The 72089-nt window shown below is 35.8% G+C and overlaps 2 protein-coding genes and 1 long non-coding RNA gene across 3 annotated transcripts in view; all 3 read left to right on the forward strand.

The window, feature by feature from the left end:
- Window positions 1-17119: 17119 nt before the first annotated feature.
- LOC128240432 (uncharacterized) lies at window positions 17120-17602 on the forward strand. Its single transcript, XM_052957072.1, has one exon. The coding sequence runs from the start codon at window positions 17120-17122 to the stop codon at window positions 17600-17602; it is 483 nt and encodes a 160-aa protein (XP_052813032.1).
- A 3171-nt stretch (window positions 17603-20773) lies between these two features.
- On the forward strand, window positions 20774-38833 carry LOC128241618 (ficolin-3-like). The gene is made up of 9 exons (XM_052958632.1): window positions 20774-20912; window positions 22834-22951; window positions 24102-24298; window positions 24926-25096; window positions 28315-28488; window positions 28740-28867; window positions 29807-29903; window positions 34739-34903; window positions 35187-38833. The coding sequence occupies exons 3-9, from the start codon at window positions 24280-24282 to the stop codon at window positions 35438-35440; spliced, it is 1008 nt and encodes a 335-aa protein (XP_052814592.1). The 5' UTR covers window positions 20774-20912; window positions 22834-22951; window positions 24102-24279; the 3' UTR covers window positions 35441-38833.
- Window positions 38834-50095: 11262 nt separating this feature from the next.
- LOC128241586 (uncharacterized) overlaps window positions 50096-72089 on the forward strand; it is a 23690-nt gene continuing 1696 nt past the window's right edge. The window contains exons 1-10 of the long non-coding RNA XR_008262407.1: window positions 50096-50235; window positions 50975-51101; window positions 52635-52989; window positions 53187-53340; window positions 59885-60055; window positions 61406-61579; window positions 61738-61854; window positions 62354-62450; window positions 71509-71673; window positions 71958-72089. The exon at window positions 71958-72089 is cut by the window's right edge and continues 1696 nt beyond it. This is a non-coding gene — a long non-coding RNA (uncharacterized LOC128241586). The remainder of the gene's footprint in view (window positions 50236-50974; window positions 51102-52634; window positions 52990-53186; window positions 53341-59884; window positions 60056-61405; window positions 61580-61737; window positions 61855-62353; window positions 62451-71508; window positions 71674-71957) is intronic.

A 72089-nucleotide genomic window follows, 5' to 3' on the forward strand; every position in this document is an offset into this window, starting at 1 on the left:
TGATCCTAAAACTGTATAGCTGACCGTTCATAGGCGGTGACAAAGACAGATAACCTAAAACTGTAAAGCTGACCGTTCAAAGGCAGTAACAAAGACAGTAACCTAAAACTGTATAGCTGACCGTTCATAGGCGGTAACAAAGACAGTTAACCTAAAACTGTACTGCTGACCGTTCTTAGGCCGTAACAAAGACAGTTAACCTAAAACTGTATAGCTGACCGTTCATAGGCAATAACAAAGACAGTTAACCTAAAACTGTATAGCTGACCTTTCATAGGCAATAACAAAGACAGTTAACCTAAAACTCTATCGCTGACGGTTCATAGGCGGTAACAAAGACAGTTAACCTAAAACTGTATAGCTGACCGTTCATAGGCAGTAACAAAGACAGTGACCTAAAACTGTATAGCTGACCTTTCATAGGCAATAACAAAGACAGTTAACCTTAAACTCTATCGCTGACCGTTCATAGACCGTAACAAAGACAGTAACCTAAAACATTATAGCTGACCGTTCATAGGCGATGACAAAGACAGATAACCTAAAACTGTATAGCTGACCGTTCATAGGCTGTAACAAAGACAGTAACCTAAAACTGTATAGCTGACCTTTCATAGGCAATAACAAAGACAGTTAACCTAAAACTGTAAAGCTGACTGTTCATAGGCGGTGACAAAGATAGATAACCTAAAACTGTATAGCTGACCGTTCATAGGCTGTTACAAAGACAGTTAACCTAAAACTCTATCGCTGACCGTTCATAGGCGGTGACAAAGACAGTTAACCTTAAACTGTACTGCTGACCGTTCATAGGCTGTAACAAAGACAGTTAACCTAAAACTGTACAGCTGACCGTTCTTAGGCCGTAACAAAGACAGTTAACCTAAAACTGTATAGCTGACTGTTCATAGGCGGTGACAAAGACAGATAACCTAAAACTGTATAGCTGACCGTTCATAGGCGGTGACAAAGACAGATAACCTAAAACTGTATAGCTGACCGTTCATAGGCAATAACAAAGACAGTTAACCTTAAACTGTATAGCTGAACGTTCATAGACGGTAACAAAGACAGATAACCTAAAACTGTACAGCTGACCGTTCATAGGCCGTAACAAAGACAGTTAACCTAAAACTGTACAGCTGACCGTTCTTAGGCGGTAATAAAGACAGTTAACCTAAAACTGTATAGCTGACCGTTCATTGGCCGTAACAAAGACAGTTAACCTAAAACTGTATAGCTGACCGTTCTTAGGCCGTAACAAAGACAGTTTACCTAAAACTGTATAGCTGACCGTTCTTAGGCCGTAACAAAGACATTGAACCTAAAACTGTATAGCTGACCGTTCATAGGCGGTGACAAAGACAGATAACCTAAAACTGTATAGCTGACCGTTCAAAGGCAGTAACAAAGACAGATAACCTAAAACTGTATAGCTGAACGTTCATAGGCGGTAACAAAGACAGTTAACCTAAAACTGTATAGCTGACTGTTCATAGGCGGTGACAAAGACAGATAACCTAAAACTGTATAGCTGACCGTTCATAGGCCGTAACAAAGACAGATAACCTAAAACTATATAGCTGACCGTTCATAGGCGGTAACAAAGACATTGAACATAAAACTGTTTAGCTGACCGATCATAGGTCGTAACAAAGACAGTTAATCTAAAACTGTATAGCTGACAGTTCATAGGCGGTGACAAAGACAGATAACCTAAAACTGTATAGCTGACCGTTCATAGGCGGCGACAAAGACAGATAACCTAAAACTGTATAGCTGACCGTTCATAGGCGGTGACAAAGACAGATAACCTAAAACTGTATAGCTGACCGTTCATAGGCAGTAACAAAGACAGTAACCTAAAACTGTATAGCTGACCGTTCATAGGGGCTTACAAAGACAGTTAACCTAAAACTGTACTGCTGACCGTTCTTAGGCCGTAACAAAGACAGTTAACCTAAAACTGTATAGCTGACCGTTCTTAGGCCGTAACAAAGACAGTTAACCTAAAACTTTATAGCTGACCGTTCTTAGGCGGTAACAAAGACAGTTAACCTAAAATTGTATAGCTGACGGTTCTTAGGCGGTAACAAAGACAGTTAACCTAAAACTGTACAGCTGACCGTTCATTGGCCGTAACAAAGACAGTTAACCTAAAACTGTATAGCTGACCGTTCTTAGGCCGTAACAAAGACAGTTAACCTAAAAATGTATAGCTGACCGTTCTTAGGCCGTAACAAAGTCATTGATCCTAAAACTGTATAGCTGACCGTTCATAGGCGGTGACAAAGACAGATAACCTAAAACTGTATAGCTGACCGTTCAAAGGCAGTAACAAAGACAGTAACCTAAAACTGTATAGCTGACCGTTCATAGGCGGTAACAAAGACAGTTAACCTAAAACTGTACTGCTGACCGTTCTTAGGCCGTAACAAAGACAGTTAACCTAAAACTGTATAGCTGACCGTTCATAGGCAATAACAAAGACAGTTAACCTAAAACTGTATAGCTGACCTTTCATAGGCAATAACAAAGACAGTTAACCTAAAACTGTATAGCTGACCTTTCATAGGCAATAACAAAGACAGTTAACCTAAAACTCTATCGCTGACGGTTCATAGGCGGTAACAAAGACAGTTAACCTAAAACTGTATAGCTGACCGTTCATAGGCAGTAACAAAGACAGATAACCTTAAACTCTATCGCTGACCGTTCATAGACCGTAACAAAGACAGTTAACCTTAAACTCTATCGCTGACCGTTCATAGACCGTAACAAAGACAGATAACCTAAAACTGTATAGCTGACCGTTTATAGGCTGTAACAAAGACAGATAACCTAAAACTGTATAGCTGACCTTTCATAGGCAATAACAAAGACAGTTAACCTAAAACTGTAAAGCTGACTGTTCATAGGCGGTGACAAAGATAGTTAACCTAAAACTGTATAGCTGACCGTTCATAGGCTGTTACAAAGACAGTTAACCTAAAACTCTATCGCTGACCGTTCATAGGCGGTGACAAAGACAGTTAACCTTAAACTGTACTGCTGACCGTTCATAGGCTGTAACAAAGACAGTTAACCTAAAACTGTACTGCTGACCGTTCTTAGGCCGTAACAAAGACAGTTAACCTAAAACTGTATAGCTGACTGTTCATAGGCGGTGACAAAGACAGATAACCTAAAACTGTATAGCTGACCGTTCATAGGCGGTGACAAAGACAGATAACCTAAAACTGTATAGCTGACCGTTCATAGGCAATAACAAAGACAGTTAACCTTAAACTGTATAGCTGAACGTTCATAGACGGTAACAAAGACAGATAACCTAAAACTGTACAGCTGACCGTTCATAGGCCGTAACAAAGACAGTTAACCTAAAACTGTACAGCTGACCGTTCTTAGGCGGTAATAAAGACAGTTAACCTAAAACTGTATAGCTGACCGTTCATTGGCCGTAACAAAGACAGTTAACCTAAAACTGTATAGCTGACCGTTCTTCGGCCGTAACAAAGACAGTTAACATAAAACTGTATAGCTGACCGTTCTTAGGCCGTAACAAAGACATTGAACCTAAAACTGTATAGCTGACCGTTCATAGGCGGTGACAAAGACAGATAACCTAAAACTGTATAGCTGACCGTTCAAAGGCAGTAACAAAGACAGTAACCTAAAACTGTATAGCTGACCGTTCATAGGCGGTAACAAAGACAGTTAACCTAAAACTGTACTGCTGACCGTTCTTAGGCCGTAACAAAGACAGTTAACCTAAAACTTTATAGCTGACCGTTCATAGGCGGTAACAAAGACAGTTAACCTAAAACTGTATAGCTGACCGTTCATAGGCGGTAACAAAGACATTGAACCTAAAACTGTATAGCTGACCGTTCTTAGGCCGTAACAAAGACAGTTAACCTTAAACTGTATAGCTGACCGTTCATAGGCTGTAACAAAGACAGATAACCTAAAACTGTATAGCTGACCGTTCATAGGCTGTAACAAAGACAGTTAACCTAAAACTGTATAGCTGACCGTTCTTAGGCCGTATCAAAGACAGTTAACCTAAAACTGTATAGCTGACCGTTCCTAGGCGGTGACAAAGACAGATAACCTAAAACTTTATAGCTGACCGTTCATAGGCAATAACAAAGACAGTTAACCTTAAACTGTATAGCTGAACGTTCATAGACGGTAACAAAGACAGATAACCTCAAACTGTATAGCTGACCGTTCATAGGCGGTAACAAAGACAGATAACCTACAACTGTTTAGCTGACCGTTCATAGGCAGTGACAAAGACAGATAACCTAAAACTGTATAGCTGACCGTTCATAGGCGGTGACAAAGACAGATAACCTAAAACTGTATAGCTGACCGTTCATAGGCGGTAACAAAGACAGATAACCTAAAACTGAATAGCTGATCGTTCATAGGCAATAACAAAGACAGTAAACTAAAATTGTATAGCTGACTGTTCATAGGCCGTTACAAAGACAGTTAACCTAAAACTGTACTGCTGACCGTTCTTAGGCCGTAACAAAGACATTGAACCTAAAACTGTATAGCTGACTGTTCATAGGCGGTGACAAAGACAGATAACCTAAAACTGTATAGCTGACCGTTCATAGGCAGTAACAAAGACAGATAACCTAAAACTGTATAGCTGAACGTTCATAGGCGGTAACAAAGACAGTTAACCTAAAACTGTACTGCTGACCGTTCTTAGGCGGTAACAAAGACAGTTAACCTAAAACTGTATAGCTGACTGTTCATAGGCGGTGACAAAGACAGATAACCTAAAACTGTATAGCTGACCGTTCATAGGCCGTAACAAAGACAGATAACCTAAAACTGTATAGCTGACCGTTCATAGGCGGTAACAAAGACATTGAACCTAAAACTGTTTAGCTGACCGTTCATAGGCCGTAACAAAGACAGTTAATCTAAAACTGTATAGCTAACTGTTCATAGGCGGTGACAAAGACAGATAACCTAAAACTGTATAGCTGACCGTTCATAGGCGGCGACAAAGACAGATAACCTAAAACTGTATAGCTGACCGTTCATAGGCAGTAACAAAGACAGTAACCTAAAACTGTATAGCTGACCGTTCATAGGGGCTAACAAAGACAGTTAACCTAAAACTGTACTGCTGACCGTTCTTAGGCCGTAACAAAGACAGTTAACCTAAAACTGTATAGCTGACCGTTCTTAGGCCGTAACAAAGACAGTTAACCTAAAACTTTATAGCTGACCGTTCTTAGCCGGTAACAAAGACAGTTAACCTAAAACTGTACAGCTGACCGTTCATTGGCCGTAACAAAGACAGTTAACCTAAAACTGTATAGCTGACCATTCTTAGGCCGTAACAAAGACAGTTAACCTAAAACTGTATAGCTGATCGTTCTTAGGCTGTAACAAAGACAGATAACCTAAAACTTTATAGCTGACCGTTCTTAGGCCGTAACAAAGACAGTTAACCTAAAACTGTATAGCTGACCGTTCATTGGCCGTAACAAAGACAGATAACCTAAAACTGTATAGCTGACCGTTCTTAGGCCGTAACAAAGACAGTTAACCTAAAACTGTATAGCTGACCGTTCTTAGGCCGTAACAAAGACATTGAACCTAAAACTGTATAGCTGACCGTTCATAGGCGGTGACAAAGACAGATAACCTAAAACTGTATAGCTGACCGTTCAAAGGCAGTAACAAAGACATTGAACCTAAAACTGTATAGCTGACCGTTCATAGGCGGTAACAAAGACAGATAACCTAAAACTGTATAGCTGACCGTTCAAAGGCAGTAACAAAGACAGTAACCTAAAACTGTATAGCTGACCGTTCATAGGCAGTAACAAAGACAGTTAACCTAAAACTGTACTGCTGACCGTTCTTAGGCCGTAACAAAGACAGTTAACCTAAAACTGTATAGCTGACCGTTAATAGGCAATAACAAAGACAGTTAACCTAAAACTGTATAGCTGACCTTTCATAGGCAATAACAAAGACAGTTAACCTAAAACTCTATCGCTGACCGTTCATAGGCGGTAACAAAGACAGTTAACCTAAAACTGTATAGCTGACCGTTCATAGGCAGTAACAAAGACAGTGACCTAAAACTGTATAGCTGACCTTTCATAGGCAATAACAAAGACAGTTAACCTAAAACTCTATCGCTGACCGTTCATAGGCCGTAACAAAGACAGTAACCTAAAACTTTATAGCTGACCGTTCATAGGCGGTGACAAAGACAGATAACCTAAAACTGTATAGCTGACCGTTCATAGGCTGTAACAAAGACAGTAACCTAAAACTGTATAGCTGACCTTTTATAGGCAATAACAAAGACAGTTAACCTAAAACTCTATCGCTGACCGTCCATAGGCGGTGACCAAGACAGTAACCTAAATCTGTATAGCTGACCGTTCATAGGGGCTAACAAAGACAGTTAACCTAAAACTGTACTGCTGACCGTTCTTAGGCCGTAACAAAGACAGTAACCTAAAACTGTATAGCTAACCGTTCATAGGCTGTAACAAAGACAGTTAACCTAAAACTATATCGCTGACCGTCCATAGGCGTTAACAAAGACATTGAACCTAAAACTGTATAGCTGACCGTTCATAGGCCGTAACAAAGACAGTTAACCTAAAACTGTATAGCTGACCGTTCATAGGCCGTAACAAAGACAGTTAACCTAAAACTGTATAACTGACCGTTCATAGGCAGTAACAAAGACAGTTAACCTAAAACTGTATAACTGACCGTTCATATGCGGTAACAAAGATTTGAACCTAAAACTGTATAGTTGACCGTTCTTAGGCCGTAACAAAGACAGTTAACCTAAAACTGTATAGCTGACCGTTCATAGGCGGTGACAAAGACAGATAACCTAAAACTGTATAGCTGACCGTTCAAAGGCAGTAACAAAGACAGTTAACCTAAAACTGTATAGCTGACCGTTCATAGGCGGTAACAAAGACAGTTAACCTAAAACTGTACTGCTGACCGTTCTTAGGCTGTAACAAAGACAGTGACCTAAAACTGTATAGCTGACGGTTCATTGGCGGTAACAAAGACAGTTAACCTAAAACTGTATAGCTGACCGTTCATAGGCGGTAACAAAGACAGTTAACCTAAAACTGTATAGTTGACCGTTCTTAGGCCGTAACAAAGACAGTTAACCTAAAACTGTACTGCTGACCGTTCTTAGGCCGTAACAAAGAGAGTTAACCTAAAACTGCAAAGCTGACTGTTCATAGGCGGTGACAAAGACAGATAACCTAAAACTGTATAGCTGACCGTTCATAGGCTGTAACAAAGACAGATAACCTAAAACTCTATCGCTGACCGTTCATAGGCGGTGACAAAGACAGTTAACCTTAAACTGTATAGCTGACCGTTCATAGGCAATAACAAAGACAGTTAACCTAAAACTGCACAGCTGACCGTTCATAGGCCGTAACAAAGACAGTTAACCTAAAACTGTATAGCTGACCGTTCATAGGCCGTAACAAAGACAGTTAACCTAAAACTGTACAGCTGACCGTTCATAGGCCGTAACAAAGACAGTTAACCTAAAACTGTATAGCTGACCGTTCATAGGCTGTAACAAGACAGTTAACCTTAAACTTTATAGCTAACCGTTTAAAGGCGGTAACAAAGACAGTTAATATAAAACTGTATAGCTGACCGTTCATAGGCTGTAACAAGACGTTTTACCTTAAACTTTATAGCTAACCGTTCAAAGGGGGGTAACAAAGACAGTTAATCTAAAACGGTATAGCTGACCGTTCATAGGCTGTAACAAGACAGTTAACCTAAAACTTTATCATTGACCGTTCATAGCCGATGACCAGAGCGTTTTACTTTAAACTGTTTTACTGATCGTTAATAGGCGATGTAAACAACGAAAATCTTTAAACTGAATGGCTGACTGTTCAAAGACGATGATTCCAACGATTCCTAAAAATATGATTGTTATTGTTTGTATAAGTAATTTTGCCTTTTCCTACAAGGTATGAAGGTTTGGAGCTTCATCTTAAATTGATCATAAATGATTCACAAATGCATATTCAAAAGCTATATGTATTACCCACGTAGACTTTATATTTGAACAAAATAAAACAACAAAAAGCTGAATGCAGATGCGGATTTGTCAGAGTACTGTCAGAATGCCATTACCTAAATCATAAAATTATTAATGGCTCGTCGTATTTGTTTTTATAATCTTAGTTCTTCTTGGTGTACTCGTCCATATCTATATTGGTATTGTACAGTTAGTTATTAAATAAGAGGTTTGTCTCAAGGACAAATAAAAAAACAGTTATATTAAAATGAAACATGTCTATTAAATTGCGTAATTTATAGCATTTATAGCTTTGTATGCATTATTATACACATTTTATCTTAGAGAGTGATGTTTTTTTCCTTATTTCTTCTTGGTTTTTTTTAAATCCGAAGCCATTATATGTTAGTTAATGGAATGAGTTCACAGGAATTTACAAATTTAAATTGGGATGATAGATTTTTGGGTTGATAGCGTACGAGCTTTACTGTTTTCATTGTACAGACAGTTTGAATGTAAAAAAACATCGGCAAAGACAATTTATTTCTGCTGAAGCACCTATCAATCCAGGGAAATTGCCTTCCAAACTCTTCATTTTGAGAAAATGCCTTATCAGTCCATAAAATCACCGGGAAATTAAAAAAGTCAAACAATTGTCATTATGATTTGCTATTACCACTTTGCATGCGATCCCGCTGTGTTATTTACTGGGTTATCCCTGACATTTCTTGTACTGACCGATATTGTAGTATGTCAGCTGAATGTACATGAATTAGGTTCATCTTTAGTACATTACATATATCAAAATGTTCTTATGAAAGGTGTAGATGCTTGCATGTAAACAGTAAATAAACAAACCCAGTTCCAGCAGTTTTATTATCACATCGACTGCAAAAATTGAAGTATTATACAGCATGATTGGCAAATAACACAAGAAGCAAAAATTTCGCAAATAGACTGGCTGATGTAATGCAAACAGTTGCTGAACGAAAATGAATATTCTATGAGCATGAATATTCTATATTTGGTGACAAGGGTGCTGTTGTTCTGCATTTGTATGCAGTAGCCATATACTGGCCTTGTGTTTAAGACAATGTGTTTATTTTAAATATCATGGCATTTTATTTAGACGCTTGGTAATGGTCATATGAGACAGCACTGAAGTTTTGTCATTGAAATGGATTGTTATGTTAACTTCTAAAGGGACTAAAAAGCGATGATCTTAATTTAAGGTTGGAATGACTTCTTATCAATATTCAATGGTATTTGTTCTGTTTACATATTCAGAAAATGATACCCGAAACAACCATCGAACCACTTGATAAAGTTGTTCAATGTCTGATAGACCTTTGTTCTAAAGAATAACAACATGAGGCACATTCACCAGCTTTAATAAGGAAATGATAATCGGATGGGCCAAACCCATTTACTTATATCAGTTGTAACGAATCCCTTTAATATAAGCCAATGTGGGCTGCTTATATCAGATGGCATGAATCCCTTAATTATGAGACATGAGGAGCTGCTATAAAAGGGTTCGGAAAATGAGGAAGCGGAAGCATGAAGACACTCAACAGAAGGATGCATGATGCAAACTCAAACCTTTAGCTACTTCAACACCAAAATACGTTTTATATCAATAAAAAACACTGTTAAGTCTTTTTTATGTTTATATCAACCTATAAGCTGTATATAAGTACAGAAAGTATTATAATTTATGCAAAAAACTACAGAAACAAGCTCAGTAACAAAACGTTTAAACATAAACTCGGTTTATGGCACTGGGTTAACGCCAAAGACATTAAACATAAAAACAATCATAAAACATGGAAAAACAGCACACAACTCCACAAACAGCACAGTTCATACATACTATATATAACAAACTATGTATGTTTATCAAGGAGTGTTAGGTACCGCCTTGGACCGGTCAGTAAAATATAAATTAACTGGGGGATTAAACCAGTTTAAGTGCACAAACCTCACTCTTATCCCAACAATCCTCAATATAGAAAAAACGTAAAAGTTAAAACTTAAACCAGTGCACCTGAATTATTTATGTTATGGTCAAAACGTTGCAGTTGTTTGTTTAATTGATCAATAATCATTTAATGGATATCACAAAAATGTAAATCTTACCTGTTCAAATAATTATACTGAAACTCCACACACTAATAATTCAACTTGAACTTAAAAGTGTACTTAATGAAATGAAATGTTCTAAGCGGCAAAGACAAACGTAAATACAAATATAGCTTGATATTTGTTGCTAAAATTGTTTCCTCAGGAAAATTTGTTAGGAATTTGATATCAGCGAGAAGCCAGTATTAATGGCTCTGCGGATGGCTGAAAATCATGATCACACAGCTGTAAATTAACACTGACAAGGGTAGCCCGTATCAAAAGGTTTTTTGAGGGCAACAACCCTGTGTAGTTTTGATATATTTACTTCAAATTGTATAGTTTTGACATTGTAATACAACCTATTTGCAAGGTGTATTGTTTTGACATTGTAATTATACTTAACTGTAAGCTGTATAATTCAAATGTTTCACTACAACTTCCATGTTTTTAAATTAATGGCCTTTCGGCACCTGCAAATATTTTGCGATGAACGCAACATCTTTGGATGTGTTCGGATCAAGAATCCTCGGGTATTAATTCAGAGACCACTTACTAAATTCCCTGTATATTCTATAGTCAATTCACTAATTTGCATGCAATATAGTACTGATTTCAAACAAAATATATGGGGAAAAGTTTCCATCTGTGTACTAAATATTAAGCAACGTTAAAAAGTTGCGTTTTTTCCTAAGAAAAATAAAATTAGTTGTAACCACTGTGTATTGGAAACAAATGCCAATATCCGGTATATAATGACTTAACTATGCGGTGAAAATATCAGCAATAGTAAGTCAATCAAGTAGATCAAGCATATTCAGCCTGTGTTTCAATCACAAACTGTTCAGCTTCAAAACCTACAAATATGGTAGGTAGCCAATTGTCTTAAACGGTATAATCATGATTTGATTCACTGTCGTATGTCAATTGAAAGAAAAAGGCATGAAACAATGAGTAGGTACTTCCGAATTGGCGTACTTTGTCCTTAAAATAAATTGCAAATTGTTTATCTTGTAAGTGTCTATATTGTGACAGTAGGCCAGGAAAAACCTTAAAATACGATTTGTTGTATGTATTTTTGGCATTAGTGTTTAACGTTAAAAAGTGATTCAACGTTTCAATTACGAAGTGATATTATTACCGCGTTAATATGATGTCATATCATAAACTGTTTCGGTTACGGTTATATCGTTTTGTTAACAGAATGGGTGAGAAAGTACTACTGTAAGGTTTCCTTTAAAGAATATAATTTTGAATAAATGCTGTTAATATGATAATAAATTGCGTAGTTGGTGTCATTATGGGGGATTTGAACGAAGTTGGGATTGTAAATTCGGATTCCACACACTTTAACCAGTCAAACTGCGTTCACACCTTGATACTGACATCAATCACGCGATTCATTTCTAAAATAACACTCACTGCAGTAGTTCGTTATGAATAAGAAATGTTCGTATGGCATCTGATTGTCTCATTGAACAGGGAATACTTGTCATTAGCAGTAACAATAGATAAATCACACAAATACAGTATAAGCAAATAGAAGTAATCAAGGGAAACAAACATCGTGATGTTGCTGTCGATAACATTCGTCGTATGGGACCGCCACAATAACTTCCGACATCTCTCAACCCGTACAAACCACCACCACAACAACAACAACAACAACAACATCAAACACGAAATCAGGAACGACGACGCTCATAACAACCACAACAAAAACAACGACACCATGAACGACGACGCTCAAAACAACACCCAGGGGATACTTACTACAAACAGCGTCAAAGATGCGGTAGCAAACCATACAAAACAAGACGGATTATCCAGCATCAGAAATAACGTGCCATAAGTGGCAAATACTAAATTGCAGTGCAAAAATGTGCCGTAGTTAAAGTGAGACTCTGGTGTATTTTGGTCAAAATGACAAGGACAGTTCGGACAATGATAACCAAGAAGTTTATGATACCCTGTAAGAAGTCTTTCTTCTTCCGATAAATCAGTTGTAAATCTCTCATTTGGATCCTAAAAATTAAAACGAAGATTTACATGGGAAGCCAAAGAATTATTATTTCATCAAAGCAATTTCAATCAATGGTCTAAAGTCACTATTGCAATCTCCTGAATCCAGACTATTTTCCTACACAGGTTTTCAGGCAGAATTCGGTTAACATTCAGTACAAAAGTAGGTCAGTTAATGTTTGCAATGTCAACACTGCAAAATATTAGCTTTAGGCATGTTCTAAAAGCTGGCCTGGCCTGGTCTGGTCTCATGACACAGTATTTTGTGTCGGACCAAGCCGGATATAATTCATAATAAGAATAATTGTCAGTTGGTTTAGTTTACAAATATCTGTTTTGTGAATTCCCATAGCACTTGTACTAAAGTTCTTCCTTGTTAAACCACTGTATTTAACTTCATGAATATTGTAAAAACTCAAGGAGGCACTTTTGTCTGCGCTGGCATTCTTGTTTTGTTTAAGTTTCCCACTTAAGCTGGAGTAAAACATGTATAAGTGGTTTAACGCGCGTTCAAAGGATGCAATATTGATGCTAAACAGGCAACACAAACGATATCAAACGGTTTGAATACAGGGCTGTCTTTCGACGATTATGGGCAAATATTAGGCCCCATTCCAAACGCAATGGAATAAACTTTTGCCCCTATATTGTGGTTTAAATTCCACTCAATAATCCAAAACATTTAACTATTGCAGAAATAATTGCATGTGTACGGTGTTTTGAACATAAACTTCCACAAAGAAATAATGCTTCTTTCTGTCAACTTTCAGAATTCCCATTTTAGCAAAAATAACGTTTAATTCTCCAGATGGCGAAAGACACTCCAGGATAATAAACATAAACAAGGCGATTCTCGTGGTAAAGTGATTTACACAATGCAACTCAACTCACTCGGGCCCATATTAAGTGCAAATATATTAACTTTGGTTTGTTGTAGTGAAGAAAAACGTCCAACCGTTCCCGAAATGTTTTAAGCATAAAGGAGGAAGTGGTAAATAAGTCAACAGATACTTCTCTAGACTGATATAAATCTATTTCTGTAAGTATTTCAAACATGTAATGATGTGGTATGAATCGGGTCATTAAGATATTTGCTGTACAGGTTTAACATTGTGTTTCAGTATATTCAGAACGTTTACCCTCAAACTATTTAATATATGGCCTTGCCTGACCAGGTTTTAAAACATGCCTTTGCTATCGTCATAATTATATGGATTCTTATATGACGATAACAAGTGATTCGTGCTTGTTGGATCCATATTTTAGTCACCATCTCATTATCATCATAACACAACTTTTCGAAATAAAGATCTATCATTTTTACAGTATATTCAGAGCGTGTTCAATATAAAATATGGCCGGACAAAGCCATGCCAGGTTTTAGAACATGCGGTGCACATTTTTGGGTCTAGTTCAATTGGCATTGGCACTGTGTGCTTGCAAGAGGGTCAGCAAATACCTATGCGCTAAATACATTAACGCAGAACCAAGTGCATTGGGATTAAATTTAAAAAAGAAATGCTTACTCTATTGCTTGGTAGTCTGATATTCAAACAGTACGTATATGGAAAGCAAATTGAAATTAAGAGTGATAACAAGCCTATAATCTTAGTATTGAGAACGCCGTTATGTGCCGCATCACAAATTACAAAGAAAAATAGTGCAATTACAGTCCTTTATTCTATGTTTTCCAGTGGTTTATATTTATCAGTTAAATAAGTCTGATATTTCACTGTTTTACCGGATTTGTATTTCTTGTTTCTTGTTCCATAAATCAAACTACAGTTGTAGTTACTCCCCTTGTAGTAACCATAATCCTCTGAACAAAGGATACTATTCCTAGGTCATAAAATGGTTATTTTCGAGGCACAGTAACCTGATCAAAGGTGTTCACATAAGCTATTTGAGCTGCGAGAAAGCTCATCGCCGCGCTCGCAACATTATGGTTTAGCCGGGCATGTCTTAACATATATCAAATAACGAACTAGCATGTCCGATTTGTGAGAGGCATATACCTTCAAACACAAAAGAACCACTTTTCGGGCATGGCATTCCAAAACAATCAAAGCGAAATATGTCATGCGATTTGTTTACTTATAACATCAATGCATACATGATACCAGTACATGCATAAGGTCGCCATTTTGAAATAGATAGGCTACAAGTATAATTGTCATTCGAATACATACCACAAATACATTTCAGTAGATAAGGGTTTTATGACACAAAAACAGCAGACATTCACATAGTTTCACATAGTTTATATGCAATGTGCTGTTTGTGTAGTTTTGTGCTGTTCTTCCATTTGTTTTTGTTTCTGAGTTTTTGTTTTTTGTGTTCTTTGTCTTTGGCTACTGTGCTTGTTTCTGTAATTTTTGAAATGAATATTCATGAACAGAATATGCACATTTTAGAAATGAATGTTATTATTGGCATGCAACTTCAAGCCCAATTCATTCGAGTGATATGATTTGAGTGAATGGTATGTGGAGAATTCTAGACGCATGTTGCAAAAGCAAAGGATACAAAAACTAGATTGTTATCCATCTCTTCTGGAGTATAGAAACACCCCGCTGCAATGTGGTTATTAGTTAACACAACTGATATTGGAAACTGCTTCCTACCTTGTTTTGCACTCCCAAATATCTTAAATCTAGGCCAGTAAATGTGCAAGATGCCAGGGAGGAAATGAAATTGTTGATCATAATATAATTTCAACCGTTCAGCTTGCCACCTGCGTTTATGAAATCAGATAAGGGAGAAGTGAAGGAACCTGTCCAGGTAATGAAGCAATACAGCAAAAGGTCGTATTCAGTGGAAAACATCCAAGAACATACAAAACACGCACGATCATTCAGAAAGCTCGTATTATGTCATAAAATATGCTTGGAAGGTGAGACCACTTTTAGTCTATACAAGTTCACAAAATGAGTATCATTACCAAATAAACTACTATGCTTTAAATCATGTGTCTCTTTTTTATTTGTATTTAGATTTATTCTTATTGAATTTTTACATCATATTTTGTTTTAACAAAATGAATGTTATGTACTTCATTATTCTACCAGTTAGCTGTGCATGCGTATAAACAACCCGCTCATATTATTGCTTATTAGCTAAGTTCAAAAAAGTATTTAATACGTATAGCATGTATTTTGTTAGTATATAATAAAGTCATGTAGATTAGATATACAAGTTTAAATACTAATATGGAAAAGTCGATCATTTCACTTTGTTCATCAGTTATCATGTAGTAAAGAATGAACTTACAAACTGTCTTAAGTTTTTCTCTGTAGTGTATGTTTGGCCATTTATGTTATGAATTAGTCATCAGTAAGAAATGGCGTTTCAAGTGATATCAACATTATATATGTGATAACCATACATTACAATTCAATATTGCTCCCAATGGCACGCTGAAACAAAAATTGTATTACATTTTTATATCGGATACCTTAAGCAAGATATATGTTTCTACTACAGCAGAGAAGATCCAATTATTTTGCCATGCTTAAAATTCTTATTTTACCCACAGGCATTGACTTTTGACTTCAAAATTTGGTTTGTTTAGTAGAAACCTTACAACATAGTGACCCAGAATACAGTTTTCCTTTAGTGCGCGTGTATGTAATAGTTTGCTATCCGGTAAGATGAAAATTACCCGTATATAAAAATCAAGTTAAAATATATGTTAACTATACTAGTATATGATTAAACTTGGGTTGAAGTATAAGCTACTATCATGGCTGCTCGTGTAAGATAAATTAACCCCAGCCCTCGGTCGACCTCGTTTCCACAAAACACCATACGCTCGTGCTGGGATGAATCATACACACTCGGTCATGGAAGATACTTTTAATATACACATGTATGAGAAACGATCAGTAACATTTCGACATTGTTGACATGCGTGACTGTACTGACAAACGCATCGAATTAGTTTACCGATAAATAATGGGATTACCTCATTGCAACTGTCTGAAATCGACATATTGTAAGTAAATACTGGTATTGTAAACCACGCAATCGATTCGTTTTGCTTTTATGGCGTACAATATCAAAAACGTTTTTTATTAGTTGTAAACAAAGTCCTATTGGTAGATCGAACAAAACAAATAAGAATAAAACACACAAACATGTTAAAACAAAACAGACCTCCTGGTACTTGGGGTTCACCTATAAGTTTATTAGTATATTTTTTGTTATAACGTTTCCTCAAGTTAATGCATAGTTTGATAAGATTTGCCTTCTAGACTTTTACTTTATGGGGTAAGAGTGAGGTTAAGCACGCAAACTGGTTTAAATCCACAGTAAATGAACGTTTTACTGACCGTTCCAAGGCGGTACCTAACAATCTTTGATAAACACACCCAGTTTGTTTTACATACTGAAAATCATTAATGTTCGTGGGCATGAAATTTTGTGGTTTGCCGAAATAAAACAATTTCGTGGGTACTTGAATTCGTGGATTTTCATTTTTGAAAAAATATCAAATAAAATCGAAAATGCGATCGTCCTAAATCGTCTGCATAATATCCACGCGCTGGCCCGTGATTTCCGTCTTCTACGTCACACGGTTTATGACACTTGCTAATGTGGTACGACATGCCAATTAGTGCACATACCCATGTCAATTATCGATTTAATTGGGAATAAAGGCCATAAAAGAAGATGTACCCTGATCATAAATACAGATAGGGGAAGCCATTGAATGCCAATTAAGAATTTTGCAAACTGTGAAAACACCGAAAAGGTGCGTATATTTTAGTAAACAATCCCATAAGATAGCTGTTGTAAACAAGTCCAATCACTTTATTTAAAGTTTTACACGTGAAATATTATTTTTCTTTAAGTTTAATTTAAGAGTCTTGAAAACATCATACTGTCTTACGTTTAATCGCCATGACACTTAGAGCATGGTTAAAAACGGGTACAGTTGAGACTCGGGCTCCATCGTTACCTGGGTTGCCGAACCCATCAGAGGCAACCACAGAGCAAGAGGCTGTTACAACGCAGGAAGCAAATAACGCCGTCGAGAAGGTCCAGGGCAGACGGAAAAAGGAGTACAGCAGCTACGACGAAGAGACCCGCGCCAAGATCGCCCGTAACGCCGTAGACAATGGGGTGGCCAAGGCAGCGCGGCGCTTCACTTCCGACCTTAACCGGAAGGTCAGCGAGACAACCGTTCGCAGCATGCGTGACCGTTATGTCAAGCTGAAGACGACCTGGGAGAAGAACCGACCGTCCATGCGCACTCACCACGGGGCGCCCCCACCTTGTTGGGACTGTATGACGAGACGGTCCAGAGCTACATCCACCGCGTGCGCGTTAGCGGTGGCGTCGTCAACATCCGGACGGTCAGGGCAGCAGCCGAGGGCATCATGAAAAAGTGCGCGCGTCACAAACTTTGACAGTTTGGCGGGCACGTGGCTGTCGAGAAGTCCCTGGCTAGGTCAATCCTGAGACGTATGGGGTTTGTGAAACGAAAGGGCACCAAGGCAACGAAGACGCTCCCGGCAGACTTCGAGGACATCAAGGACACCTTCGTTTCCAAGGTCCAGGGCATGATCCAGGAGCACCATATTCCTGACTCATTTGTACTCAATTTTGACCAGACAGGATGTCACATGGTTCCGGGAGGCGAGTGGACAATGGGGGAAATGGGGTCGGCCCTGGTCACCATCGCCGGACTGGATGACAAGCGGCAGATGACGGCCCTTCTTATAGTTATGAAGAGCGGGTGGATGCTCCTGCCACAACTGATCTACGTGGGAAAGACTGACCGCTGTCTCCCGAAGTGTGTGGTCTTCCCGGAGAGTTGGGATCTTACCTGCACAGAGTCGCTTTGGAGCAATAAGGGTTCAATGGTGCTTTTCGCTGAAAAGATCCTGCTTCCATACATCAACGGTGTGCGCGAGTCACCGCACAGTGTAACCAACAGGCGTTGGTTATTTTTGATTTCTTCAGGGCCCACCAGAGCCCCGACTTCCAACGTATCTTACGCGACAATGGCATCTGTTAAACGTATGTCCCGGCCGCATGTACAGACCGCCTTCAACCGCTAGACCTGACAGTGAACTTTGAATACAAAGAGAACATCAAAAGCTGCTTCCATGAGTGGTATTCAGCACAGGTTGTACCCCCCCTTGACGATGACGCCAAAGACATGACGGCTGTCACCCAGGTCAACATGAAGACTTCAAACATGAAGCCACTTCATGCCGAATGGATCATTGCCACCCATTCAAAGATGGAGGATCGCCGTGAACAAATCCAGGCTGGATTCAGGAAGGCAGGACCTTTGTAGGATTACTTACACTCAGGCTGCATTATGTGCTGATTGAATGTGCTATTGTTTAATGTACTAGTATTTATATTGTATGACATGTTGTTACTGTGTGTATATAGTTTAGTTCACGGTAAATATCATACCATTTCAATACTAATATTATTCACAGGTTTTTGTTTAATAAATATATTGAACGTATTGTTTTGTACGTTGTCACGTTCGGTGCTTAGTAACCTTCAATGTACTAGTAATCGATTAATAATGTCATTAAATAAAAAAATCGAGTATGGACACTCATCACGCACATCTTGTTAACCTGTAGATTTTCATTAACAGCACACGTTTAAGCACGTGCTTATAACTGTCATTTGCTGAATAAAACACATTTAATTGATTTGGTTCATTATTTGTTAAAGGCAGTTATAATATATTAACAGAATAATGATCATAAGTTATACCGTGAGGCAGGTTTTAACACTGTATACTGCGACCTCTGTAAATAATATACTAGAGTATGTACGTAACAAGGCAATTGAAAAAGTTAAAAAAGGGTTTATATTTCGTGGGATCTTGAATTCGTGGTTCACCCAACCCACGAAAACCACGAACATAATGTCCCACGAACATTAATGATTTCACAGTAGTATATATGCACAGTGTTGATTGTGAAGTTTTGTGCTGTTGTTCTATGTTTCTTGTTTGCGATTTTTTGTTCTTGTGTTAGCCTTTTATGTCTTTAGCGTTTACTTTGTGCCATTAAACGGGGGTGAGGTTTAAACTTTTGGCTACTGTGCTTATTCTTGTACCTTTTCATGAATATATTCATAAAAGCTGACCTCCTAGGAAGAAAAGCACAAAAACATGTATGTAAAAAGAGAGCGTATTGTCAAGCGTTTAGTTTCGTTGAGATGTACGTATATATAATAGTCAGAAAAGCAGTCCACGCATAGTCAAACCTATTCCCTTCCAGTTTCATTAGTTTCTAAGGTCTTGTTTACTTAAATGATGCACGTTTAAACATTTATTTTTTATTTTTACTTGATATATTATTTTGTTGGTTTCGAAGAAACGAAACCTTTCACCGATATGACGCAAAATATAGTTTTTCTTTATTTTGTGTGCATGCTATCCGTTATCAAAATTAATTCCTCGCAATAAATAAATATGTGAGGGCCCCTAAGATTGCTTTTCGATTTTAAATTTTGGCAAATCCGACGAAATAAATTTGTTTCAGCCTTATAACTACTAAGAAAATGAATACAGAACAGAACAGAACAAAGTTTATTGTGATGCGCACCATGGAATGTTGTGTCACGCATAAAATCTGTGTTCTTAACTACAAGGTCAAGAGCACTTGACATTCAACGGAAATAAATGGATTTTGTAGCAATAAATCGTACCGACCATACCTTGCTGTTTAATATTAGGCAAGAGCGGCCAATGATATTTGTGATCTGAATGCATATAACATTTCATTCAATATAACATTATTATCAATTAGCATATGCCCAAAACGGGGCGTATGTCAGGTTTTTCTGACTGTCTTTGTTTAATTTTAAGAAAATGATATCTTCACAGACAAAGTTTTTAAGCTGGACGCAGAGGACTTTATTCGCTATCAAAGTCAATGGTCAAGTCAGTGCATTTAAATCCGTAATAATGTTAAATAAATGCAGACTAGATTAAACAGGTTTATTCAATTTTAAAATAAGATGAAGCAAAAACTTTGGCTCTTTAAAGTCTCTTTTTAACGCTGAACTTTCACCGAACAAGCGTATAAACATTTTTTGTTAACGTTTATCTTGAAATCAGCCAATTTTGCGTAAATGTCTGGACACAAGTGATATGACATCTGTTTTAATGTGAGTCTTACATGACTTGATTGAAGTTGATTCTTAGATGCAAACAATAGAATGTCAGAACTAATAATATGCAATTCTAAAAATATGTACTTTAATTTTAAAAACACAAAACTGTGTTCCCAGAAATAAAAGAAAATACCAAGCAAAACAAGAAAATATCGACGATGATCTTAATTGTAATAATCAAGTTTCTGAGCCCAAAGCCTGTCAGAATTTACAGTTATATAAATAATGATTTGCGATGCTGATAAGCTCTTGCTGAACTTCAGCTAGTCCCTGGTTTAAATCCGTAGAACTGAATAACTGTGTTACTCAACATCCTGAAATGTGTATTGTAGATAAATATTCTGCAAACTGCTGCAGTGTGCAAGAAATGCGGCATTTAAAATATAAACAAACGTGGGCTGATGCTCGAAATAGCAGCTTATATAAGAGTGCTGGTGCATCCCAGCTATCAGAAACGCGGATGTCTGCTTGCTGAACCGTTTTGAAAAGTGCAGAACTGGATAATGTAAAAGCGTAGTAATCATTTCAATTGGATAAGGTATGTTAATTTGATTTTGTTAATAATGATATGCTTGTACATATAAAATAGCTACTGTGGCAAACATATGACACCTGCGATTTAGTTTTATCTCGCAGTCAAGCTTTTCTATCTCGTTTCCACAACTTTGTAATCTCGTGGCCACGACTTAATTATTTCGTTGCAACGACATCCTATCCCGTTCCCACAAGTAACTTTCTGGTTTCCAATACTAAGTTATCTCGTGGCCATGACTGAGTGACGTCGTGACAGCGACTTAATGACGCGATCAAACGACTAAGGCCAAGAGTTTCCCTGGACTTAGTTATGTCCTGGTTATGACATGCTTATCCTTGGGAACGACCAGTTAAATTTCGCAACAAGATAGAAAATGTAACCCTACAGTTATTCCGAGCCCTAAGGAAACCAGTATAGCACAAATGAAAATGTGTTGCTACCGAAAACCAAGAATATGAAACAAATTATAATATTAAATGTAATACAATGTGTTATTCATTTGCACTAGCAATTATTGAATGTGATGTTTGCATTGGGTTGTAGCCTTTTAGCAAATAATCTTTTTCGTGATGTGTTTGTTTAAAAACGTATTTGAAGCATTTGTTTTTACATAAAATATATGATAATGTTATGACGAATAACTTTATCGTAACTCTATTATCACATTCACGGGGCCAGCTTTACGGAAATATTAAGACGATAAAACAAATTCCCTCATGATATACAATTATTCAATAAGACACCAATGACAACAGTTAATCGAGATAACATAGTAATCTGCTTAACCATGTGCCCTATTCAACAGGGAACACAGGTAACAGAAACGTCTTCCTATTTCGTATTTTTGTGTAATTAAGGACCGTATTTAACAGCCAAACCATGTAATAAATGAGTTTGCTTAGTTCGTGAAGCTTGTGAAACCAGGGGCCATATTAAGTATACGTTATCCCAGCTTATTCGTAGGGACGCCTAAGTTTTTTTATCCAGTCTTTTTTACACTCTATTTAACAGTCCATAAAAATCACTAACGGCCCACTTATCAGTGCCATAGTCTTTTACGAATATTTGTAAACAATTTGTATGACAACTATTCATATCTAAATATAGACATTGCCTGTATCGAATCTGTATTATGTGACCTGTTGAATTCACGTTATATAAATGTATTTATATTCTTTGACTATGTACCTTGTTGGTATACGTCGAATAAAATTATGTTCTGTTCTGTTCTGTAAAGTAAAAGGTTGCAGCTAGTACTTATTATTGTATAGTTTCCACGCATTACGTGCCTTATCCAGTTTAAACATTGGCGAGTGCCTGTATTACTGACCGCAACACCAATTAAAAACTATATTATGATGTAGATGTAGTTTGTCTGTGTTGTTTTGTATATTGTCTGTATCTCATGTATCCATTTGTTTGTCCATAACCTGATACCTTAAAATAGGGCATTCGGAGACTTGTGGTCACTTAGCTTGTCCCTGTGGTGAACATAGTATTGTTTTACGTGCACATATAGAACGATGCATGCAAATATGATATCATATTTTGTTGCACAAATAAAAATTCGAACAATTATATTGACATTAATTGTGTTATTTGTTATATGAAAGGATTTACGCCTGTATGGATTCAACAATTATTTTTAACGCTCTAACATCTTCAATGTGTTTGATATTATAATAGATCTGACGAAATAGGAGAGATTTTCGTCTTTTGAAATTAAACATGATTATAATAGCATCATATTTAATGATCATACACTTCAGTATAAACAAACAAATTTATTGTATACATTATAATGCAGTTGTTATGTGTTCAGACCATTAAATAATTGTTAAAATTTGGACTCATTCACATTTAACATATTATACTGTTCTTGTTTAAACAATATGGTGTTTTATATATAATGTAATGTTTACAGAATGATATGGCTACGTGCAAATATCGTCATGATTACGTTGATAACGACTTGTGTCAGGGCAGACAGATTTGCAATATTGGAGGGCCAAATAAAAGCCTTTCAGTCCAACGTTGAGGTGGTAGGTATATTTAACAATACTTTACTTCTATTGTGGTCAATATGTAGCTGTTCTGGCTGTTTCCGAGATATTAACCGAAGATACTAGCCCTTCTGTAGATCGAGATAGCAGTAGATATATACTGTTAAATTATGTTCCTTTATTGGGGTCAATATTTACTTTAGCTTCCCTGTTAGTGACTAAGGACGCTAGCTTAACAGCCGTACTAAATGGTAATACTTAACAGCCGTACTAAATGGTAATACTTAACAGTCGTACTAAATAGTAATACTTAACAGTCGTACTAAATGGTAATACTTAAGTGTTGTTAATTTATATTCTTTTGCTGAGGTCAATATGTAGTTATACGTTACAAGTCAAGTTTTACAAACCGAGGACGACAGTTTTATTGACCTACATAATGTCGTTAGGTATAAAGTATCATCATATAATTGTGGTGAGGTCATAACGTAGTTTTAGTGACCTGTCACGTGATATTGTCCGAGGACCTTAGCTTCTGTGAGCTACACTATGGTTAAAATATATACGTTGAAATTTAGCGTTTGATTTTGTGAAATATCATAAATATGTTGTTATATTACACAACTCTTCCCTCTTTGTAATTTCGGCTTTGATTCTAGTGTGCGTTACAAAATCAGTTAAAGCCGCAATAATCCATGCCCTGGTATGGACAATTTTGTAGGCGATTTTTATCAGATAAACAATCACTCATGCAGAGGAATGATATACCTGTGCGTAATATAGCTGATCTATACAAGCACCAGAACAGACGATAAAGTTGACTCACTAATGTATGCATTGTGCGACCTTTAAATCAAATACAGGAAAATAAAAACTGCCACGAACATTTGTTTACAATTTGCAATTTATGACCCCATAAACTCCTATCCGTGATTTTCAAATCTTTGACAGTTTGCAGATATTTTTCTCACTAAGAATATAAATGAAATTTTCTCTACCATTTCAATTGAAATGTTGCAAAAACGTTTTTTAAAACGTTCTTTCGGCAAATTATTTTCGGGTAAATTGACTTTTGTAAGGCTTGTTGAAAATACCATGAACACCTGCCCAAGCGCCATCTAGGCACTTAAAAAGTCAAATGTAAGGATTTAGATGTGAAATCTTACAGTTACATACCTTTATTCAACAGGGGTATTGTTCAGAGATTGAACGCAATACAAGGAGATGTTGGTACATTAACTAAGAGAGTTTCTTATCTTGAATCTCTTGTTATCACGCTGGAAAACAAGGTTGAAGAGCTCATAGGCAGAACAACCGATGTTAATGGCATCATTAATGAGCAGAGATCTACCATAGAAGACGGTATTATGGTCATCATCAGGGGGCGTAAGTAACTCATAGCTAACGTAAGAATGATAAGTTTATCTGTGTTTAAAGCAATTACATATATGGACAATGCCTACCTGTAATAATTGTTAACAAATATGTTGATAAGTGCATTTAACAGGCTCATCAAAAATGCAATTACTGTGTTTGATAACAAGTGCAGCGATCAATGTTTTGTGCCGTATAATTAACTCGAAATTAAAGTTAACATGCCATAACTTACGCCATCTGAAGCTCCTGTTACAATCAAGTCGTGTTGGTGCTTCTACATTTCTTAAATTGCTTTGGTCAAAGAGCCATCACTAGCCATTTGACGATTGTATACCTTTTTTATAAAATGAATGAGGTATGCCAAAATTGTCATGTCCAGGACCGCTGACAAGCAAAACGTTACTGCCAAAAAACATACCCTACGATATAACTGAAACGACACATCACATACCCGACAACGACTTGTTAGATAATTGACAAGCTGTTAGATAATGGCGTTGAAATCATTTTGACGTGGACCTTAATATGCCTGTGTCGCCTATCATGTTAAGGCCATTTATATTTTTGACTTTACGATTTTGAAAAATAATTTCTAAATTCTGACGTTTAATATGGTTTTCATTTTTCTCTGTCTAGTTCACAGCTCCTGGAGTGACTGGTCTTCATGGTCTGACTGTTCTAATTCATGTGAAAGAGGCAGAAGAAGTAGACACAGGTATTGTTATGTACCTCCGCCTTTAACTGATGGCATTTGTATTGGTGATGATACAGAAACAGAGGAATGCGTCATTCGCGAGTTATGTCCTTGTGAGTACGTTGCGATTACTTCATTAAATACATATTCTTTCAATAGTAACTAGCAAAATTCAGTATAATTCAAAACACATAATATTTATTAATTGTATTTGTGAAAGAAGCTAAACATCAGTGTATACCTATTCATACGAACATCTCTTATTGTTGAATGGTTGCAAAGTGTTAAATGAAATCTATGTAAAATAACAAAAAGACAATCCTACAAGAATTTCTGACCGAATTTATAAAACTACTAAATATAATAACAAACATGATCAACGTTTAAATAGTATTGTCATTTCTAAGATTCGAGTGAACTGTCGTAAAGGTCCGAATGCTCCGAAACCTTTTACAGTAGAAAAAATATAACAAAGAACAACAGCTTGTAAGGTTCAAAGAGTTAAGTTTACAGGAATATGTAAGGTAATTGAAATGAAATTGAAGCACACCGATATTGGTTCAGTGATAAATTGAATAAATAGAAAATAATACATCTAGTTCAGATCCGACCCTGTGGTACTGGACGAGATCATTAAAGTTACAGATAGGGCCAAGCCCGGGTCGTCAGTGTAACTGGACGTTAAAGATACCGTAACAGTAAAATTACGTCCAGCGTCATATTTGGTACTGGACCAGAACGTTATTTAACAGCCCCGGGTTTTCTTTGTTGCTGGACACGATCGTTATCGTTACTGTTAAGATCCGGTCCGGATTTTATGTGTAACTGGACGAGATCGTTACCGTTACAGTTATTATCCGACCCGTGTCTTCTGTGTTATAGGACGAGATCGTTACCGTTACAGTTAAGATCCGGCCTTGATCCTATGTAACTGGACGAGATCGTAACCGTTACAGTTTAAATCCGTCCCGGGTCCTCTGTGCTACTGCACGAGATCGTTACCGTAACAGATAAGATCCGACCCGGGTCTTCTGTGCTACTGGACGAGATCGTTACCGTTACAGTTAAGATCCGGCCCGGATCCTTTGTGTTACTGGACGAGATCGTTACCGTTACAGTTAAAATCAAGCCCGGGTCCTTTATGTTACTGGGCGAGATCGTTACCGTTACAGTAAAGATCAAGCCCAGGTCCTTTGTGTTACTGGACGAGGTCGTTAACGTTGCAGTTAAAATCCGGCGCAGGTCATTTGTCACTGGACGAGATCGTTAATGTTACAGTTAAAATCCAGCCCAGGTCCTTTGTGCTACTGGACGAGATTGTTACCGTTACAGTTAAGATCCAGCCCGGGTCATTTGTGTTATTGGACGAGATCGTTACCGTTACAGTTAAGATCCGGCCCGGGTCATTTGTGTTACTGGACGCGATTGTTACCGTTACAGTTAAGATCCAGTCCGGGTCATTTGTGTTATTGGACGAGTTCGTTACCGTTACAGTTAAGATCCTGCTCGGGACGTTTGTGTCACTGGACGAGATCGTTACCGTTACAGTTAAGATCCGGCCCGGATCCTTTGTGTTACTGGACGAGATCGTTACCGTTACAGTTAAAATCAAGCCCGGGTCCTTTATGTTACTGGGCGGGATCGTTACCGTTACAGTAAAGATCAAGCCCAGGTCCTTTGTGTTACTGGACGAGGTCGTTAACGTTGCAGTTAAAATCCGGCGCAGGTCATTTGTCACTGGACGAGATCGTTAACGTTACAGTTAAAATCCAGCCCAGGTCCTTTGTGCTACTGGACGAGATCGTTACCGTAACAGTTAAGATACGACCCGGGTCTTTAGTGTCACTGGACAAGATCGTTAACGTTACAGTTAAGATCCGGCCCGGATCATTTGTGTTACTAGACGAGATCGTTAACGTTACAGTTAAGATCCGGCCCGGGTCCTTTGTCACTGGACGAGATCGTTACCGTTACAGTTAAGATCCTGCCCGGGCCTAAGTGTTACTAGAAGAGATCGTTACCGTTACAGTTAAGATCTCCCGGGTCCTTTGTGTTACTTAACGAGATCGTTACCTTAAAAGTTAATATCCGACCCTGGTCCTTTGTCGCTGGACGAGATCGTTACCTTTAAAGTTAAGATCCAGCCCAGGTCCTATGTCACTGGACGAGATCGTAACCCTTACAGTTACAATCCGGCCAGGGTCCTTTGTCTATGAACGTGATAGTTAATGTAACAGTTAAGATCCAGCCCGGGTCCTCTGTGCTACTGGACGAGATCGTTTCCGTTACAGTTAAGATCCTGCCCGGGTCATTTGTGTAACTGTAAGAGATCGTTAACGTTACAGTTAAGATTCGGCCTGGCACATTTGTGTTATTGGACGAGATCGTTAACCTTACAGTTAAGATCCTGCCCGGGTCCTCTGTGCTATTGGACGAGATCGTTAACGTTACAGTTAAGATCCGGCTCGGGTCATTTGTGTTACTGGACGAGATCGTTACCGTTACAGTTAAGATTCGGCCCGGGCCTAAGTGTCACTGGACGAGATCGTTAACCTTACAGTTAAGATCCGTTCCGTGTCCTCTGTGTTATCGACGAGGTCGTTACCGTCACAGTAAAGATTTTCCCTGGTCCTCTATGTAACTGGTCGTTACAGTTTAGATCCGCCTTGGGTCCTCTTTGTTTCTTGACGACATCGTTACGGTAACAATTCATGACAGTTCGTGGTCGTCTTTGTAACTAGTCGAGGTCGTTACCGTTACCGCCCCGAATCCTCTTTGTAACAGATCGTTACGGTCTTTTTATCTGGTTTGCAATATGTCAACAAATACAAAATCATAAAGACACATATAAATACTTCATTCAACATTTGCTACGTTGTAGCTTTTAATTCATCTCTGACGAACACCACTACGCCATGACGAAATGTTAATTAATACAAACAGATGACTAGAATGGTGTGAACAAAGGCGGTAAAATCGACCAGTGGAATTTTAAATTGAATACTTTATAACCTGTTTAACACACAACCAAAATATGCAAGCGTAGGCACGCACACATGCACGAAACTACGAACGCACACGCATACACATACATTAAGATACACTGATCACATACATCAAAATATATTGATTCATTAGTTGACACCATTTAATGATTGTGTTTTCAAACCTCCTAAACTTAAATGTTTCTGTTGATGACTAATTGGTCTTATGAACGAAATAAAACAACTTTCAGGAGTTCCGCGATAACATAGTATACATCGTCAATAGCCACAAAAGTAATGACATGAATATTTCTTTCTAAAAAGCAACAATATGTTTCATCCAACAGTGGATGGTCAATGGGCTTCATGGTCGACATGGAGCACCTGTTCTGGGTCCTGTGGTGACGGCGTGGAGACAAGAAACCGATCTTGCTCCGATCCAACTCCTGCTAATGGTGGAAAGGTGTGCCCGGGACCTGACATTGAAACAAACCCATGCAACTTGCAGCAGTGTGTCAAATGTAAGAATCTTTGGTTTATTCAAATGAAAGACATGTTCGTTGATACCCTGTATTTCCTTACAGTGTATGATTCAATGGTTTATATACCAATACATTTAGCAATATAGACAAAATGTGTTAATGTTAACATAAATGCCAAAGATGGGCCTTGAATATAATAACATTCTAAGACTCGAACTTGTATTCTTATGTGTGGCAATATCGCAGTACTCAATTTGATAAAGACACTTTTGACATCATATTCTCCCCAGATGACTGCAGTGATGTGTTAAAACTGGGCCTGTCACGCGGTTCGGGTGACTACAGAATCACCTCCTGGAACACGGACAAAGAAGTGGACGTTTACTGCGATATGGATACCGATGGTGGTGGGTGGACGGTTAGTATGATGGTGTTTATATAAATGTTGCGATAATCTGATAAGTTATATGACCATACATAGTAAGGATTATTGCTGTTAAATGTATTCAACACGTACATGAATAACATTACTCTTATATATCCAACACATATACATACTTATGCCTTTTTAAGGAATTCGACCCAATCAAAGTAATTATAAACGTTTTATGCAACCAATACTTACAAAGAAAGGATGGTGTAAGGTATTCAGCCATACATCTTTAGGAATACTGTTGTTTAAGGTATTAGAGGCATACATAGAAAAGGGTAATGTTGTTTAATGCAGTCGACCTAAAATGCATAATCGACTTATGTTTTTAAGACGTTTAAAACATAAACGTTAATGACTGATATTGTTTAAAGCCCATAGCTAGCAAATAATAATACTGTTTCAGATATTCGATATATACATAACAGCTTCTAATTCTGTTAAATGTACTCGCCTTTAATCCCTGAAAATATTATAAGGTATTTGACACATATATATGGCGAGAAAAAGCTGTATAATGTATTTCACCCATCATGATGTGTAAATATTATTTTAAATAATTATTAGACTGTACACTTATATATGTTAGGCAAATTTCTACAATGTCGAATTCGATTCAGCCTTATATAGTCGTATAATTATTTTATTTTCAATGTCACTTAACCCCAAGAAACGAGTTGCTTATCTCGACGATGACCGGAAATTTTGATATATAAAGCAATTGGTATTAATACTCATGTGAAAAACTACAAAAACAAGCTCAGTAGCAGAATGTTTAAAACATAAACCCGATTTAATGACACTGGGGAAACGCCAAAGACATAAAACACAAAAACAAAAAATCGCAAACAAGAAACATGGAGCAACACAAAACTCCACAAACAGCACAGTGCAATGATGATTTTAAACATTGATTTCTATCTGTAGGTGTTTCAAAGACGTGTGGATAGGTCTGTTGACTTCAACAGGAGTTTTGTGGAGTACGAGCAGGGATTTGGCTCACTGGATGGTGAATTTTGGATGGGTAAGTTCTTACGATAACGGAACCTTCTCCATACACAAAGGCAAATTTAACTACACATCTGCATATCAAACAAGGCAACATATATTGATGTACTCTTTTTTGTTCATTATTTCATTCAATAATTGTTAATAAATTCTTCGTTTCATTTTAGAAAACCTTTCAGTTATCCTTTCTCACACCTTCTGTAAATAGAACGACCCGACCGTTACCGGAAACAGTTTATCAAATGAGGTCACATTAACGCGGGAAAAGATCAACCACCTGAAATTCTTTTTGAACGTAAAATTGGAACACTTATGGCAACAATACATTAAACATATCATATTAAATTAATGCTTTCTAAAATATTGGTTTATTTTTACGGGACCTGCGGACACAATACGAACAATAACAAGATAATCAATTACCATGTATATTGGGATGCGATGATTCGCGATCAGAACATATCCGAAGATGTTACGTTTATCGGATGATTACCGAAAGGCAGTTCATTTAAGGAATGGAAGCTGATGTGTAAATATTTTGAGATGAGAGTAACTAACTATATGTTATCTTGATAGGTAATGTGCGAAAATACCAAATTTGTGATTTCAGTTTTTACACCATACAGAGATAGAGTTTCATCAAAGTAATGAAATGTAAAATGCTTAGATAAACTGTCAACCGCATTCAAGTAACGAGTATAAATAAAGGATGCACTTGCACTTGCTAAGCAACATCAAGTTTTATGCACGTTGCTATATAATAGCATGTGAATTATTCAACTGCTAATGATAAGCACACCAAATCGCTTGAATGGTTAAAATGCGCAAACAAAATCTTAAATTATCACAATGTGAAGCCACTTGGCGTTTGCGATTTCTGCAATTTTGGGAATGAATTCAGATGTCGGCTACGTCATCCATTTAAAATTAAACAGCAAGGTACACCGAACACGAAATGTTCCGTCTGTTAGGCGACTATAACTTTGGAATGTTTGCTTCAACTGGAACAAAACAAATGAAACCATTGAGACACTTGCTATGTACGATTCGTTTGAACGTTAGCAACATGTTACATTCTTTCGGTGGTCGACTGCACATTTCACTGGTCCTTACAAGTGAACACTCACATTGGTGCATTATTTTGCCTTCCTCATTTGTTTTAACGAGACTCCAACAAGTATGTGCATATTCTATGAATTTAAACAGGCATATACAAATCCTTAAGGGATGTGAGGGTATTTCAAACGAGTTTTCTTCAGTAAAACTGCCCGATGTACAACCTCGAATGACGACAACACGTGAACAAGCGGCTTTAATACGAGCCCCTTAGTGATGTAAACCCACTGACCAGTACCATGTTTGGTAATAATCGGATATACATCGCCCATCACCATATATGGTAGTTATCGTAATTACATTTTATTCCGAACGGAAATAAATACATTTACGTTTTCGTTCAATGAATTCAGCTTAAATATTAATCTCATAAAATATAAATCCACGACTGTATAGGAGTTGTCTATACCGGGCAAGAATATTTATCAATTGAAAAAAGTGTAAGATCAATGAAAATATTTCAACTGCACGCAATTAAAAGAAACTTACTTCTTGCATTTATCACTTTAACAGATATACATATCTTTAGAAACATCAGATCTCAACCGACAATTTTTCACTGAAACATTTCACTCCATAATTAAACATAAACAGAAACAATAATCTCATCCAAAGTATCGCTAATACAGAGCAAAACCGTTTCACACAAAGACCCCGCTCATTCCGAGCAAAACCTTCTCATTTGTAAATCCCGCTTATTCCGAGAACACCCGTTTCACATGGAGACACAGCTCATTTCGAGCAAAACCCTCTCATTCAAAGACACAGCTCATTCCGAGCAAAAACCGTCTCATTTAATGACAAAGCTCATTCCGAGCAAAAACCGTCTCATTCAGAGACACAGATCATTTTTAGAAAACCTGTGTCATTCAAAAATACAGCTCATTCCGAGCAAAACCCTCTCATTCAGAAACACAGCTCATTCTGAGCAGAACAGTCTCATTCAGATATACAGCTCATTTTGTGCAGAACCGTCTCATTCAGAGGCACAGCTCATTCCGAGGTAAACCGTCTCATTCAGAGACACCGCTCATTCTGAGCAGAACCGTCTCATTCAGAGACACAGCTCATTTCGAGTTAAACCGTCTCATTCACAGACACAGCTCATTCAGAGCAAAACCATCTTATTCAGAGACTCAGCTCATGCAGAGCTAACTATGTACTTCTAACAAATTTCAACGGAAAAATCACAAATAAGTAAAGCAAAATTACAATATTTTTTAACAAAAATACAAAACGCACTTCGGAAAGCGAGGATTAATGCGTAATTACGTTTCTTCGATCCGAAATAAATAGATAGCTTGTTATTTCATCTTTGAGGGTGGAAACATCTAATCCATGCTATGGCCCTTATTCCTTGCGACAACGAATCAATCAAAACGAAGATGGCGGCAATTCACTTTGAACTGCGCTAAGCAAAGCACATGCGTTTATTTACTTGCCGGTTGTGGCAAAAATGCCGAGCACGCACCGGCCAAACTGTATAACAGTCGCATAGTGCTCTCCACAACCTGCAATGTATGACACTATAGACAGTAACGCTCGTATGAGTGTTTTATAACGCCCTAACACGGATTTTATCATACCTCAATGTCATTAGTGTGCTCTTACCTCAATGACAATAATGTGTGTACATAATTAAAATGTGTACAAAATCAATATCAATAGTGTGTAGATACCTCATTATTATAAGTGTGTTCATACCTCAATATCATAATTGTGATCATACTTCTTTATTATAAGTGTGTATACACCTCAATATCATTGGTGTGTACACACCTCTTTATTATACGTGTGTACATACCTCAATATCATTATCATGAGTGTGTACATACCTCAATATCATTAGTGTGTACACACCTCTTTATTATACGTGTGAACATACCTCAATATCATTATCATGAGTGTGTACATACCTCAATATCATTAGTGTGGGCATACCTCTTTATTATAAGTGTGTACATACCTCAATATTATTAGTGTGTGCATACCTCTTTATTATAAGGGTGTACATACCTCAATATCATTAGTGTGTGCATACCTCTTTATTATAAGTGTGTTTATACCTCAATATCATTATCATGAGTGTGTACATACCTCAACATCATTAGTGTGTACATACCTCTATATCATTAGTGTGTACATACCTCTTTATTATAAGTATGTACATACCTCAATATCATTAGTGTATGCATACCTCTTTATTATAAGTGTGTTCATACCTCAATAGCATTAGTGTGTTCATACCTCTTTATTATAAGTGTGTAATACCTCAAGATCATGAGTGTGTGCATACCTCTTTATTATAACTATATACATACCTCAATATTATAAGTGTATGCATACCTCTTAATTACAAGTGTTTACGTATCTTAATATCAAAAGTGTGTAAATACCTCTTTTTATAAGTGTATACATTCCTCAATAATATTAGTATGTGCATACCTCTTTTTATAGGTGTGTATATACCACAAAATCTTTAGTAGGTACACACTTCTTTTTGATAGGTGTGTCCATACCGCAATATCATAAGTGTGTCCATACCGCAATATCATAAGTGTGTACCTACCACGATATAATTCATTTGTACATATCTGAATATCATAAGTGTTTACTTTCCTCAACATCATTGGAGACTACATACCTCAATAGCATTAATATGTACATACCTCATTATAATTAAGGTGTACCTCATTATCATAAGTATGTTTATACCTCATTAGCGTTAGTTTTTACCTGCCTAAAAACCATTAATGTCTTTATACTCTAACACATTGAGTGTAAATTCACCTCAATTTCATCAGTGTATAGTTGTCTCATACCAGGTAAGATATCAATAGCATGTACATACCTCATATACTTAGTGTGTACATACCTCAATATCCTTAGTGTGTACATACCTCATAGTTTTCGCGTGTATATACCTCATAAACTAAGCTTGTACATACCTCATAATCTTAGCGTGTACATACCTCATAAACTTATTGTGTACATGTCGCAAAATCATTAGTGTGTACATACCTCAATATCATTAGTTTGTACATACCTCAATATCCTTAGTGTGTACATACCTCAAAATCTTAGCGTGTACATACCTCATAAACTTATTATGTACATGTCGCAAAATCATTAGTGTGTACATACCTCAATATCATTAGTGTGTACATATCTCAATATCATTAGTGTGCACATACCTCAATATCATTAGTTTTATATACCTCATTGTACTAAGTGTGCACATACCTCAATAGCATTAGTTTTTATATACCTCATTATACTTAGTGTGTACATACCTCAATATCATTAGTTTTATATACCTAAATATCATTAGCGTGCATATTTCCTCATTATACTTAGTGTGCACATACATCAATATCATAAGTGTGTACATACCTCAATATCATTAGAGTATACATACCCTAATATCATTAGAGTGTACATACCTCAATAGCATTAGTTTTTATATACCTCATTATACTAAGTGTGCACATACCTCAATAGCATTAGTTTTTTTATACCTCTTTATACTTAGTGTGTACATACCTCAATATCATTAGTTTTATATACCTAAATATCATTAGCGTGTATATATCCTCATTATACTTAGTGTGCACATACCTCAATATCATTAGTGTGTACATACCTCGATATCGTTAGAGTGTACATACCTCAATATCATTAGTGTGAACACAACTTAATATAATTACTGTAACTTAAATATATATTTTTTCACAGGTCTGGATCTTCTTCACTCCATTACAAGCCGGGCTAACATGACCTTACGTATAGACGTAAGTTTAACAGAGGGAACAACTGGATTCGACGAGTACTCGGGGTTTTATATTTCTCCACCAGACCAATACAACTTCAACGTTGATAGGAGGATCAACTCAGCAAGAAGTACGTTAAACATTAAAGTTGCTAGGAGGATGTGGTAGACAGTTTGATTAAAAACGTCTGAATACGATCATAATAATGATATGCCCTTTAATTCGTCTATTAAATGCATATATTCTCCCACATACACAGAAATGTTATAATGCTTTGGAGACTGTATGGTTTTTAAAGCGCAAAATTTACTTTTAAATATCTACTTATCATCATATTGTTAATTAACACTCAAACCTCTTTCTATTATTTATATGATACTGATATACATTGGGGTAACCCGGTATACTTACAGTGTCCGATTCCTTTCTTCTCTCCACGATCGGTGATGCTTTGGATATCAACCACCGGCCGTTTACAACATACGATAGGGACGTGGACAAGTTGCCTGGTAACTGTGCCGGATACTATGGAGGAGGCTGGTGGTACAGTAGGTGCGCGCACAGTAACCTGAATGCACAGTACAATAGTGGCGGGTTTCAATACTATTCCTTCAAACAATCCACAATGTTGAAGACGTCAACTATGATGCTACGATTGAGTAATTAAGATTTACCCGCAGTATTTAATGCATTTAATTATGGTTTGTAAATGCATTCAAAAAGTGTTGCGGATTAATGAACCGTAGTATTTGATGCATTTCATTTTGGTTTGCGAATTCATTCAAAGAGTGTTTCTGAATTATGAACTTGATGCTGTGTTTAAACACAATCAACTAGTTTTAGCATTTAAGGTAAACATAAAACCATTTTTTATTATTTTGACAGACTTGTTTAAGAAATCATTTCTCATAATTCGGCAAAATTCTTTTTATTAGTTAAAATCATTTTGTCTAGGGTAAAGATGATCTCGCTTTAGTAGTCATTTAATACGAAAGAGTTTTTATAAATATTTATTGTATGACCAGGAAGTGAGATTCTAGTTACAGCATTATTACATATTTGCCAATTAAAGGCTAAAACACAGTCATTTTTAACGGTATCAATTTATTACGTTACGTCACTCGCTTTGGATATGTATTTCACTAGTATGTATCAAAAGTATAATATGAGTCCTGTTCAAGGAAAGAATTGCGGGATTGATGTCATTGTCGGGGTATATACGCAGCTGGGCTGATTAAAGTATGTGGAGTCCGAAAAGACATCTTTCATGCAATTCATTACTTATATTAACAACAAATGTTTATTATTTCTTTCAGGAACTATTAATGCTTGTTTTAAAAAAACTTACAGTAATTATTTCTGAACTATTCTGTAAATAGACCGACTCAACTGTAACCGGAAACAGTTTATCATTTTACGTCACAAAAACGCGGGAAAAAATCGATTAATTTCAAAATCCCTTCAAAACGTCAAAATTTAAACGTTAATGACAACATTGATCGCAATTTTTCTTGCGTTTATACTGTACGGACGCAGAACGTCACTCGAGCAAATTCCTTGAAGCGTGCTTGCGTTTCTTGGTCATTTGCTCGCGCGCATTACAGCATAAACGCAAGAAAAATGCGATCAAAAGTTATATTTACGTTTTAAAAGAAATATTCATTGTGACTCATCATTAGCAGTATATTCTGTAACTGGGTATTATTTTTGAAAGAAGTGTACAAAATACGTTTGGATAAATAACAAAATAGCAGATTTTGTAACATCGTATATCATTGGTTTAATTGCAGCGCAATATTGAACTAAACAATGACGTCATATAACCATGCGTGTTATACAATATAAACTTCAAATTTAATCTACACAGGACTAGGCGAATGTCATTTTTTTAATTTTATAAATTAACAATTTCTAACATGTTAATATTAGTTTTATGTGGCCTGCTGGCACAGTACAAACAATAACAAAGTAAAAACGTTTTTAATATATACGTATATTGATATTCGATGATTCGCGATCCCAACATATCCGAAGATGTTGCGTACATCGAAAAATATTCGCTATTGCCGAAAGACATTTCAGCTAGAGAATGGAAGTTGATGTGTAAATAGTTTATGATTGTGACGTCATGTATTATATAAATAGATGAACTGGATACAATTTTGTTCCAAGTTATGAGAGAGTCCCTTCAACTAGCGTGAAGCACACCTCTTATTATTATGATATTGAAATTTTATTGACAATGTCTCTTTAATTCGCGTGAAGTGTACATATTGTTATTATCATGTTGTAATTTGAATGGAAATGTTCCTTTAACTCGCATGAAGTGTACATATTATTATTTATAGAAGCCGAAATCTTTCGACCTTCAAATTTAATTCTTAGTATTCATGTTTTCTGTAAAATTGACGAAAACACATACATTCTAGCACCAATAACCTTTTTGCACTAAAATGAATCAAAGCAAAGCGGTCTAAAGTATCTTTGCATTAACGTCACTTTGAACGTGTTAAAGGTGATTCATGAGTTAATGTCACTTTGGTAGTTTTAAAGTTCTAAGTGCCTTATTATATACTATCACTTTGGCTGTTTTAAAGATATGAGAGCCTTATTATCTAATATCACTTTGAATGTTTTAAAAGTTCGAACTGTCTAATTATATACTGTCACTTTGGTTGTTTTAAAGTTCTAAGTGCCTCATTTTATTGTATCACTTTAAACATCTGTTTTAAAGTTATAAAAGCCTTATTATCTAATATCACTTTGGCTGTTTTAAAGTTCTATTATTCTATAATATCAGTTTGGTTGATTTTAAGTTCTTAATGCCTTATTATTTAGTCACTTTGAATGTTTAAAATTTCTAACTGCCTCATTATATAATGTCATTTTGTTATTTTAAAGTTTTAAGTGCTACATTGTATAATTTCACTTTGGTTGTTTAAAGTTCCAAGTGCCTTATCATTAAATGTCACTTTTTTATTTATAAGTTATAAGAGCCTCATTATATAATGTCACTATGGTTGTTTTTAAGTTTTAGGTGCCTCATTATATAATGTAATTTTGGTTCGGTTAAAGTTATAAGAGCCTTATTATCTAATGATACTCGTGTTTAAAGATATAAGTGCCTCCTTATATAATGTCACTTTGGTTCTTTTAAAGTTCAAACTGCCTCATTATACAATGTCATTATGGTTTTATTTAAGTTATAACAGCCTCATAATATAATATTTACACCTCAACTTCCATTCCTTAAATGAACTGCCTTTCGGCAATTGCGTTCATCAATCGATGAACGCAACATCTTCGGATGTGTTCGGATCGTAATTCATTGCATAACAATATACATGAAAGCTATTGATCTTGTTATTGGTTGTATTGTGTCTGCAGGTCCCGTAAAATATAGATCAACATTTTTAAAAGTGTTAGTTTATTATATTTTAAATATAATGGTACCAGAAGTGTTTCAAATTTACGTTTTAAAGTGATTTCAAGTGGTTGATCTATTCCCGCGTTATTGTGACGTCGGACTCCACACACATTGGTTGTATTTAAGTTATAAGTGTCTCATTATATAATGTCTATTTGGTTGTTTTCAATTTTAAGATTCTCATTATTTGATGTTACTTTGGTTGTTTTACAGTTAAAAATGCCGCATTATATAATGTCAATTTCGCTGTTTTAAAGTTATAAGTACATTATTACTAAATACCATCTTAAATATGTAAAGATTGTTTAATATCATTTAATGTTGTAAGGTTCAGAATGCCTCATTATGTAATGCCACTTTAAAGGTTTTAAGGTTCTAAATGCCTAATAGCTTAATGTCAATTTATTTTAAGGTTCAAAAAGCCATTTGTGAAATAACACTCAAAATGAGTTTAAGGTTTAAATGCCTCTTTGTTTAATGTCACTTTGAAATATTTTGAGGTTTTAAGTGTATCTTTGTTAAATGTCATTTTGAATGTTTCAAGGTTCTTTGTGTCTCATTGTTCAGAGTCACTTTGAATGTTGTTAAGGTTCTAACTGCCACTTTATTTAAAGTCTCTTAGAATGTTTTCGCTTTAACTATTCATGCTTTGCTTTTGCTAGTTATAAAATGTAAATAACAACTGTTTGATGGTTATCTGACACTTCCATCGCCGGATCCTGACAGTCTCATGTTGATACACTTCACCGGATCCGGACAGTCTCATGTTAATACACTTCACCGGATCCTGACAATCTCATGTTGATACACTTTACCGGCTCCTGGCAGTGTCATTTTGATACACTTCACCGGACCCGGACAGTCTCAGGTTGATACACTTCACTCGATCCTGACAGTCTCATGTTGATACACTTCACTCGATCCTGGCATTCTCATGTTGATACACCTCACTTGATCCTGGCATTCTCATGTTGATACACTTCATTCGATCCTGACATTCTCATGTTGATACACTTCACTCGATCCTGGCATTCTCATGTTGATACACTTCACTCGATCCTGACAATCTCATGTTGATACACTTCATCGGATCCTGGCAGTCTCATGTTGATACACTTCACCGAATCCTGGCAGTCTCATGTTGATACACTTCACTCGATCCTCACGGTCTCATGTTGATACACTTAACCGGATCCTGGCAGTCTCAAGTTGATACCGTTCGCCGGATACTGAAAGTTTAAGGTTGATACCCTTCTTCTGATCCTGACATTCTCAGGTTGATATACTTTATCTGATCCTGACAGTCTCAGGCTGATATACTGTATCTGATCCTGACAGTCTCAGGCTGATATACTGTATCTGATCCTGACAGTCTCAGGCTGATATACTGTATCTGATCCTGACAGTCTCAGGTTGATATCCTTCATCGGATCCAGTCAGACTCATATTGATACTCTCCGCCAAATACTGACAGTCTCGGGGTATTACCCTTTGATGGATCGTTACAGTCTCAGGTTCATACCCTTCTGTGGATCCTATGATTCTTAGGTTGATGCCCTTCGCCTGGATCATGAAAACCTCAGGTTGATATATTTTGACGTTAACTTACGTCTATACACAAGGGTTCCTGACATATAGAGCGTACCTGGAACTATGTACGACTTGCAGGTCCCATGTTCAACTTGGAATACAGATGGTATATATTAGATGTTTGGAATACAGATGGTATATAATAAGTAAGTTATTTAACCTTATTTTGTTCGTCCAACATGGTCTTCCCAGCTGTGTACTCGTCGAAATATATCTCTGTATTGTTCCGAACAAAGTGAATCATAGGCGGTAACCAATAAATTTAACCTAACATTGTATCGCTGACTGTTCACAGGTTGTAACCAATACATTTAACCTAACATTGTATCGCTGACTGTTCACATGCGGTTACCAAAACATTTAACCTAACACTGTATCGCTGACTGTTCACATGCAGTTACCAAAACATTTAACCTAACACTGTATCGCTGACTGTTCACAGGTTGTAACCAGTACATTTAACCTAACATTGTATCGCTGACTGTTCACAGGTTGTAACCAATACATTTAACCTAACATTGTATTGCTGACTGTTCATAGGCTGTAACCAATACATTTAACCTAACACTGTATCGCTGACTGTTCATAGGCGGTAACCAATACATTTAACCTAACACTGTATCGCTGACTGTTCACATGCGGTGACCAATACATTTAATCTTACACTGTATTTTTGACTGTTCACAGGCGGTAACCAATACATTTAATCTAACATTTTATCGCTGACTGTTCACAGGTGGCAACCAATACATTTAACCTAACACTGTATCGCTGACTGTTCACATGCAGTTACCAAAACATTTAACCTAACACTGTATCGCTGACTGTTCACAGGTTGTAACCAATACATTTAACCTAACATTGTTTCGCTGACTGTTCACATGCGGTTACCAAAACATTTAACCTAACACTGTATCGCTGACTGTTCACAGGTTGTAACCAGTACATTTAACCTAACATTGTATCGCTTACTGTTCACAGGTTGTAACCAATACATTTAACCTAACATTGTATTGCTGACTGTTCATAGGCTGTAACCAATACATTTAACCTAACACTGTATCGCTGACTGTTCATAGGCGGTAACCAATACATTTAACCTAACACTGTATCGCTGACTGTTCTCATGCGGTGACCAATACATTTAATCTTACACTGTATTTTTGACTGTTCACAGGCGGTAACCAATACATTTAATATAACATTTTATCGCTGACTGTTCACAGGTGGCAACCAATACATTTAACCTAACACTGTATCGCTGACTTTTAGAGGCGGTAACCAATACATTTAACCTTACACTGTATTGCTGACTGTTCACAGGCGGTAACCAATACATTACACTGTATAGCTGACTGTTCACAGGCGGTAACCAATACATTTAACCTAATATTGTATCGCTGACTGCTTATAGGCGGTTACCAATACATTTAACCTAATATTGTATCGCTGACTGTTCAAAGGCGACAACAATGAAATAAACCTGAAATGTATCTCTGACCGTCTATTTTGGTAATCGAGACATAAACTTAAACCTTAATCGATGAAAGGTCATAGGCGTTTCCCCAAATATTTAACTGTATCTTTGATCATGCATATGATGTAGCCATGGCATTAAATCCAAGGAAACCCTGACATTCAACTTAAAACTGTATGGCTGACCGTTCATGGCGGTAACGAATTCATTCGACCTAAACTGTATCGCTGCCCGTTCATACGCGGTATATAAGAAATATATTATAAAACAGTATGATCGTTTATTGGCGGAAAATAAAGTATGAATTACCAAACTGTATCCCTGACCGTTCATACGCATAACAAAGATATTTTACCTATGATTGTATTCTTGATGATTCATAGGCGTCAACCGATGATTTTAAACTTAAACTGTATTGTTGACTGTTTATCGGCGGTAACCAAGACAATAACCTAAAACTATGTCGCTGACTGTTCATATGAGTTTAACTAGACATTCAACATAACACTATATTGCTGACTGTTCATAGGCGGTAACTAAGACAGTAAACCTAAAACTGTATAGCTGACCGTTCATAGGCGGTATACAAGCCAATTAACCTAAAACTGTATTGCTGTAGCCAAGACATTTAGCCAAAAACTGCATCGCTGACCGTTCATAGGCGGTTAAATGACATAAACCTAAAATGTATAACTGACCGTTCATAGGCGGTAAAAAATGACATAAACCTAAAACTACATCGCTGACCGTTCATAGGCGGTAAAAATGACATAAACCTAAAATGTATCACTGACCGTTCATAGGCGGTAAAAAATGACATTAACCAAAAAACTACATCACTGACCGTTAATAGGCGGTAAAAAATGACATAAACCTAAAATGTATCACTGACCATTAATAGGCGGTAAAAAATGACATAAACCTAAAACTACATCGCTGAACGGTCATAGTTGGTAACCCAAGCATTTAGTTCTAAACTGTATCGCTGACCATATATAGGATGTTACCAAGACATATAACCTAAAACTGTAAGGCTGACTGTTTATAGGTGGGATCCCTGACAATTAACCTAAAATTGTGCATCTGATCGCTTTGTGTGTTAATAGCGTATGAGCTTATCTGCTTTGATCGAACAAAAAGGCTGATTGTAAAATGAATTAGGTTTATCTTTAGTACATTACATATGTCAAATGTTCTTGTGAAAGTTGTAGATGCTTGCATCTAAATAGTATATAAACACCCCCCCCCCCTGATCCAGGAGTTTGATCACCACATTCGCCTACACAAGTTGAAGTATTATAAAAATCACAAATTTTCGGCAAATCACAGGAGAAACAGACATAGACTGGCTTAAGTAATACAAACAGTTGCTGAACGAAAATCAATAGTCCATCAGCCTAAATACTTGACATAGATGCCGCATATGTTTGCACTAGCAATTTATTGGCCTTGGGATGAAAACAAATGTTTAAAATTGTTTATATCATGGCATATTGCAGACGCTCGGAAATGTTTATATACAACAGCACTGAAATTTTGTCATTGAAATTACTTTTTATGATAACTGCTTTAGGGACAAAAATAGCGATGAGGTGGGAATGACTTTTTGTCTATATGTTATGGCACATCTCCTGTTAACGAATTCAGAAGATTACACCTCAATCAACAATTGAACAACAATAATAATGTATACTGTCTGATAGGCCTTCATTTAATAGAAAAACAACATGAGGCATATTTGCCAGCTTTTATGAGAAAATGGCTGCGTGAAATGATAAACTAATGGGCCAAACTCATTTTCAAGTATATCAGATGTCAAGAATCCCTTCAATATAAGCCATGAGGAGCTGGTATAAAAGGGTTCGGAAAATGAGGAAGCGGAAGCAAGACGACACGCAACAGAAGGGTGTTTGACGAAAACTCAAACCTACAGCTACATCAACACCAAGGTACGGTTTATATGAATTGATAACACGGTTTAGTCATTTATATATTTATAGTTACCTATAAGCTGTATATTAATATAGGAATTATCATAAACAAGTGTACCTGATTTGTTTATGCTATGGTCACAAAAACGTTGTAATTATTATTTTAATTTATTAATGATCATTTGATAAATATCACAAAAAGGTTATTCTCACCTTTTAAAATAAGTAAACTGAAATTCAACACATTATTTATTCAACTTGAAATTAAAAGTGTACTTAATGAAATGATATGTTCAAAGACAAACGTGAATACAAGTATAGCTTGATATGTCTTGCTAAAATTATTTTCTCAGGAACATGTATTAGGAATTTGATAACCAGTGAAATGCCAGTATTAATTACTCCATGGCTGGCTGAATATTATTATCACAGAGCTGTAAATAAACACTGACAAGAGTAGCCCTTATCAAAATGATAGGTTTTGAGGGCAACAACCCTGATACGGTTAATCATATCCTAAGAACTGAACCTTAAAAACTTTAAAGAAACGCTTTTATTGTAAACAATTTCAATGAATAAATGTATTAAGGTCAGATAACACTAAACAAATTTCCTATTGACTAATTTGCGTGCATTCGGAACTCCTCGGTCATTTTTTTTCGAAAACAGACTCGGATGTATTTGGACGGTTTACATACTCAAAAGCGGTACGTTTAAGTCCCCTGCAAGTAGATCGCGTGGTAAATGTATTTAGCAGTTTCACTTTATGACTTAACTCTTGGGAATCTTAATTATATTTGCAATGATACACTTCACTGGCAATCAATTTAAATTTATGTCAATGAATACAACTCTAAAACACTACATTTAATTAATGATATAATTCAAAAGTTTACGAACTACTTTTACTGATGTACCGGCATACATCCGAGGTTGTTTTCGATCAAAATGGCGAGAAGCTCCGAATGATTTGCATGCAATAAAACACTGATTTCTTGTGCTTCAAAAGCCCAAACATAAAATGGGGGAAAAGTGCCATGTGTGTACTAAACATTAAACAACTTTTAAAAAAGTAACGTTTTTTCCTAAAAAAAGAAAATGGCTGAACTTAACCACTGTGTATTGGAAAAAGGGCCAATATCCGTAATATAAGGACAAACAATTATGCGGTGAAAAGGTAAGCAATAAAGAGAAGGTCAAGAAGATCAAGCATGTTCAGCCTGTTTTTCGAGCACAAACCGTTCAGCTTTAAACCTACGAATATGGAAGGTAGCCAATGGTCTAAAACGGTATAATCATGAATTGATTCACTGTCGTATGTCAATTGAAAGAAAAAGGCATGAAACAATGAGTAGGCATTTCCGAATTGGTGTACTTTGTCCTTAAAATAAATTGCAAATTGTTAATCTTGTTAAATAGTGTCTATATTGTGTCAGTAGGCCACGAAAAACCTTAAATTACGATTTGTTGAATGTAGTTGTGGCATAAGTGTTTAACGTTAAAAAGTGATTTAACGATTCAATTACGAAGTGATATTTTTTACCGAGTTAATATGATGTCATATGATAAATTGCTTCTGGTTACGGTTGTGTCGTTATGTTAACAGAATGGGTGAGAAAGAACTGCTGTAAGGTTTCCTTTAAAGAATATAATTTTGAATAAATGCTGTTAATATAAGTAATAAATTGCGTAATTGATGTCATTAACAGAGATATGAACGAAGTTGAGATAGTAAATTCGGATTTCAAACACTTGAACTAGTCAAACTGCGTTCACACCTCAATAATGACATCAATCACGCGATTCATTCCTAAACTAACACTCATTGCAGTAGATCGCTATGAATAAGAAATGTTCTTTTTACATTTGATTGTCTCATTGAACAGGGGAATACTTATCATTAGCAAATACAATAGATAAATAACACAAATACAGCATAAGCAAATATAAGTAATCAAGGGAAACAAACATCGTGGCGTTGCTGTCGATAACATTCGTATGGGACCGCCACAATAACTTCCGACAGCTCTCAACCCGTACAAACCACAACAACAACAGCAGCAGCAACAACAACAACAACATCAACATCAGCAACGACACCAGGAACTACGACGCTCATAACAACCACAACAACAACAACGACACCATGAACGACGACGCTCAAAACAACACCCAGGGGATACTTACTACAAACAGCGTCAAAGATGCGGTAGCAAGCCACACAAAAACAAGACGGATTGTCCAGCATCAGAAATAACGTGCCATAAGTGACAAATACTAAATTGCAGTGCGAAAATATGCCGTAGTTAAAGTGAGACTCTGGTGTATTATGGTCAAAATGACAAGGACAGTTCGGACAAGGATATCCAAGAAGTTGATGAGTACCCTGTTAGTAGTCTTTCTTCTTCCGATTAAGCAATGGTAAATCTCTCATTTAGATCCTAAACTTTAAAGCGAAGATTGACACAGGAAGCCAGGGGATTATTATTTCATCAAAGCAATTTCCATCAATGGTCTAAGGCACTATTGCAATCTCCTGAATCCAGACTATTTCCCTATTTACCAGGCAAAATTCGGTTAAACATTCAGTACAAAAGTAGGTCAGGATAATTTTACCACCGCATGTGACCTGAACGTAGTACAAATGACTCATTATAATAGCATGCCCCTTAATAAGGCCATGTGTATGAAGGGTTTTAAAGATTTCTTTCATGGTTTAGGTCTTTTCGAAAGAACAACTTTTATTTTTTTAAACACTTCAAAATATTAGCTTTAGGCATGTTTCTAAAAGATGGCCTGGCCTGGTATGGTCTCTTCACACAGAATTTTGTGTCGGACCAAGCCAGATATAATTCAAAATCAGGAAAATTGATAGTTGATTTAGTTTACAAATATATGTTTTGTGAATTCCCATAACACTTGTACTCAAGCTCTTCCTTATAAAACCATAGTATTAAACTTATATTTTGGAATATTGTGAAAAACTCAAGGAGGCACTTTTGTCTTCGCCGGCATACTTGTTTTGTTTAAGTTTCCCACTTAAGCCTGAGTAAAACATGTATAGGTGCTTTAACGCACGTTCAAGGGATGCAATATTCTTGTTATATAAAGAAATAATGTTTCTTCCTGTCAACTTTCAAAATTCCCCTTTAAACAAAAAAATAGCAATGATTTCCCCTTTCTCATGGCCTCATTCTCCAAATGGCGAAACAGCTCTGGATAAAAATTCTCTTGGTAAGATGTTTTACACAAAGCATACACCGGGCCCGTATTACGTACAAATATATTAACATTGGTTCGTTGTAGTGAAGAAAAACTTCCAACCGTGCACGGAAAGTTTTAAACATAAAGGAGGAAGTGGTTTATAAGTCCACATATATACTCCTCTCGACTGATATAAATCTATTTATGTAAGTATTTCAAACATGTACTGATTTGGTATGAATCCGACTCATGGAGAAAGTTGATGTTAAGGTTTAGTATTGTGTTCCAGTATATTCAGACGTTTTACTTTCAAACTGTATAAAATCAGGCCTTGCCTGATCAGGTTTTAGAACATGCCTTTGCTAAGTAAGGGTCGTCAGAATTATATGGTGTCTATTATTTGACGATAATACAAGTGATTCGTACATGTGGTATCCATATTGTCAAATATTGTTTTAGTCACCATTATAATCATTAATCAACTTTTCTAAATAAAGATATACCATTGTGTTCCAGTTTATTCAGAGCGTGTACTCTCAATATGTATAAAATCTGGCCGGGCAAGGCCATACCAGGTTTCAGAACATGCCGTGAACATTTAATGGGTCGGAGGAAGAAAGTTAATTTGAAATGGTCGAAAAGCTGATTCAACAATAATCGGTCTTAATGTGTTTTGATCCGAAGAAAACTCTTACTTTACAATTAGATTCTAGTTCAAAGGCATTCGCACTGTGTGCCTGCGAGAAGGTCAGCAACAAGCCTATGCGTCAAAGACACACACGCAGAACCAAGTGCGTTTGGCTCACATTAAAAAGAAATGCTTACAATATTGTTTGGTTGTCTTAGATTTACTCAATACGTATATGGAAAGCGAATTAAATTTGAAAGCAATATCAAGCCTATAATTATTGAGAACGCCGTTATGTGCCATAACACCAATGTTACAAAGAAAAATGCAATTACGGCCCTTTTTTATACTCCCCGATGGCTTATAGAGATTAATCAGTGAAATAAAATTGTTGCGTCACTGATTTGAAAAAAATGATAAAACTTTTTGAAAATCCACCATTTAAAAAGGGAAATACTTATTTTCGGATTTTTCACCCTTGTTCCTTAATCAAACTATAATTATAGTTGCTTTTCTTGTGGCATCCATAGTAAATACAAACTATTTATTTTGATTCTTATCAAGTTACCTGCTATGAACAGAACATGTTTACTGTAATATGTTTGCTATTAGGCGTCTGCTACAAAAACTAAATACAAAAACTAAACACAAAATGGCGTTAGTTGGCGAAAATTGGTTTTCAAGAAACATAACAAATACATCAAATGAACAGCATGCTAATTTGTTAAAACATAATCTGTTAGGCCAGCACTCGCATTTTTGAATGTTGACAATAAATTTAAGATCGCCTACGCCCAGAAGCCGACCGTCTCTGATGAGCTGAAATAGTCTTCATACCTTCCAGTAGAGCTTCTTCACGGATAAATGGCATGATCAATCCGGAAAATAAAAGACAAGCAGCCCTACATACGCAAATATTAATGCATGCACATTATATATATAACAATAATACGAGCAGCTGGATATCATTTACAGCAGCAACAATTACTGCAATTTAAATTTGTCAGCAATGCAAAGAAATTTTCCGGTCTCCAGAATTCAGGAAAGAATATTATAAAATATTTTTATTTTTATTTTTAAACCCTTACATTGGAATATACTATTGAGCATATATATATGTTAATTGTTGTAACTTACACTTAAGGGTTTCTGATATTATAGATGGTCCCTCCCTCACATAAGTAGTGGACGTTTTTTCTTGTCAGTACATTGTCCATAACTGTATATTTATATGAACACTTGTTCAAGAGGTACTTGACTGTAAGAATAAATCCAAGCACATCGTTTCCATGACAATTTCTCCTAGAAAAGACGGTATATTTTATACAGCTTGATAGCTAAGGCAATGTAAAACACACATTGTCAAAGTATTGTTGCATTTGATTAATGAACCTGACAAAGCTAATCAGCAACATGTTTCAAAACATTGTGTGACGTATGTTTGACTATATTTAATGACTGGAAAATTCCAACATATTTGCGACTTTATTTCTTAAACCACCAACGCGTGTTTCTTTACCTTCAGAAATAGCAATCAAAGTTGTTTACATATTTGTTTACATTAATTTGAAGGTTTAAAACATACCAAGTGTACAGTAAGATGACCATAATAAGATATAAGAGATTTGTTGGGCATGAGATGAACATGAGAAGAAATTAAGGATGTGTTGGGCATATATGATGAACTTGAGAAGATATTAAAGGCTTGTTGAGCTTAAGACGGACATGAGCAGATATTAAAAACTTGTTGAGCATAAGCCGGACATGAGCAGATATTAAAGGTTCGTTGTACAAACGATGTACATGAAAGGATGTAAAAGACTAGTTGAGCATAAGCCGGCCATGAGCAGATATTAAAGCCTTGTTGAGCATAAGCCGGACATGAGCAGATATTAAAGGTTCGTTGTACAAACGATGTACATAAAAAGATATAAAAGACTAGTTGAGCATAAGATGGATATGAGAAGAACCTCTTTTGACCAGATAACTAGAATTGCCTGTTTCAAGATGTAGGCTATACTTGGCATGTAAAACTACCATGTAACAATGTTTTACATGTACTACTACTACTCCTATTACTACTAACACCACCACCACCACTACTACCACCACCACCACTACTACTACAACTACTACCACCACTACCACTACTACTACTACTACTACTACTACTACTACTACTACTACTACTACTACTACTACTACTACTACTACTACTACTACTACTACTACTACTACTACTACTACTACTACTACTACTACTACTACTACTACTACTACTACTACTACTTCTATTAATACTACTACTACTACTACTACTACTACTACTACCACCACCACCACCACTACCACTACAACTACTACTACTACTACCACTACTACTACTACTACTACCACCACCACCACAACTACCACCACCACCACTCCTACTACAACTACTACCACCACCACCACTACTACTACTACCACAAGCTGCACCGAAAGAGCTTTAAGACATGTTTTGTTAGTGTTTGACTTGTAATATGCCACGTTTTTCGTAAATGTCGGGGAAACAGTTATATAAGATTTCTGACAAAAGAACAGTTCGCAGTAGTTATTTAAACTTACTTTCGGTGTTTTATGGCTACAATCGTTACTTAATGGCTTATTAAGAAAACCATTTGTCCGATTTTTAACAATTGATACCTGCTCTAATGTGAGTCTTATATGACACGATTGAAGGTTGATTCTGAGATAAAGAAAAATATAAAGTAAAAACTGAGTGCACAACAAAAAACTGTGTCCCAATAAATAAAAGTAACTACCAAGGCTAAAATAAGATCAACGATAACCCTTTTTGTAATAACTAGTTTCTGAGCCCAAAGCCTGTCAGAATTAAGCATTATATAAATAATAATTTGCGATGCTGATAAACACTTTCTGAAATTCAGCTAGTCCCTGGTTTAAATGCGTAGACCTGAATAACTGTGTTACTCAACACCCTTGAACGTGTTTTGTAGATAAACATTCTGCAAACTGCTGCAGCGTGCAAGAAATGCGGCATTTACAATGTAAACAAACGTGGGCTGATGCTCAAAATAGCTGCTTATATCAGAGTGCTGGTGCATCCCAGCTATCAGAAACGCGGATGTTTGCTTGCTGAACCGTTTGGAAAAGTGCAGAACAGGATAAAGTAAATGCGTAGTAATCAATTCCATTGGATAAGGTATGTTAATTTAATTTGTTGATAAACATTCTATGCTAGTACATATAAAATAGCTACGGTGGCAAAGATGTGCGATTTAGTTTTATCTCGTTTCCACAACTTTATAATCTCATGGCCATGACTTAATTATGTCGTAGTGACGACTTCCTATCTCGTTCCCACAACTTACTGTATGGTTCTCACGACTAAGTTATCTCGTGGCCTGGACTGAGTTACGTCGTGACAACGACTTAATTCCGCGATCAAACGACTAAGTATGCCATGGCCCACGAATTTCCCTGGACTTACCATCCAAATAAATAATTGAATGTATGTTTGATGTGGTGTTTGCCTTGGGTTGTTACCTATAAGAAGAAAATCATTTGTGATTTGTTTGTTTATTTGAAGCATTTGTTTTAACATAAAAAAGCATATTTGATAATATTATCACGAAAGATCTTATCGTAAGCAGATTAACGGGGCCAGCTTTACGAACATTTAGACGATAAGATGAATATTTAGACGATAAGACAAGTTCCCTCATACATTTAACTGACAACAATAGTATCAGAGAAGTCTGCTTAGTCTGTAATGTTCGTTCATCCAGGGGTCGTATTCAACAATCAACTCAGATTACAGAGAAGTCTGCTTACTTTGTATAGTTTGTTAAAACATCGGCCATATTCAAGAGCCAACCCAAAATTTAGCCGATGAAATTGCTGTTTATGATTTAATTATTTTAGCAATTTATTTTTTACAGAATGGTTTGGTTACATCTATTTGTCGTTGTGGTGACGTTGACGATACCAACCTGTGTGGGCGACAGGCTTGCTAGAATGGAGCGGCAAATTCAACTATGGAAAGGCTTCCAGTACTACGTTCAGCTGGTAGGTTTATATTCTACAGTTATAGTCTTCTGTTGAGGTCAATATTTTGTTTTGCTGACGAATTCAGCAATATTGACCGATGACGTTAACTTATCGGCACTACTAAATAGCTGTAGGTAGAAATTTTTACACTATATACTTTTATTAAGGTCAATATCTACTTATGCTAGCCTGTTAATTGATTATGACTGAGGACGCTAGCTTGGCAGTCTTTCTTAATGGCGGTACATAGATATTGTTCATTTATATACCTCTACATATATACTTAGTTTTGCTGACCTGTCACGTGAAATTAACATAGGACGATAGTTTGATAGTATTAGATGAATGCATAAGGTATAAAGTTTCATCTGATGTTGAGGTCAATATACAGATTTACTGATCCGTCACCTGATGCAGACCGAGGACGTTAGTTTAGTTGTTGTACAAAACGGTGTACGGTATATTGTATCATCCTATAATTCTTTTGAGGTCAATATGTCGATTAACAGACCGGTCACCTGATAATGACCGAGGACGTTAGTTGGTAGTCCTGCATTATGCCGTAAGTTATAGTGTATCATCCTATACTTCTGTCGAGGTCAATATGTAGTTTTACTGATCTGTATTGTGATATTGACCGATGACGATAGTTTGGTTATACTACATAGTGGCGTAATGTATAAAGTATCATCCTATACTTCTGTCGAGGTCAATATGTAGTTTTACTGACCTGTATTGTGATATTGACCGATGACGCTAGTTTGGTTATACTACATAGTGGCGTAAGGTATAAAGTATCATCCTATACTTCTGTCGAGGTCAATATGTAGTTTTACTGACCTGTATTGTGATATTGACCGATGACGATAGTTTGGTAATACTACATAGTGGCGTAAGGTATAAAGTATCATCCTATACTTCTGTCGAGGTCAATATGTAGCTTTACTGATCTGTATTGTGATATTGACCGATGTCGATAGTTTGGTAGTCCTACATAATGCGTTAAGTATAAAGTATCATCCTATACTTCTTACGTGGTCACTATGTAGTTTCTGACATGTGATATTGATCGATGTCGATAGTTTGATAGTCCTACATAATTGCAATCCAAACATATTCGAACATGTTACGTTCATCGGATGATAACAGCAATTGCCGTAAGGCAGTTTGTTAAAAGAATGGAAGTTGAGGCGTTAATTTGTGATATTAACCGAGGACGATAGTTTGATAGTCCTACATAAAGTGGTAAAGAATAAAGTATCATCCTATACTTCTATTGACGTCAATATGTAGGTATACTGATCTATCAAATAATATTGTCCGAGGCAGTTCTCTGTACTACGTTATGGCGGTAGGTATTAATAAAATAACAAAACTTCTAACATGATTATAATAAAATAGATCAAAAGATTGTGTAACATATCTTAAATATGTTGCCAAAATAAATGGCTCCTCTCTGTTGGCAACTTCGGCTTTGTTAAAAAATCAGTAAAAGAATGTAATGGTACATTGTCATGCCTTTATTTTACAGGGATATTGTTCTCGTTTCAGAGATTGGACACAATTGAAAGAGATTTTGGTGCATTATCTCAAAGAGTATCAAATCTTGAATCACTAGTGAAATCCTCCAATAACAACACTGGAGGGACTGACAATCCAACGATTGGGCATACTAAAGGGACAATAAATACACAATCTGCTTTTAACGGTATCAAAACTACTCTCCAAATGTATAGACATTCGTTTCAAAAACAAAAACAAGAACTCGTCAATGTCAATTATGATGTCAAAGACACCTTGTCGGCATTTCTGTCAAACGCTTCTAAAACTGTTGACACATTAGTCAACACTTTAAGTGACCATGTCATAAACAGCGCAAAAAAATGTATCAGCTTCTTTGGAAAAGGTAAGTGAAACATTAGTTGTAAGTGGGCGGCTATTACGCTCTGATATATAAGCACACTTGAGGAATAACAATTTTTAAATTAAAACTGAATTGTTTATACACTTTAAGAGAGAAACATAAAATCATTAAAAACATGTTTGAATATATCGCACATAAAAACTGATGTTCTTGGACATTTTAAAACAAATTTACTTCAGAACGTCTATGCAACACGAGCACATGTCCAAAACGAAACGATTCAGCTAGAAAAGAAAGTTGAAGAGCTAATATGCAGAGCAAATGAAATTGTTGGCATCATTGATGAGCAGAGATCTACAATAGAAGACGGCATTATGGTCACCATCAGGGCGCGTAAGTAGCTCTTAGCAAACGTGAGGACATTAAATCAGGCATGATCAAAGCAAAAAAGTTTTCTGAAAATGACTACATGTACTAGTTGCTTTTAAATACATTATTATTATTATTATTATTATTATTATTATTATTATTATTATTATTATTATTATTATTATTATTATTATTATTATTATTATTATTATTATGCACAGTCATATTTCAATGATGCTTGTTTAAAAAATGTGTTGTTTTTTTGTATAAATAAACATTACTGATTATTCTTTTTTTCAAATACATTTTTACATTTATTATACGATAGCCTTTGAACATATGAACGATTTTCACAACGCAATACATAATCGGTGTCGAAGTAAACATTCAGTTTGACGCATTTAAACTTAAAATACAATGAAAGACAATTCAAAACAGACTGGGAAACTGAAATTTGGTCGTTTGAAACATCGGTTCCTTCAAGGTTTTAGCTCGGAACCTGGCGTCCTCGAGCGATCGCAGTTTTTCTTCATGTCGCAAATATATTTTAAGTCCGATACCATAAAATAAATATTGTTGCTGCCAAAAACACTGACGCCAAAGATATATCACATAACTGATACTGGCGTGTCATCTAACTGACAACGATTTGTAATATACCTGATTCCTCATATACCAAGAAACGATTCGTCATTTACCCGGCAACGATTCGTCATATACCTGGCAAGGATTCGTCATATTTCTGGCAATTACACGTAATATAAATGACAAACACATGTCATAATACTGACAACTATACGTCATATAACCTGTAACGGCATGTCAATAACATATAACAACACGTCATTTCACTGACAACGATTCGTGATAAAAGAGATAATGACACGTTATATAACTTCCAATGACACGTGATAAAAGTTACAACGATAGTTACACGTCATATTACAGACAACGACACGTGATAAAAAGGATAATGAAACGTCATATAACTGAAAACAACACGTCATATAACAGAAAACGACACGTCATATAAATGACAACGACACGTCATATAACGGACAACGACATGTCATATAACGGAAAACGACACGTCATATAACGGAGAACGACTAGTGATAAAAGTGATAATGACACGTCATATACCGAACTTCGACACTTCATATAAATAAAAACGACACGTCATATACCGCACACAGACACGTCATATTATTGACAACAACACGTCATATAACTGACACCAATATATTATATAACTGAAAACAACACGTCATATAACTAATAACAACGCGTCATATAACTGACAACGACACGTGATAAAAATGATAACAACATAATACATCTGAAAACAACACGTCATACAACTGACAACAACTCTTCATATAACTTATAACAAAACATCATATCACTGACAACGACACAAAATATGACAACGACACGTCATATAACGGACAATGACACGTCATACAACTGACAACGACTCGTTATTAAAGTAATAATGACACGTCATATAAATGACAACGTCACGTCATATTACTGACAACGAGTTGTCATATAACTAATAAACACGTCATATATTTAATAACGACATGTCATAAAGCAGACAACTACACGTCATAAAACTGACAACGAAACGTCACCCAACTGACAACGACACGTGAAATAACTGACAACACCACGTCACATAACTGACGAAGACACGTCATATTACTTACAACAAAACGTCGTATTAATGACAACGACACGTCATATAACTGACAATGACATGGCATATAACTGAAAATGACATGGCATATAACTGACAATGATATGTTATATAACCTACAACGACATGTCATTTAACTGACAACGATACGTTATATTACAGACAACGACATGGCACATAGTTGACAATGATATGGTATAGAACTGACAACGACACGTAATTTAACTGACAACGACACGTTATGACAAGGAAACGATATTTTTAATTTTTTTTTCAATATTTAAACGTTTAATGTTTTTCTTTTTGGAATTGCAAGTTCATGACAACCTGTTTAATTTATTTATTTTATAAAACGAACATTACATACAATATATATAAGTATATATATCGATTTATATCGAAGTGGAACAATATCATTTAACAATTGAGGTAAATATTAAACATTTTGAAAATGCCTTAACATTATATTGTAATTTTATTAACAAAATCGTTTAAAAAACGTTTAGAAATGCTTTTATTGTTCAAGTGAGTTTGAAGAACTTTCAAATCATTATATAAATGGTACATAATATTTATCGGTTTGGATCTCCTTTCATAAATAAAGTAAGTCTTATAGATGCAATAGGCAATCTGACTTAAAACAATGTTTACAATATTATACTCTTTTTGGTTGATTTTGTAACCTATTACTATATATCTTAAATTCTTAACTTCTTTCTGTATTCCGCATCTTTTGAAGATATCATGTATAGCATTCCAGAAAGTTGTCAAAAATGGACATTTAATAAAGAAGTGTTCGTAGTCTTCTACTTCATTACAATAAATGCATAAAGGGCAATCCTTCAATTTCCAAGTAAATAAATTTAAATTCGTTGCTACAAGATTATGCAATAACTTTATTTTAAATTGTTTTACTTTATTATCCACAATGGACTTATGAACAATATCGTACCAAGAGTTCCAGCAAATATGCTCTTGCAACCGCCGATCCCAATAACCATGAATGTAAGGCTTTTCATAAAATTGCTTTATATATATTTGATATATTTGCTTATTCGTCATATCTTTAAAAGGTTTATTTTGGACACTTATTAGTAATTGGATTGACGTTTGTTTTTGTAGATATATCCGATGTAAGAGTTTCTTTCCAAGTGTTAGAAATTGCTTGTTTTAAAATATTTACTTCTGCAATTCAATTTTGTTTATTTTTTAGCTTAACAAGAATACAATTAGCATCTAAGTTGCCCGAATTCGAAAGAATATCGTTTATGTATAGTATGTTGGAATCAATCCAGTTCTTAAATAGAAGACTTTTATTTTTTATTTTTATAAGTTTATTACCCCATATTATTTCCTTTTTAATATTGAAGTAACTTTTGGGTGTTTTCGTTTGATTAACTGGAAGTTGCTTAAACTGAATCCATATTAATAACAAATGCTTATAGAACAGTGTGATTTTGTTTGTTTTAATAGGTAAAGACTTAATAGAGTCTAAATTCATATGAAAAATAAGAAAATTCTTTCCAAATTGGTCTAATATTACTGATGGTATAATTTTCCAATTTGCATCAACTGTATTAGTCAGATTAATCACCCATTTTAATGTCATTGTTTTAGAATAATATTCAAAATCTGGCATCTCTAAACCACCTTCAAGTCCGTTTCCCATAACTGTTTTACGCTTGATTTTATCTTTTTTTCCACTCCAAAGAAATTCAAAAACCATGGAGTTTATAGTCTTTATAATTGAATCCGACGTTACTATATTTTGAGCAAGATATACAAGTTTTGGAAAAAGTAAAGATTTTATAACAGTTATTTTGCCAAAGACAGTTAGATTTCTTTTTCTCCAATTATTTATCAATTGTTTACATTTATCTATATTTTCATTCCAGCTTAAATTTATACATCCATGTTTATCATTTCCAAAATATACTCCAAGTGATTTAACGTATCTTGACGTGAACTTTATGTTATTCATAATATTACTTATATTATTTTTTGATTTGCCAATCCAAAGGCCTTGGGTTTTTTCCCTATTTAGTTTCAGTCCAGAATAATTTCCAAACTGATCGAATATATCAAGAACAATTGGTATTTCATTGTGATTTTTTAAAAAGACAGTTGTGTCATCAGCGAGATGAGTAACTTTAAGATGTTTCCCTTGAACTTTTATACCTTCATAATTTTCACATTTTCTTAACTGTGTTGATAAGACTTCAGCTACTATGATAAAAAACAACGCAGAAAGAGGACAACCTTGCCGTACACCACGTTGTAGTCTAAATGAGTTTGTGATCCATCCGTTGTTTGCAATTGTTGATGTTATGTTACAATACAGAGTTTTCACCCAATTAAGAAAGGAAGGTTTAAATCCATATTTATTCAAAATTTCGAACAGGAAAGGCCACTCGACTGTATCAAAAGCTTTTTTAAAATCTAAAAATAGAATAGCACCGTCTAAATCAGTTAAATCCGTATAATCAATTATATCATCTATTTGCCTAATGTTAAAACATATATTTCTATTTTTTATGTATCCTTGTTGGTCTTGACTTATGATGCTTGGTAAAACGGATTGAAATCGTTTTGCTAATACCTTTGCTGCTAACTTATAATCAATATTCAAGAGAGAAATAGGTCGCCAGTTTTCAAGATTTTCTGTGTCTCCTTTTTTATATAATAGCGAAAATACACTTTGTTTTTGAGTAAAAGATAATTCACCTTTTTCATAACTCTCATTTAAAGCTGAAATAACTAGGTCTCCAATTAAATGCCAAAACGTTTGATAAAACTCTACCGTAAGACCATCGAGTCCAGGACTTTTGTTAAGTTTCATATCATTAAGTGCTCTTATAGCTTCTTCATAAGAAATTTCTCACTCACAATTATCGGCTAATTTAGAATCCAATGTTAAATCTAATTCGATATCATTTAAATACTGGTTATAATGTTCGTCGTTTTTAAAGTTTGATGTGTATAAATTCTTATAAAATTCGACTTCTATATTTAGTATATCTTGAGTTATAAGTATTCTGGCCCCATCAATCTTGAGTGAATTAATGACTTTCTTACTTTGACGTGATTGTTCAAGATTTAAGAAATATTTTGAATTACTTTCTCCTTTTTCAATAAAATCTACCTTTGACCGTATCTGTGCGCCTATGGCTTTATTTTTATATATTTCTTTTATTTCTCCTTCAATTAAAATAATACGTGCGGAAATTTCAACATCTGGGTGATTGTCATTCGATTCATATAATATTTTAAGTTCTTTTTCTAATTCATTCAGACGGTTATGACGAGTTCGCGATTGTTGTTTCGAAAATTCAACTGTTCGATTTCTAATTTCTATTTTACAAATTTCCCATTTCATCTGAGGTTTAATATCTTGTTGAATGATTGTATCTAAAGAAATGCCGATGATAGTTTTGTATTCATTATTTTCAAGGAGAGAATTATTAAATTTCCAATACCCAGGACCTCGTTTATTAGGTATTTTGATTTTCATTGAGATAGCCATATGATCCGTTGTTTTTATGATGGCAGGTCTTATATCTGTGGAATATATTTGGGGTACAAAGTTATGCTCAATTAGCCAGAAATCTATTCTACTTTTCTCAATATCATTTTTACGCCTCCAAGTAAATTGTTGTTTCTCTGGATTAAGTAATGATGGGAAACAATATCTAACTGACAAAGAAACATTATATTTTTGACAAAGATACGCAATTTAACTGACAACGACACAAAACACTGACAATGACACTTTAAATAAGTGACAACGATGCACAATTTAACTGACAACGACACAAAACACTGACAACGACACTTTAAATAACTGACAACGATGCGCAATTTAACTGACAACGACACAAAACACTGACAATGACACTTTAAATAACTGACAACGATGCGCAATTTAACTGACAATGACACACAAAATAACTGACTAAGACACATTATAATTATATATGATTACAACACATGATATAACTGACAACGACACGGGATATAAATGACAACGACACGTTATATAACTTACAACCACAAGGGATATAACAGCCAGCGACACGTGATATAATTGACAACGGCACGTGATATAACTGACAACGACACGTGATATAACCGACACCGACACGTTATATATATCACAATGACACAAGATATAAGGAACAACGACACAATTTACAACTGACAACGACACGACATGTAAATGACAACGACACGATATGTAAATGACAACGACACGATATGTAAATGACAACGACACGAAACGTTGTTTAAAACGACCCGTCATAGAAAATGACAAAATGTTTGCAAATGGCGTGGAATCATTTTGATGCAGTTATCTATGTCACAGTACATAGAGATTTGGGTCATCATTGTAGTATTGTTCTTAATTACATGGCATTACATGAAGCCATATCCCCAGCACTTACGTTGATCCGTCACCTTAAATACAGTTATATTTTTCTATTTAGTTCACATTTCATGACTTGTCTGCAAGGTCCAAATGTTCTCAGCTGTGTAACTGGGACAGCAGAGGTAGTTACTTAACCTGCGTTGGACAGCCTTCTTTTAATATTGCTACATTTCTCTATCTAGTTCACATTTCCTGGAGTGACTGGTACGCAAGGTCCAAATGTTCTCAGTTATGTAACTGGGACAGCAGAGGTAGTTACTTAACCTGCGTTGGACAGCCTTCTTTTAATATTGCTACATTTCTCTATCTAGTTCACATTTCCTGGAGTGACTGGTACGCAAGGTCCAAATGTTCTCAGATATGTAACTGGGACAGCAGAGGTAGTTACTTAACCTGCGTTGCACAACCGCCTTTTAATATTGTAATATTTTTCTATGTAGTTCACATTTCCTGGAGTGACTGGTCTGCATGGTCCGACTGTTCTCAGTCATGTGACAAGGGAAGACGAAGTAGACAGAGGTCATGCTATGTACCTCCCCCTTTTACTGATGGCATTTGTATTGGTGATGATACAGAAACAGAGGACTGCGTCATTCGCGAGGTTTGTCCATGTAAGTACGTTGCGATTACTTTAAAAAATACAAATTCTCTCAATAGGAACTACCAAAATTCGGTATAATTTAAAACACATAATATGTATAGGTTATTAGTTGTATTTGTGAGAAAAGCTACACATCAGTGTTTACCTATTCATACGAACATCTCCTATCCATCTTTAACCATTGTTAAATGGTTGCAAAGTGTTAATTAAAATTTATGTAAAAAAAACAAAAACAAAAACTATCCTACAAGATTTCTGACCAAATTGATAAAACTACTACAGTAAAACTGCGGTCGTTCGAACAAGCGGTCGTTCGAGAACCGGCGTTCCCTCGACGTCGGAGCTTGGTCCCGAACTCCTTTCCTTCTATTTTCATATAAAATATACCTACGAAGCATCGAAACATAACTGTGTCGATGAGTCGGGCAATATTCTCGGTCCCAAGTACACAAATCATGCACAAAACCTTATAGCTCCCTCGAGGTCATAATTTCACTCTTTATCCCGTACGCGTGTTCCACAATAAACAAACAATTGCTAGGTATTAAAATTTTCGCAAGTTGTAAAAATTGCAATGACAGTTGAAAGGCAATTGATATTAAGGTGTGAAAAACCGTTTAACACTGTTAACGCATGACCGATATTTGTTGATATGGGCATTTTAGAAGATAATTATGAGACGTTAATGACGAGAAGTTAATTGTGAGAAATGTAAATGAGTAATAAAAATATGAATAAACACTACCATATCGATCCAACATCGGAATCTCTGAAAAGAATTTCTTTCTGTCACTTTGCTTTGCAATATGGCCATTTTATAAAAAAAATCGATTTATTGATATTTCTTTTACATTTTATGTTTAGTATACATATAGTAAACGACAGCCTTTGAACATATGAGCGATTTCCACAACGCAACACATTATCGGTGTCAAAGTAAACAGACGACTTCATACTTGAAATATATTTCATAACAGACTGGAGAATTGAAAATCGGGTCGTTCGAAACATCGGTTCCCTCGAGATTTAGGCTCGGTCCCCGGCGACCTCGAGCGATCGCAGTTTTACTGTATAGACAACAAATCAACGACAAACATGATCAACGTATAAATATGTTTGTCGTTTCTAATATTCGAGTGAAATGTCAAAATGGTCCGAATGCTCCGAAACATTTTACAATAGAAAAATGACTAAATATAAATTCTGTTTCTGCTGATGACTAAGGGGTTTTATAAACGAAATAAAACAAATTTCAGGTGTCCTGCGATAACATTTTATGCATCGTCCATACTCCACAAGCCACCAAAATAATGGCCTGAATATTTCTTTCTAAAATGCAACATAATGTTCTATACTACAGTGGATGGTCAATGGGCTTTGTGGTCGACATAAAGCACCTGTTTTGTGTCCTGTGGTGACGGCGTGGAGACCAGAAACCGATCCTGCTCCGATCCAAGACCTGCTTATGGCGGGATGGTGTGCCCGGGACAAGACATTGAAAAAAAACAATGTAACTTGCAGCAGTCTGTCAAATGTAAGAAGCATTGATTTATTCAAATGTAAGACACGTGTGTTGATTCACTGTATTTTCGTTACAGTGTAAGCTTCAATGGTTTCGACTTGTATTCTTATGTGTGGCATTATCACAGTTCACTATTTAATAAAGACACTGTGGACATCATATACTCCCAGATGACTGCAGTGATGTGCTGAAACGGGGTTTGTCACGTGGTTCGGGTGTGTACAGAATCACGCCCTGGAACACGGACAAGAAAGTGGATGTTTACTGCGATATGGATACAGATGGTGGTGGGTGGACAGTTAGTATGATGATGTTTATATAATGTTGCGATAATCTGATTAAAGTTATATGACCAATACATTTTTATGATAATTGATGTTTATGTACGTATTTAACAAATACATGAAAATTGCTTTTGTATATGGCATTTGACAAACGCATGTGCAAACTGATGCATTGTTTAGGTATTCAAGCCAAGCATATTATATATTAATGTTTTTTTTTTATATTTTCACCCATATATAGTAAATAACCATGTTGTTTAAGGTATTCAACCCGTAAATAATAAGGAGTACTGTTGTTTAAGGTATTGGAGACATAAATAGAAAAGGTTAATGTTGTTTAATGCCCCCGACTTTTGAATAATAGACTGATGTTTTAAAGATGTTTTAAATATAAACGATAATAAATAATAATGTTCAAAGCCCATACCATGCCGGAAATCTAATAAATAAAACAACTGTAATTAAGGTTTTTTAAACATTGACTTCTTACTTCTATCTGTAGGTGTTTCAAAGACGAGTTGATGGGTCTGTTGAATTCAACAGGGGTTTTGTAAAGTACGAATAGGGTTTTGGCTCACTGGATGGTGAATTTTGGATGGGTAAGTTCTTACGATAACGGAACTTTCTCCATACACAAAGTCGATTTTAGTGCTGGTCCTCGCTTTAAATAAACTACACATCTGCATAACAAACAAGGCAACATAAATGGATATACTCTTTCTTTAGCATCGAGCAGTTTGACGGAAGTTAAAAGGTGATTACTATCATACATTTAATTTGAGATGAGAGTTGAAGTAACTAATGACATGTTATCTTGAGTGGATATATGCGAATATGACGATATCATGAGTTTAGTATTCTAACGTTCATTGTTTTTTTTCTATTCAAGTGTGGAGAAAGCGTGACATCTTGTAGAATTATTTCTTAATGGTTATGTGCGAATATACTAAAATTTTGAGTTCATATTCAAACATGTGCCTGAGGGCCGGATGGCTCAAGGGCAATCATCACAAAATTGTGATCAGTAACAATTTACTTACATCTTTAATACATATGTGTGTCTTTTATTTCTTATCATTCAAGTTGCTGTAAAAGATGTACAGTAACTGTAAAGATAACTATTTGGTTAACATTTCGGTAGATCTGTATTCAGAACTTCACAGAGTCTATAGGAATGGAACGACTCAATGCAATGTTCGTTTAGTTCAGTATGTTAAACCGGTCTTTTAACTTTAGTACCCAGTCTACTTAAATGACAATTAGAACACCTCGGCAATCTCCGCCATACGACGAGTCTTGAAAAAAATGTAGTAAAATTAGTTCGTAAACTCAAAAAGAAATAATAGTATTAATTGCTTGTAGTGTTTTAACGTGTATTCTTTATAGCACCTTCAAATTCAATCCCAGAGCAATCTGTTATTGCAGAAATAATTAAGATTCCTGAGAGTCAATTTTGTATGTTAAGCTGCTAAATTGAAATTATCTACTTGCAGCGTAATTAAATGTTAAGAATTTTTGTCATTGTAACTGTTCATATACATCCGATTGTGTTTTCGAAGGGAAATGGCCGATCTCCGATTGTATTCTGAGAATTCTCAATTCAGGACTTCGGTCAACATCGAGTTCAATGATGGAATCTCATTTTATGTTTATCTGTATTTCTTTTTTTAGCCGATCGAAATCTGAAGTAAATATTTGATGTATTTAAAAAAAAAATCAGCTATTCTGAAAGAAAAGAAAACCATTCGATATGTTTGGTCTTATGGAATGTGTAGACAAAGTTATCCATGTAAGACACACAAGTTTGATGACCACAATTGCGGCACACCTCGTGAAGCCTTTGTAGACGAACTTGTCTGAAGGTCATGGGCAATAGTCTGCGTCAGTTGATGAAAAGGACGAGTTATGTCTTCTTTAAATATTTCCAGACAAACAAATTCTTTATTCATTCCATTCATTCATTCATGTCGGGAATATTAAAAACACATTATATGAAAACATATTTTATTTTGGCCAAAAAAAAGGCTCCATTATTATTTCACACATATGATTCAGAAAATAGCAGCCAAATCACCCTTTAATCTGGGAAATATGAATAAACACAATACATGTAATTACAAATAAATTATATAAATTACAAAAATAATACAGTACATGAAGGGCGGGAGGGAGGGTAAAAATATTAGACGACCGTCCCCGCGACTTAAATTCTAACAATGAATGTGAGCGCCAAATACAAGTAATCAAGCGTAGAATTACAGAAAAGGAATGAAAGGTATTAGAGGTACAAGAGTTAACTCCCTTATAATTAAGATTTTTGAAGCAAAAGGGCCACAATTGGGGTCGTTTTACATGTATATCAGTACATTTCGAAGATTTTCCTGATTTAATTTTCTTTGGTTTGACATTAACTTCCACACTGTTCAATACTTCAAGCGGCATTTTTGAGTCCACCTTGCGGTTGAGCGATTCTGAAGCACGCAGCAGCTGAATATTCTCTTCAACCCTATGTCCAAACATGGGTCGGGATGGGAAAATGGGGGTCATGCGAATCAGAAACTTCCAACGCTGAAAGTTGACCTTTTAGTTCTTTATGTCACGCCTTAATCGCCGGGCCTCAGAAGATTTACGGGGCTCCTCCATCAAACGTTGGAGGGTAGCTCTTTCTTCTTTCACAGCTTCAATGTCCTGCGGAAAAGGCTTCTGTCTGGGGTTCAACAATTCCCTTTTTAAATATATCCTCCTCACGTTCCAACTCCGAAATTTGTTCGGCAAGCGACGATGGCCGAGCTCCCGAATCCGCCATGTAAAAATATTAGACGACCGTCCCCGCGACTTAGATTCTAACAATGAATGTGAGCGCCATATACATGTAATCATGCGTAGAATTACAGAAAAGGAATGGAAGGTATTAGAGGTACAAGAATTAACTCCCTTATAATTAAGATTTAGGGAAACAAAAATTGCACATTCAACGCATAAAGTATAAAACCAATGACTAAACAGGAGTGGTCCGGGCAAGCAAGTATATTTATTCCAACAACATACACTATATTGAATATAATTGTCATATCTATGCTATATGATTTGGCCTGTTATTGGAAGCGTATATCTATACCACATACATAATGCGAATTAAAATATACAAGTTCGAATTGTACAACACAACATATTTGTAAAAGCAATTAAATTCATAGATGAATAATTATCATTCAAGAAACGAGTATAAATAAAGGATGCACTTGCTAAGCAACATCAAGTTTTATGCACGTTGCTATATAATAGCATGTGAATAATTCAACTGTTAATGATCAGCACACCAAATCGCTTGAATGGTTGAAATGCGCAAACAAAATCTTAAATTATCACAATGTGATGCCACTTGGCGTTTGCGATTTCTGCAATTTTGGGAATGAATTCAGATGTCGGCTACGTCATCCATTTAAAATTAAACAGCAAGGTGCACCGAACACGAAATGTTCCGTATGTTAGGCGACTATAACTTTGAAATGTTTGCTTCAACTGGAACAAAACAAATGAAATCATTGAGACACTTGCTATGTATGTTTCGTTTGAACGTAAGCAACATGTTACATTCTTTCAGTGGTCGACTGCACATTTTACTGGTCCTTACAAGTGAACATTCACATTGGTGCATTATTTTGCCTTCCTCATTTGTTTTAACGAGACTCCAACAAGTATGTGCATATTCTATAAATTTAAACAGGCATATACAAATCCTTAAGGGATGTGAGGGTATTTCAAACCAGTTTTCTTGAGTAAAACTGCCCGATATACAACCTCGACTGACGAAAACACGTGAACAAGCGGCTTTAATACGAGCCCTTAGTGATGTAAACCCACTGACCAGTAAAACTGCCCGATATACAACCTCGAATGACGACAACACGTAACAAGCGGCTTTAATACGAGCTCCTTAGTGATGTAAACCCACTGACCAGTAAAACTGCCCGATATACAACCTCGAATGACGAAAACACGTGAACAAGCGGCTTTAATACGAGCTCCTTAGTGATGTAAACCCACTGACCAGTAAAACTGCCCGATATACAACCTCGAATGACGAAAACACGTGAACAAGCGGCTTTAATACGAGCTCCTTAGTGATGTAAACCCACTGACCAGTAAAACTGCCCGATATACAACCTCGAATGACGAAAACACGTGAACAAGCGGCTTTAATACGAGCTCCTTAGTGATGTAAACCCACTGACCAGTAAAACTGCCCGATATACAAACTCAAATGACGAAAACACGTGAACAAGCGGCTTTAATACGAGCCCCTTAGTGATGTAAACCCACTGACCAGTAAAAATCTGCCCGATATACAACCTCGAATGACGACAACACGCGAACAAGCGGCTTTAATACGAGCTCCTTAGTGATGTAAACCCACTGACCAGTACCATCGAATATACATCGCCCATCACCATATATGGTTATTATCGTAATTACATTTTATTCCGAACGGAAATAAATATATTTACGTTTTCTTTCAATTAATTTAGCTTAACATATTAATCTCATAAAATATAAAACCACGACTGTATAGGAGTTGTCTATACCGGGCAAGAATATTTATCGATTGAAAAAAGTGTAAAATCAATGAATATATTTCAACTGCAGACAATTAAAAGAAACTTACTTCTTGCATTCATCACATTAACAGATATAAATATCTTTAGAAACATCAGATCTCAACCGACCATTTAACACTGAAACATTTAACTCTATAATTAAACATAAACAGAAACAATAATCTCATCCAAAGTATAGCTAATACGGAGCAAAACCGTTTCACACAAAGACCCTGCTCATTCCGAGCAAAACCTTCTCATTTGTAAATCCCGCTTATTCGGAGAAACCCGTCTCATTTGGAGACTTAGCTCATTCCGAGCAAGAACCGTCTCATTCAGACACACAGCTCATTTCGAGCAAACCCGTCTCATTCAGAGGCACCGCTGATTCTGAGAAAAAAAAGGTCTCAATCAGAGACGAAGCTCATTTCGAGCAAACCGTCTTATTTGGAGACAGGAGATCATTTCGAGCAAAGCCATCTCATTAAGGGTCATTCTGAGAAAAAGCCGTTTTTTAGAGACGAAGCTCTTTCCGAGAAAAAACGTCACAGATATTTAGAGACAGCTCATTCTGAGAAAAACCGAGTCATTCAGAGACACAGATCATTTTTAGAAAAACTGTGTCATTCAGAGACAAAACTCATTCTGAGAAAATCCCTCTCATTCAGATACACAACTCATTCTGAGCAGAACCGTCCCATTTAGAGACAACGCTCATTCTAAGAAACACCGTCTCAATCAGAGACACAGCTCATTCCGAGGTAAACCGTCTCATTCAGAGACACAGCCTAGTCTAAGAAACAACGTCTCAATCAGAGACACAGCTCATTCTATGAAACAACGTCTAAATCAAAGACACAGCTCATTCTGAACAGATCCGTCTCATTTAGAGACAACGCTCATTATAAGAAACACCGTCTTAATCAGAGACACAGCTCATTCCGAGGTAAACCGTCTCATTCCGAGACACACCTCATTCTTAGAAACACCGTCTCAATCAGAGACACAGCTCATTCTAAGAAACACCGTCTCAATCAGAGACACAACTCATTCTAAGAAACACCGTCTCAATCAGAGACACACCTCATTTCGAGCAAAACCCTCTCATTCAGATACACAGCTCATTCCGAACAAAACCCTCTCATTCAGATACACAGCTCATTCTGAGCAAAACCGTCTCATTCAGAGACACACCTCATTCCGAGCAAAGCCCTCTCATTCAGAGACACACCTCATTCCCAGCAAAACTCTCTCATTCAGATACACAGCTTATTCTGAGCAGAACCGTCTCATTCAGGGACCCCGCTCATTTCGAGTTTAACTGTCTCATTCACAAACACAGCTCATTTTGAGCACAACCGTCTTATATAAAGGTCCAGCTCAATTCGAGTTTAACCGTCTCATTCACCGACACAGCTCGTTCAGAGCACATCCGTCTTATTCAGAGACCCAGCTCATTTCGAGTTTAACCGTCTCATTCACAGACACAGCTCGCTCAGAGCACAACCGTCTTATTCAGAGACCCAGCTCATTTCGAGTTTAACCGTCTCATTCACAGACATAGCTCGTTCAGAGCACATCCGTCTTATTCACAGACAGCTCATTCCGAGCACAACCGTCTTATTAAGGGACCCAGCTCATTTCGAGTTTAACCGTCTAATTCAGAGACCCAGCTCATTTTGAGTTTAACCGTCTTATTTAGAGACCCAGCTCATGCAGAGCTAACTATGTTATTCTAACAAAATTCAACGGAAAAAGAATCGCAAATAAGCAAAGCGAAATTACAATTTATTTTAAAACAAAAATACAAAACTCACTTCGGAAAGTGAGGATGGGGGCATAATTCTTCGTTTCTTCGATCCGAAATAAATAGATAGCTTGTTATTTCATCTTTGAGGGTGGAAACATCTAATCCATGCTATAGCTCTTATTCCTTGCGACAACGAATCAATCAAAACGAAGATGGCGGCAATTCACTTTGAACTGCGCTATGCAAAGCACATGCGTTTATTAACTTGTCGGTTGTGGCAGAAATGCCGAGCAAGCACCGGACAAACTGTATTACAGCGCCAGAAGTCGCACAGTGGTCTCCCTAACCTGCAACTTATGACACTATAGATAGTAACGCTCGTATGTGTTTAATAACCTCAATGTCATTAGTGTGCTCTTACCTCAATGACAATAATGTGTGTACATACTTAATAATGTGTACAAAATTAATATTAATAGTGTGTAGATACATCTTTATTATAAGTGTGTACATACCTTAATATCATTAGTGTGTGCATACCTCTTTATTATAAGTGTGTTCATACCTCAATATCTTTAGCGGATGCATACCTCAATAGCACAAGTGTATACATACCTCATTATCATTAGCGTGTTTATACCTTCATAACCATTACTGTGTAGATATCTCAATTTTATTAGTGTGTATTTACCTCAATATAATTATAGCGTACATACCTTAATATAATTATTACGTACATACCTTAATATCATAAGTGTGTTCATACCTGAATACCATAAGTGTGTATGTACCTCAATATCATTAGTGTGTACCTTCCTCGATATTATTGATTTATACATATCTCAATATCATAAGTGTTTACTTTCCTCAACATCATTGGAGCGTACATACCTCAATACCTTAGTATGTAAATACCTCATTATAATTAGGGTGTTCCTCATTATCATAAGTGTGTTTATACCTCAATAGCGTTAGTTTTTACCTGCCTAAAAATCATTAATGTCTTTATACTCTAACATATTGAGTGTACATTCGCCTCAATTTCATCAGTGTGTAGTTGTCTCATACCAGGTAAGATATCAATAGCGTGTACATACCTGATATACATAGTGTGTACATACCCCAAAATCCTTAGTGTGTACATACCTCAATATCCTTAGTGTGTACATACCTCATATACTTAGTGTGTACATACCTCAATATCCTTAGTGTGTACATACCTCATAATCTTAGCGTATATATACCTCATAAACTTATTGTGTACATGTCGCAAAATGATTAATGTGTACATACCTCAATATCATTAGTCTTTATATACCTCATTATACTTAGTGTGCACATACCTCAATATCGTTAGTTTTTATATACCTCATTATACTAAGTGTGCACATACCTCAATATCATTAGTCTTTATATACCTCATTATACTTAGTGTGCACATACCTCAATATCATTAGTTTTTATATACCTCATTATACTAAGTGTGCACATACTTCAATATCATTAGAGTGTACATACCTCAATATCATTAGTTTTTATATACCTCATTATACTTAGTGTGCACATACCTCAATATCATTAGAGTGTACATACCTCAATATCATTAGTTTTTATATACCTCATTATACTTAGTGTGCACATACCTCAATATCGTTAGTTTTTATATACCTCATTATACTTAGTGTGCACATACCTCAATATCATTAGTTTTTATATACCTCATTATACTTAGTGTGCACATACCTCAATATCATTAGTTTTTATATACCTCATTATACTTAGTGTGCACATACCTCAATATCATTAGTTTTGATATACCTCATTATACTTAGTGTGCACATACCTCAATATCGTTAGTTTTTATATACCTCATTATACTAAGTGTGCACATACTTCAATATCATTAGAGTGTACATACCTCAATATCATTAGTTTTTATATACCTCATTATACTTAGTGTGCACATACCTCAATATCATTAGAGTGTACATACCTCAATATCATTAGTTTTTATATACCTCATTATACTAAGTGTGCACATACCTCAATATCATTAGAGTGTACATACCTCAATATCATTAGTTTTTATATACCTCATTATACTTAGTGTGCACATACCTCAATATCATTAGTTTTTATATACCTCATTATACTTAGTGTGCACATACCTCAATATCGTTAGTTTTTATATACCTCATTATACTTAGTGTGCTTATACCTCAATATCATTAGTTTTTATATACCTCATTATACTAAGTGTGCACATACCTCAATATCATTAGTTTTTATATACCTCATTATACTTAGTGTGCTTATACCTCAATATCATTAGTTTTTATATACCTCATTATACTTAGTGTGCACATACCTCAATATCGTTAGTTTTTATATACCTCATTATACTTAGTGTGCACATACCTCAATATCATTAGTTTTTATATACCTCATTATACTTAGTGTGCTTATACCTCAATATCATTAGTTTTTATATACCTCATTATACTTAGTGTGCACATACCTCAATATCATTAGTTTTTATATACCTCATTATACTTAGTGTGCACATACTTCAATATCATTAGTTTTTATATACCTCATTATACTTAGTGTGCACATACCTCAATATCATTAGTTTTTATATACCTCATTATACTAAGTGTGCACATACCTCAATATCATTAGTGTGCACATACCTCAATATCATTAGTTTTTATATACCTCATTATACTTAGTGTGCACATACTTCAATATCATTAGTTTTTATATACCTCATTATACTAAGTGTGCACATACCTCAATATCGTTAGTTTTTATATACCTCATTATACTAAGTGTGCACATACCTCAATATCATTAGTTTTTATATACCTCATTATACTTAGTGTGCACATACTTCAATATCATTAGTTTTTATATACCTCATTATACTAAGTGTGCACATACCTCAATATCATTAGTGTGCACATACCTCAATATCATTAGTTTTTATATACCTCATTATACTTAGTGTGCACATACTTCAATATCATTAGTTTTTATATACCTCATTATACTAAGTGTGCACATACCTCAATATCATTAGTTTTTATATACCTCATTATACTTAGAGTGCACATACCTCAATATCATTAGTTTTTATATACCTCATTATACTTAGTGTGCACATACCTCAATATCATTAGTTTTTATATACCTCATTATACTAAGTGTGCACATACTTCAATATCATTAGTTTTTATATACCTCATTATACTTAGTGTGCACATACCTCAATATCATTAGTGTAACTTAAATAAATCTTTTCCACAGGTCTGGATCTTCTTTACTCCATTGCAAGCCGGGCTAAGATGACCTTACGTATAGACTTGCGGTTATTAGACGGAACTACGGGATTCGACGAGTACTCGGGGTTTTATATTTCTCCACCAGAACAATACAACTTCAACGTTGATAGGAGGATTAACTCAGCAGGAAGTACGTTAATCATTAAAGTTGCTAGGAGGATGTGGTAAAGAGTTAGGACAAATACGTCTGGATACGATCATAATAATGATATGCCCTGTAATTGGTTTCATACATAAATATAAAATCTTACCATCATAATGATAAGATATTTTCGAATACAGTTGAACGTTTAAAGCGCAAATTTAAAGACTACTAAACACCCACTTGTAATACATTATGTAATTAACACTCAAACCTCTTTCTACTATTGATATGATACTGATATCAGTTGGGGTAACCCGGTATGTTTACAGTGTCCGGTTCCTATCTTCTCTCCGATATCGGTGATTATAGGGATATCAACCACCAACCGTTTTCAACATATGATAGTGACGTGGACAAGTGGTTGTATGGTAACTGTGCCCGATACTATGGAGGAGGCTGGT

The sequence above is a fragment of the Mya arenaria genome, chromosome 7 (assembly GCF_026914265.1).
Source record: "Mya arenaria isolate MELC-2E11 chromosome 7, ASM2691426v1".
NCBI lineage: Eukaryota > Metazoa > Mollusca > Bivalvia > Myida > Myidae > Mya > Mya arenaria.

Coding starts and splice junctions, on each gene's coding strand:
- LOC128240432 (XM_052957072.1), top strand. CDS start 17,120: ATGACACTTAGAGCATGGTTAAAAACGGGTACAGTTGAGACTCGGGCT.
- LOC128241618 (XM_052958632.1), top strand. Junction 28,489..28,739: donor CTTGCAGCAGTGTGTCAAAT/GTAAGAATCTTT, acceptor TATTCTCCCCAG/ATGACTGCAGTGATGTGTTA. Junction 28,868..29,806: donor CCGATGGTGGTGGGTGGACG/GTTAGTATGATG, acceptor TTCTATCTGTAG/GTGTTTCAAAGACGTGTGGA.